This window comes from Calliopsis andreniformis, unplaced genomic scaffold (assembly GCF_051401765.1).
Source record: "Calliopsis andreniformis isolate RMS-2024a unplaced genomic scaffold, iyCalAndr_principal scaffold0015, whole genome shotgun sequence".
Lineage (NCBI taxonomy): Eukaryota > Metazoa > Arthropoda > Insecta > Hymenoptera > Andrenidae > Calliopsis > Calliopsis andreniformis.
In genome coordinates this window covers 6921082-6993170 of record NW_027480428.1, presented here as the reverse complement: position 1 = coordinate 6993170, position 72089 = coordinate 6921082, and positions in this window count along the sequence as shown.

Here is a 72089-nt window from a genome sequence, read left to right as displayed (position 1 = left end):
GGCGTTGACTTCTTAGGCCCCAATTATTCGATCCTGTGGAACAACGCCCTAGAGTGAAGCCTAGGTTGCCTGGAACGTAGAAATGACCATCACTTTCACAGGGGTTGCAATTATTCCTGTTATGGGATGGAAAGACTGTTGTATTTTTATTGTATTTTATTCTTCTGGTGTTGACTTCTTAGGCCCTAACTATTCGATCTGGTGGATCAACGCCGTAGAGTGAAGCCTAGGTTGCCCGGAACGTAGAAATGGCCATTACTTTCACACTGGTAGCAATTATTCATTTTATACGATGGAAAAACTGTTTTATCTATTTTGTATTTTATGCTTCGGGCGTTGACTTCTAAGGCCCTAACTATTCGATATGGTGGAGCAACGCCCTAGAGTGAAGCCTAGGTTGCCTGGAACGTAGAAATGACCATCACTTTCACACAGGTTGCAATTATTCCTGTTATAGGATGGAAAGACTGTTGTATCTTTATTGTATTTTATACTTCAGGCGTTGACTTCTGAGGCCGTAGATATTCGATGTGGTGGAAGAACGCCATACAGTGAAGCCTAGGTTGCCCGGAACGTAGAAATGACCACTACTTTCACACTGTTTGCAATTATTCATTTAATACGATGGAAATGCTGTTGTATTTATGTCGTATTTTATGCTTCGGGCGTTGATTTCTTAGGCCCTAACATTTCGATCTGGTGGAGCAACGCCCGACAGTGAAGCCAAGGTTGCCCGGAACGTAGAAATGACCATAACTTTTACACTGGTAGCAATTATTCGTTTTATACAATGGAAAAACTGTTCTATTTATTTTGTGTTTAATGCTTCGGGCGTTGACTTCTAAGGCCCTAACTATTCGATGAGGTCGAGCAACGCCCTAGAGTGAAGCCTAGGTTGCTCGAAATGTAGAAATGACCATAACTTTCACACTGGTTGCTATCATTCGTTTTATATGGTGGAAAATCTGTTGTATTTATATTGTTTTTTATTCTTATGGCGTTGAATTCTAAGTCCCTAGCTATTCGATCTGGTGGAGCAACGCCCTAGAGTGAAACATAGGTTACCCGGAACGTAGTAATGTCCAGTACTTTCATACTGTTTGCAGTTACTCCTGTTATACGATGGAAAAACTTTTGCATCTTTATTGTATTTTATGCTTCTGGCGTTGACTTCTTAGGCCCTAACTATTCCATCTGGTGGAACAACGCCCTAGGGTAAAGCCCAGATTGCGCGGAATGTAGAAATGACCATAACTTTCACACTGGTAGCAATTTTTCGTTTTATACGATGGAAAAACTGTTCTATTTATTTTGTATTTTATGCTTCGGGCGTTGACTTCTGAGGCCCTAACTATTCAATCTGTTGGTGCAACGCCCTAGGGTGCAGCCTAGGTTGCCCGGAACGTCGAAATGACCAGAACTCTCACACTGGTTGCAATTATTCGTTTTATATGATGTAAAAGCTGTTGTATTTATATTGTATTTTATGCTTCTGGCGTTCACTTCTTAGGCCCTAACTATACGATCTGGTGGAACAACGGCCTAGATTGAAGCCTAGGTTGCCCGGAAAGTAGAAATGACCATCACTTTCACACTGGTTGCAATTACTCGTTTCATACGATGGGAAAACTGTTGCATCTTTATCGGTTTTTATGCTCCTGGCGTTGACTTCTTAGGCCCTAACTATTCGATCTTGTGGAACAACACCCGAGAGTGAAGCCTAGGTTGCCTCGAACGTAGAAATGACCATCACTTTCACACCGGTTGCAATTATTCCTGTTATAGAATGGAAAGACTGTTGTATTTTTATTGCATTTTATGCTTCTGGCGTTCACTTCTTAGGCCCTAACTATTCGATCTGCTGGAACAACGCCCTAGGGTGAAGCCTAGGTTGCCCGGAACGTAGAAATGACCATAGCTTTTACACTCGTAGCAATTATTCGTTTTATACAATGGAAAAACCGTTCCATTTATTTTGTATTTTATGCTTCGGGCGTTGACTTCTCAAGCCCTAATTATTCGATCTGGTGGAGCAATGCCTCAGAGTTAAGTCTAGGATGCCGGAAACGCCGAAATGATCATTACTTTCACGCTTGTTGCAATTATTCCTGTTATGCGATGAAAAGACTGTTGTATTTTTACTGTATTTTATGCTTCAGACGTGGACTTCTGAGGCCGTAGCTATTCGATGTGGTGGAAGAACGCCATACAGTGAAGCCTAGGTTGCCCAGAACGTATAAATGACCATTACTTTCACACTGTTTGCAATTATTCCTTTTATACGATGAAAATGCTGTTGTATTTATATCGTATTTTATGCTTCTGGCGTTGACTTCTTAGGCCCTAACTATTCGATCTGGTGGAACAACGGCGTAGAGTGAAACCTAGGTTGCCCGGAACGTAGAATTGACCATTACTTTCACACTGTTTGCAATTATTCCTTTTATACGATGGAACAGCTGTTGTATTTATATCGTATTTTGTGCTTCTTTCGTTGACTTCTAAGGACCTAACTATTCGATCTGGTGGAGCAACGCCCTAGAGTGAAGCCTAGGTTGCTCGGAAGGTAGAAATGACCATAAGTTGCATACTGGTTGCAATTATTCGTTTTATACGATGGAAAAACTGTTGTATTTATATTGTATTTTATCCTTCTGGCGTTGAATTCTAAGTCCCTAACTATTCGATCTGGTGGAGCAATGCCCTAGAATGAAGCCTAGGTTGCCCGGAACGTCGAAATGACCAGAACTCTCACACTGGTTGCAATTATTCGTTTTATACGATGTAAAAGCTGTTGTATTTATATTGTATTTTATGCTTCTGGCGTTCACTTCTTAGGCCCTAACTATTCGATCTGGTGGAACAACGGCCTAGGGTGAAGCCTAGGTTGCCCGGAACGTAGAAATGACCATCACTTTCACACTGGTTGCAATTATTCGTTTCATACGATGGGAAAACTGTTGCATCTTTACCGTATTTTATGCTCCTGGCGTTGACTTCTTAGGCCCTAACTATTCGATCTTGTGGAACAACGCCCTAGTGTGACGCCTAGGATCCCCGGAACGTAGAAATGACCATAACTTTCACAATGTTTGCAATTATTCATTTTATACGATGAAAAAACTGTTGTACATATATTGTATTTTATCCTTCTGGCGTTGAATTCTAAGTCCCTAGCTATTCGACCTATTGGAACGACGCCCTAGAGCGAAACCTAGGTTGCCGGGAACGTAGAAATGACCATCACTTTCAAACGCATAGGTTGCCCGGAACGTAGAACATACGATTACCTTCACCCTGGTTGCAATTATTCCTGTTATACGATGGAAAAACTGTTGCATCTTTATTGTATTTTATGCTTCTGGCGTTGACTTCTAAGGCCCCAACTAGTCGATCTGGTGGAGCAACGCCCTAGAGTGAAGCCTAGGTTGCCGGAACGTGGAAATGACCAGAACCTTCACAATGTTAGCAATTATTCATTTTATACGATGGAAAAACTGTTTTATCTATTTTGTATTTTATGCTTCGGGCGTTGACTTCTAAGGCCCTAACTATTCGATATGGTGGAGCAACGCCCTAGAGTGAATCCTAGGTCGCCCGGAACTTAGAAATGACCATAACTTTTACACTGGCAGCAATTATTCGTTTTATACCATGGAAAAACTGTTCTATTTATTTTGTATTTAATGCTTCGGGCGTTGACTTCTAAGGCCCCAACTGTTTGATCTGGTGGAGCAACGCCCTAGAGTGAAGCCTAGGTTGCCTGGAACGTAGAAATGACCATCACTTTCACACAGGTTGCAATTATTCCTGTTATAGGATGGAAAGACTGTTGTATCTTTATTGTATTTTATACTTCAGGCGTTGACTTCTGAGGCCGTAGATATTCGATGTGGTGGAAGAACGCCATACAGTGAAGCCTAGGTTGCCCGGAACGTAGAAATGACCACTACTTTCACACTGTTTGCAATTATTCATTTAATACGATGGAAATGCTGTTGTATTTATGTCGTATTTTATGCTTCGGGCGTTGATTTCTTAGGCCCTAACATTTCGATCTGGTGGAGCAACGCCCGACAGTGAAGCCAAGGTTGCCCGGAACGTAGAAATGACCATAACTTTTACACTGGTAGCAATTATTCGTTTTATACAATGGAAAAACTGTTCTATTTATTTTGTGTTTAATGCTTCGGGCGTTGACTTCTAAGGCCCTAACTATTCGATGAGGTCGAGCAACGCCCTAGAGTGAAGCCTAGGTTGCTCGAAATGTAGAAATGACCATAACTTTCACACTGGTTGCTATCATTCGTTTTATATGGTGGAAAATCTGTTGTATTTATATTGTTTTTTATTCTTATGGCGTTGAATTCTAAGTCCCTAGCTATTCGATCTGGTGGAGCAACGCCCTAGAGTGAAACATAGGTTACCCGGAACGTAGTAATGTCCAGTACTTTCATACTGTTTGCAGTTACTCCTGTTATACGACGGAAAAACTTTTGCATCTTTATTGTATTTTATGCTTCTGGCGTTGACTTCTTAGGCCCTAACTATTCCATCTGGTGGAACAACGCCCTAGGGTAAAGCCCAGATTGCGCGGAATGTAGAAATGACCATAACTTTCACACTGGTAGCAATTTTTCGTTTTATACGATGGAAAAACTGTTCTATTTATTTTGTATTTTATGCTTCGGGCGTTGACTTCTGAGGCCCTAACTATTCAATCTGTTGGTGCAACGCCCTAGGGTGCAGCCTAGGTTGCCCGGAACGTCGAAATGACCAGAACTCTCACACTGGTTGCAATTATTCGTTTTATATGATGTAAAAGCTGTTGTATTTATATTGTATTTTATGCTTCTGGCGTTCACTTCTTAGGCCCTAACTATACGATCTGGTGGAACAACGGCCTAGATTGAAGCCTAGGTTGCCCGGAAAGTAGAAATGACCATCACTTTCACACTGGTTGCAATTACTCGTTTCATACGATGGGAAAACTGTTGCATCTTTATCGTATTTTATGCTCCTGGCGTTGACTTCTTAGGCCCTAACTATTCGATCTTGTGGAACAACGCCCGAGAGTGAAGCCTAGGTTGCCTCGAACGTAGAAATGACCATCACTTTCACACCGGTTGCAATTATTCCTGTTATAGAATGGAAAGACTGTTGTATTTTTATTGCATTTTATGCTTCTGGCGTTCACTTCTTAGGCCCTAACTATTCGATCTGCTGGAACAACGCCCTAGGGTGAAGCCTAGGTTGCCCGGACGTAGAAATGACCATAGCTTTTACACTCGTAGCAATTATTCGTTTTATACAATGGAAAAACCGTTCCATTTATTTAGTATTTTATGCTTCGGGCGTTGACTTCTCAAGCCCTAATTATTCGATCTGGTGGAGCAATGCCTCAGAGTTAAGTCTAGGATGCCGGAAACGCCGAAATGATCATTACTTTCACGCTTGTTGCAATTATTCCTGTTATGCGATGAAAAGACTGTTGTATTTTTACTGTATTTTATGCTTCAGACGTGGACTTCTGAGGCCGTAGCTATTCGATGTGGTGGAAGAACGCCATACAGTGAAGCCTAGGTTGCCCAGAACGTATAAATGACCATTACTTTCACACTGTTTGCAATTATTCCTTTTATACGATGAAAATGCTGTTGTATTTATATCGTATTTTATGCGTCTGGCGTTGACTTCTTAGGCCCTAACTATTCGATCTGGTGGAACAACGCCGTAGAGTGAAACCTAGGTTGCCCGGAACGTAGAATTGACCATTACTTTCACACTGTTTGCAATTATTCCTTTTATACGATGGAACAGCTGTTGTATTTATATCGTATTTTGTGCTTCTTTCGTTGACTTCTAAGGACCTAACTATTCGATCTGGTGGAGCAACGCCCTAGAGTGAAGCCTAGGTTGCTCGGAAGGTAGAAATGACCATAAGTTGCATACTGGTTGCAATTATTCGTTTTATACGATGGAAAAACTGTTGTATTTATATTGTATTTTATCCTTCTGGCGTTGAATTCTAAGTCCCTAACTATTCGATCTGGTGGAGCAATGCCCTAGAATGAAGCCTAGGTTGCCCGGAACGTCGAAATGACCAGAACTCTCACACTGGTTGCAATTATTCGTTTTATACGATGTAAAAGCTGTTGTATTTATATTGTATTTTATGCTTCTGGCGTTCACTTCTTAGGCCCTAACTATTCGATCTGGTGGAACAACGGCCTAGGGTGAAGCCTAGGTTGCCCGGAACGTAGAAATGACCATCACTTTCACACTGGTTGCAATTATTCGTTTCATACGATGGGAAAACTGTTGCATCTTTACCGTATTTTATGCTCCTGGCGTTGACTTCTTAGGCCCTAACTATTCGATCTTGTGGAACAACGCCCGAGAGTGAAGCCTAGGTTGCCTCGAACGTAGAAATAACCATCACTGTCACACCGGTTGCAATTATTCCTGTTATAGAATGGAAAGACTGTTGTATTTTTTTGTATTTTATGCTTCGGGCGTTGACTTCTATGGCCCTACCTATTCGGTCTGGTGGAACAACACCCTACAGTGAAGCCTAGCTTGCCCGGAACGTAGATATGACCATAAACTTCACACAGGTTTCAATTATACGTTTTATACGATGGAAAGGCTGTTGCATTTATTTTGTAGTTTATGGTTATGGCGTTAACTTCTAAGGCCCTAACTCTTCGATCTGGTCGAGCAACGCCTCAGAGTTAAGCCTAGGATGCCCGAAAAGTCGAAATGATCATTACTTTCGCACTGGTTGCAATTAGTCATGCTATACGATGGAAAAACTGTGGCATTTTTATTGTATTTTATGCTTCTGGCGTTGACTTCTAAGGCCTTAGCTATTAGATATGGTGGAGCAACGCCCTAGTGTGACGCCTAGGATCCCCGGAACGTAGAAATGACCATAACTTTCACAATGTTTGCAATTATTCATTTTATACGATGAAAAAACTGTTGTACATATATTGTATTTTATCCTTCTGGCGTTGAATTCTAAGTCCCTAGCTATTCGACCTATTGGAACGACGCCCTAGAGCGAAACCTAGGTTGCCGGGAACGTAGAAATGACCATCACTTTCAAACGCATAGGTTGCCCGGAACGTAGAACATACGATTACCTTCACCCTGGTTGCAATTATTCCTGTTATACGATGGAAAAACTGTTGCATCTTTATTGTATTTTATGCTTCTGGCGTTGACTTCTAAGGCCCCAACTAGTCGATCTGGTGGAGCAACGCCCTAGAGTGAAGCCTAGGTTGCCGGAACGTGGAAATGACCAGAACCTTCACAATGTTAGCAATTATTCATTTTATACGATGGAAAAACTGTTGTACATATATTGTGTTTTATTCTTCTGGCGTTGACTTCTCAGGCCCTAACTATTCGATCTGGTGTAACAACGCCCTAGGGTAAAGCCTAGGTTGCCCGGAAAGTAGAAATGACCATAACTTTCACTATGTTTGCAATTATTCATTTTATACGATGAAAAAACTGTTGTACATATATTGTATTTTATCCTTCTGTCGTTGAATTCTAAGTCCCTAGCTATTCGACCTATTGGAGCGACGCCCTAGAGTGAAGTCTAGGTTGCCCGGAACGTAGAAATGACCATTACATTCAGACTGGTTGCAGTTATTCCTGTTATACGATGGAAAAACTGTTGCATCTTTATTGTATTTTATGCTTCTGGCGTTTAATTCTAAGTCCCTAGCTGTTCGATCTGGTGGGGCAACGACCCAGAGTGAAGCCTAGGTTGCCCGGAACGTAGTAATGACCATTACATTCACACTGGTTGCAATTATTCCGGTTATACGATGGAAAAGCTGTTGTATTTTTATTGCATTCTATGCTTCTGGCGTTTAATTCTAAGTCGCCAGCTATTCGATCTGGTGGAGCAACGACCCAGAGTGAAGCCTAGGTTGCCCGGAACGTAGAAATGGCCATTACTTTCACACTGTTTGCAATTGTTCATTTTGTACGATGGTAAAGCTGTTGTATTCATATTTTATTTTATGCTTCTGGCGTTGACTTCTTAGGCCCTAACTGTTTGATCTGGTCGAGCACCGCCCTAGAGTGAAGCCTAGGTTGCCCGGAACGTAGAACATACCATTACCTTCACCCTGGTTGCAATTATTCCTGTTATACAATGGAAAAACTGTTGCATCTTTATTGTACTTTATGCTTCTGGCGTTGACTTCTTAGGCCCTAACTATTCGATCTTGTGGAACAACGCCCGAGAGTGAAGCCTAGGTTGCCTCGAACGTAGAAATGACCATCACTTTCACACCGGTTGCAATTATTCCTGTTATAGAATGGAAAGACTGTTGTATTTTTATTGCATTTTATGCTTCTGGCGTCCACTTCTTAGGCCCTAACTATTCGATCTGCTGGAACAACGCCCTAGGGTGAAGCCTAGGTTGCCCGGAACGTAGAAATGACCATAGCTTTTACACTCGTAGCAATTATTCGTTTTATACAATGGAAAAACCGTTCCATTTATTTTGTATTTTATGCTTCGGGCGTTGACTTCTCAAGCCCTAATTATTCGATCTGGTGGAGCAATGCCGCAGAGTTAAGTCTAGGATGCCGGAAACGCCGAAATGATCATTACTTTCACGCTTGTTGCAATTATTCCTGTTATGCGATGAAAAGACTGTTGTATTTTTACTGTATTTTATGCTTCAGACGTGGACTTCTGAGGCCGTAGCTATTCGATGTGGTGGAAGAACGCCATACAGTGAAGCCTAGGTTGCCCAGAACGTATAAATGACCATTACTTTCACACTGTTTGCAATTATTCCTTTTATACGATGAAAATGCTGTTGTATTTATATCGTATTTTATGCTTCTGGCGTTGACTTCTTAGGCCCTAACTATTCGATCTGGTGGAACAACGCCGTAGAGTGAAACCTAGGTTGCCCGGAACGTAGAATTGACCATTACTTTCACACTGTTTGCAATTATTCCTTTTATACGATGGAACAGCTGTTGTATTTATATCGTATTTTGTGCTTCTTTCGTTGACTTCTAAGGACCTAACTATTCGATCTGGTGGAGCAACGCCCTAGAGTGAAGCCTAGGTTGCTCGGAAGGTAGAAATGACCATAAGTTGCATACTGGTTGCAATTATTCGTTTTATACGATGGAAAAACTGTTGTATTTATATTGTATTTTATCCTTCTGGCGTTGAATTCTAAGTCCCTAACTATTCGATCTGGTGGAGCAATGCCCTAGAATGAAGCCTAGGTTGCCCGGAACGTCGAAATGACCAGAACTCTCACACTGGTTGCAATTATTCGTTTTATACGATGTAAAAGCTGTTGTATTTATATTGTATTTTATGCTTCTGGCGTTCACTTCTTAGGCCCTAACTATTCGATCTGGTGGAACAACGACCTAGGGTGAAGCCTATGTTGACCGGAACGTAGAAATGACCATAGCTTTTACACTGGTAGCAATTATTCGTTTTATACAATGGAAAAACCGTTGTATTTATTTTGTATTTTATGCTTCGGGCGTTGACTTCTAAGGCCCTAGCTATTCAATCTGTTGGAGCAACGCCCTAGGGTGAAGCCTAGGTTGCTCGGAAAGTAGAAATGACCACAAGTTTCATACTGGTTGCAATTATTCGTTTTATACGATGGAAAAACTGTTATATTTATATTGTATTTAAGCTTCTGGCGTTGACTTCTGAGGCCGCTGCTATTCGATGTGGTGGAAGAACGCCATAGAGTGAAGCCTATGTTGCCCGGAACGTAGAAATGACCATAACTGTCACACTGGTTGCAATTATTTGTTTTATACGATGGAAAATCTGTTGTATTTATATTGTATTTTATGCTTCTGGCGTTCACTTCTTAGGCCCTAACTATTCGATCTGGAGGAACAACGGCCTAGGGTGAAGCCTAGTTTGCCCAGAACGTAGAAATGACCATAACTTTTACACTGGCAGCAATTATTCGTTTTATACAATGGAAAAACTGTTCTATTTATTTTGTATTTAATGCTTCGGGCGTTGACTTCTAAGGCCCCAACTGTTTGATCTGGTGGAGCAACGCCCTAGAGTGAAGCCTAGGTTGCCTGGAACGTAGAAATGACCATCACTTTCACACAGGTTGCAATTATTCCTGTTATAGGATGGAAAGACTGTTGTATTTTTATTGTATTTTATACTTCAGGCGTTGACTTCTGAGGCCGTAGCTATTCGATGTGGTGGAAGAACGCCATACAGTGAAGCCTCGGTTGCCCGGAACGTAGAAATGACCACTACTTTCACACTGTTTGCAATTATTCACTTAATACGATGGAAATGCTGTTGTATTTATATCGTGTTTTATGCTTCGGGCGTTGATTTCTTAGGCCCTAACATTTCGATCTGGTGGAGCAACGCCCGACAGTGAAGCCAAGGTTGCCCGGAACGTAGAAATGACAATAACTTTTACACTGGTAGCAATTATTCGTTTTATACAATGGAAAAACTGTTCTATTTATTTTGTATTTAATGCTTCGGGCGTTGACTTCTTAGGCCCTAACTATTCGATCTGGTGGAACAACGCCGTAGAGTGAAGCCTAGGTTGCCCGGAACGTAGAAATGACCATTACTTTCACACTGTTTGCAATTATTCGTTTTATACGATGGAAAAACTGTTGCATCTTTATCGTATTTAATGCTTCTGGCGTTGACTTCTTAGGCCGTAACTATCCGATCTCGTGGAGCAACGCCCTGGAATGAAACCTGGGTTGCCCGGAACGTAGAAATGACCACTACTATCACACTGGTTGCAAATTATTCCTGCTATACGATGGAAAAACTGTTGTATTTTTATTGCATTTTATGCTTCTGGCGTTCACTTCTTAGGCCCTAACAATTCGATCTGGTGGAACAACGCCCTAGGGTGAAGCCTAGGTTGCCCAGAACGTAGAAATGACCACAGCTTTTACACTCGTAGCAATTATTCGTTTTATACAATGGAAAAACCGTTCTATTTATTTTGTATTTTATACTTCGGGCGTTGACTCCTAAGGCCCTAACTATTCAATCTGTTGGAGCAAAGCCCTAGGGTGAAGCCTAGGTTGCTCGGAAAGTAGAAATGACCATAAGTTTCATACTGGTTGCAATTATTCGTTTTATACGATGGAAAATCTGTTGTACTTATATTGTATTTTATGCTTCTGGCGTTCACTTCTTAGGCCCTAACTATTCGATCTGGAGGAACAACGGCCTAGGGTGAAGCCTAGTTTGCCCAGAACGTAGAAATGACCATAACTTTTACACTGGCAGCAATTATTCGTTTTATACAATGGAAAAACTGTTCTATTTATTTTGTATTTAATGCTTCGGGCGTTGACTTCTAAGGCCCCAACTGTTTGATCTGGTGGAGCACCGCCCTAGAGTGAAGCCTAGGTTGCCTGGAACGTAGAAATGACCATCACTTTCACACAGGTTGCAATTATTCCTGTTATAGGATGGAAAGACTGTTGTATTTTTATTGTATTTTATACTTCAGGCGTTGACTTCTGAGGCCGTAGCTATTCGATGTGGTGGAAGAACGCCATACAGTGAAGCCTTGGTTGCCCGGAACGTAGAAATGACCACTACTTTCACACTGTTTGCAATTATTCATTTAATACGATGGAAATGCTGTTGTATTTATATCGTATTTTATGCTTCGGGCGTTGATTTCTTAGGCCCTAACATTTCGATCTGGTGGAGCAACGCCCGACAGTGAAGCCAAGGTTGCCCGGAACGTAGAAATGACAATAACTTTTACACTGGTAGCAATTATTCGTTATATACAATGGAAAAACTGTTCTATTTATTTTGTATTTAATGCTTCGGGCGTTGACTTCTTAGGCCCTAACTATTCGATCTGGTGGAACAACGCCGTAGAGTGAAGCCTAGGTTGCCCGGAACGTAGAAATGACCATTACTTTCACACTGTTTGCAATTATTCGTTTTATACGATGGAAAAACTGTTGCATCTTTATCGTATTTTATGCTTCTGGCGTTGACTTCTTAGGCCGTAACTATCCGATCTGTTGGAGCAACGCCCTGGAATGAAACCTGGGTTGCCCGGAACGTAGAAATGACCACTACTATCACACTGGTTGCAAATTATTCCTGCTATACGATGGAAAAACTGTTGTATTTTTGTTGCATTTTATGCTTCTGGCGTTCACTTCTTAGGCCCTAACTATTCGATCTGGTGGAACAACGCCCTAGGGTGAAGCCTAGGTTGCCCGGAACGTAGAAATGACCATAGCTTTTACACTCGTAGCAATTATTCGTTTTATACAATGGAAAAACCGTTCTATTTATTTTGTATTTTATACTTCGGGCGTTGACTCCTAAGGCCCTAACTATTCAATCTGTTGGAGCAAAGCCCTAAGGTGAAGCCTAGGTTGCTCGGAAAGTAGAAATGACCATAAGTTTCATACTGGTTGCAATTATTCGTTTTATACGATGGGAAAACTGTTGTATTTATATTGTATTTTATGCTTCTGGCGTTGACTTCTTAGGCCCTAATTATTCGATCCTGTGGAACAACGCCCTAGAGTGAAGCTTAGGTTGCCTGGAACGTAGAAATGACCATCACTTTCACACGGGTTGCAATTATTCCTGTTATAGGATGGAAAGACTGTTGTATTTTTATTGTATTTTATTCTTCAGGTGTTGACTTCTTAGGCCCTAACTATTCGATCTGGTGGATCAACGCCGTAGAGTGAAGCCTAGGTTGCCCGGAACGTAGAAATGGCCATTACTTTCACACTGGTAGCAATTATTCATTTTATACGATGGAAAAACTGTTTTATCTATTTTGTATTTTATGCTTCGGGCGTTGACTTCTAAGGCCCTAACTATTCGATATGGTGGAGCAACGCCCTAGAGTGAATCCTAGGCCGCCCGGAACGTAGAAATGACCATAACTTTTACACTGGCAGCAATTATTCGTTTTATACAATGGAAAAACTGTTCTATTTATTTTGTATTTTATGCTTCGGGCGTTGACTTCTAAGGCCCTAACTGTTTGATCTGGTGGAGCATCGCCGTAGAGTGAAGCCTAGGTTGCCCGGAACGTAGAAATGACCATAACTTTCACACTGGTTGCTATTATTCGTTTTATAGGATGGAAAAACTGTTATATTTATATTGTATTTAAGCTTCTGGCGTTGACTTCTGAGGCCGTTGCTATTCGATGTGGTGGAAGAACGCCATAGAGTGAAGCCTAGGTAGCCCGGATCGTAGAAATGTCCATATCTTTCACACTGTTTGCAATTTTTCGTTCTATACGATGGAAAAACTGTTTTATTTATATTGTATTTTATTCTTCTGGCGTTCACTTCTTAGGCCCCAACTATTCGATCTGGTGGAACAACGGTCTAGGGTGAAGCCTAGGTTGCCCGGAATGTAGAAATGACCATAACTTTTACACTGGTAGCAATTATTCGTTTTATACAATGGAAAAACTGTTCTATCTATTTTGTATTTAATGCTTCGGGTGTCGACTTCTAAGGCCCTAACTGTTAGATCTGGTGGAGCAACGCCCTAGAGTGAAGCCTAGGTTGCCCTGAACGTAGAAATGACCATCACTTTCACACGGGTTGCAATTATTCCTGTTATAGGATGGAAAGACTGTTGTATTTTTATCGTATTTTATACTTCAGGCGTTGACTTCTGAGGCCGTAGCTATCCGATGTGGTGGAAGGACGCCATAAAGTGAAGCCTAGGTTGCCCGGAACGTAGAAATGACCATAACTTTCACACTGGCGGCAATTATTTGTTTTATACAATGGAAAAGCTGTTGTATTTATATCGTATTTTATGCTTCTGGCGTTGACTTCTTAGGCCCTAACTATTCCATCTGGTGGAACAACGCCCTAGGGTGAAGCCTAGGTTGCCCGGAACGTAGAAATGACCATAGCTTTTACACTGGCAGCAATTATTCGTTTTATACAATGGAAAAACCGTTGTATTTATTTTGTATTTTATGCTTCGGGCGTTGACTTCTAAGGCCCTAACTGTTTGATCTGGTGGAGCATCGTCGTAGAGTGAAGCCTAGGTTGCCCGGAACGTAGAAATGATCATAACTTTCACACTGGTTGCTATTATTCGTTTTATACGATGGAAAAACTGTTACATTTATAATGTATTTATGCTTCTGGCGTTGACTTCTGAGGCCGTTGCTATTCGATGTGGTGGAAGAACGCCATAGAGTGAAGCCTAGGTTGCCCGGAACGTAGAAATGACCATAACTTTTACACCGCTAGCAATTATTCGTTTTATACAATGGAAAAACTGTTCTATTTATTTTGTATTTAATGCTTCAGGCGTTGACTTCTTGGGACCTAACTATTCGATCCGGTGGAGCGATGGCTCAGAGTTAAGTCTAGGATGCCCGAAACGCCGAAATGATCATTACTTTCACATTTATTGCAATTATTCCTGTTATAGGATGGAAAGACATTTGTATTTTTATTGTATTTTATACTTCAGGCGTTGACTTCTGAGGCCGTAGCTATCCGATGTGGTGGAAGAACGCCACACAGTGAAGCCTAGGTTGCCCGGAACGTAGAAATGACCATAACTTTCACACTGGTTGCAATTATTTGTTTTATACGATGGAAAAGCTGTTGTATTTATATCGTATTTTATGCTTCGGGCGTTGACTTCTAAGGCCCTAACTGTTTGATCTGGTGGAGCAACGCCCTAGAGTGAAGCCTAGGTTGCACGGAACGTAGAAATGACCATAACTTTCACACTGGTTGCTATTACTCGTTTTATACGATTGAAAAGCCGTTATATTTATATGGTATGTTATGCTTCTGGCGTTGACTTGTGAGGTCGTTGCTATTCGATGTGGTGGAAGAACGCCATAGAGTGAAGCCTAGGTAGCCCGGGACGTAGAAATGTCCATATCTTTCACACTGTTTGCAATTATTCACTTTATACGATGGCAAAGCTGTTGTATTCATATTGTATTTTATGCTTCTGGCGTTGACTTCTTAGGCCCTAACTATTCGATCGGGGGGAGCGATGCCTCAGAGTTAAGTCTAGGATGCCCGAAACGCCGAAATGATCATTACATTCACGCTTGTTGCAATTATTCCTGTTATAGGATGGAAAGACTGTTGTATATTTATTGTATTTTATACTTCAGGCGTTGACTTCTGAGGCCGTAGCTATTCGATGTGTTGGAAGAACGGCATACAGTGAAGCCTAGGTTGCCCGGAACGTAGAAATGACCATTACTTTCACACTGTTTGCAATTATTCCTTTTATACGATGGAAAAGCTGTTGTATTTATATCGTATTTTATGCTTCTTGCGTTGACTTGTTAGGCCGTAACTATTCGATCTGGTGGAGCACCGCCCTGGAGTGAAACCTAGGTTGCCCGGAACGTAGAAATGACCACTACTATCACACTGGTTGCAAATTATTCCTGCTATACGAAGGAAAAGCTGTTGTATTTTTATTGCATTTTATGCTTCGGGCATTGACTTCTAAGGCCCTGACTATTCAATCTGTTGGAGCAACGCCCTAGGGTGAAGCCTAGGTTGCCCGGAACGTAGAAATGACCATAACTTTCACACTGGTTGCAAGTATTCGTTTTATACGATGGAAAAGCTGTTGTATTTATATCGTATTTTATGCTTCTGGCGTTGAGTTCGTAGGCCCTAACTATTCGATCTGGTGGAACAACGGCCTAGGGTGAGGCGTAGGTTGCCCGGAACGTAGAAATGACCATAACTTTCACACTGGTTACAATTATTTGTTTTATACGATGGAAAAGCTGTTGTATTTATATCGTATTTTATGCTTCTGGCGTTGACTTCTTAGGCCCTAACTATTCCATCTGGTGGAACAACGCCCTAGGGTAAAGCCCAGGTTGCGCGGACGTAGAAATGACCATAACTTTCACACTGGTAGCAATTATTCATTTTATACGATGGAAAAACTGTTTTATTTATTTTGTATTTTATGCTTCGGGCGTTGACTTCTAAGGCCCTAACTATTCGATCTGGTGGAACAGCGGCCTAGGGTGAAGCCTAGGTTGCCCGGAACGTAGAAATGACCATAGCTTTTACACTGGTAGCAATTATTCGTTTTATACAATGGAAAAACTGTTCTATTTATTTTGTACTTAATGCTTCGGGCGTTGACTTCTAAGACCCTAACTGTTTGATCTGGTGGAGCAACGCCCTAGAGTGAACCCTAGGTTGCCCGGAACGTATAAATGACCATAACTTTCACAGTGGTTACAATTATTTGTTTTATACGATGGAAAAGCTGTTGTATTTATATCGTATTTTATGCTTCTGGCGTTGACTTCTTAGGCCCTAACTATTCCATCTGGTGGAACAACGCCCTAGGGTAAAGCCCAGGTTGCGCGGAACGTAGAAATGACCATAACATTCACACTGGTAGCAATTATTCATTTTATACGATGGAAAAACTGTTTTATTTATTTTGTATTTTATGCTTCGGGCGTTGACTTCTAAGGCCGTAACTATTCGATATGGTGGAGCAACGCCCTAGAGTGAAGCCTAGGTCGCCCGGAACGTAGAAATGACCATAACTCTCACACTGGTTGCTATCATTCGTTTTATACGATGGAAGAACTGTTATATTTATATTGTATTTTATGCTTCTGGCGTTGACTTCTTAGGCCCTAGCTGTTCGATCTGGTAGAGCAACGCCCTAGAGTGAAGCCTAGGTTGCCCGGTACGTAGAAATGACCATAACTTTAACACTGGTAGCAATTATTCGTTTTATACGATGGAAAAACTGTTTTATTTATTTTGTATTTTATGCTTCGGGCGTTGACTTCTAAGGCCCTAACTATTCCATCTGGTGGAGCAACGCCCTAGAGTGCAGCGTAGGTTGACCGGAACGTAGAAATGACCATAACTTTTACACTGGTAGCAATTATTCGTTTTATACAATGGAAAAACTGTTCTATTTATTTTGTATTTAATGCTTCGGGCGTTGACTTCTAAGGCCCTAACTAATCAATCTGTTGGAGCAAAGCTCTAGGGTGAAGTCTAGGTTGCTCGGAAAGTAGAAATGACCATAAGTTTCATACTGGTTGCAATTACTTGTTTTATACGATGGAAAAACTGTTGTATTTATATTGTATTTTATGCTTCTGGCGTTGACTTCTCAGGCCCTAATTATTCGATCTGGTGGAGCAATGCGTCAGAGTTAAGTCTAGGATGTCCGAAACGCCGAAATGATCATTACTTTCACGCTTGTTGTAATTATTCCTGTTATGCGATGAAAAGACTGTTGTATTTTTATTGTATTTTATGCTTCACGCGTGGACTTCTGAGGCCGTAGCTATTCGATGTGGTGGAAGAACGCCATACAGTGAAGCCTATGTTGCCCGAACGTAGAAATGACCATTACTTTCACACTGTTTGCAATTATTCCTTTTATACGATGGAAAAGCTGTTGTATTTATATCGTATTTTATGCTTCTGGCGTTGACTTCAAAGGACCTAACAATTCGATCTGGTGGAGCAACGCCCTAGAGTGAAGCCTAGGTTGCCCGGAACGTAGAATAGACCATATCTTTCACACTGGTTGCTATTATTCGTTTTATACGACGGCAAAACTGTTGTATTTATATTGTATTTTATGCTTCTGGCGTTCACTTCTTAGGCCCTAACTATTCGATCTGGTGGAACAACGACCTAGGGTGAAGCCTAGGTTGACCGGAACGTAGAAATGACCATAGCTTTTACACTGGTAGCAATTATTCGTTTTATACAATGGAAAAACCGTTGTATTTATTTTGTATTTTATGCTTCGGGCGTTGACTTCTAAGGCCCTAGCTATTCAATCTGTTGGAGCAACGCCCTAGGGTGAAGCCTAGGTTGCTCGGAAAGTAGAAGTGACCATATCTTTCACACTGGTTGCTATTATTCGTTTTATACGACGGCAAAACTGTTGTATTTATATTGTGTTTTATGCTTCTGGCGTTCACTTCTTAGGCCCTAACTATTCGATCTGGTGGAACAACGACCTAGGGTGAAGCCTAGGTTGACCGGAACGTAGAAATGACCATAGCTTTTACACTGGTAGCAATTATTCGTTTTATACAATGGAAAAACCGTAGTACTTATTTTGTATTTTATGCTTCGGGCGTTGACTTCTAAGGCCCTAGCTATTCAATCTGTTGGAGCAACGCCCTAGGGTGAAGCCTAGGTTGCTCGGAAAGTAGAAATGACCATAAGTTTCATACTGGTTGCAATTATTCGTTTTATACGATGAAAAAACTGTTATATTTATATTGTATTTAAGCTTCTGGCGTTGACTTCTGAGGCCGCTGCTATTCGATGTGGTGGAAGAACGCCATAGAGTGAAGCCTAGGTTGCCCGGAACGTAGAAATGACCATAACTGTCACACTGGTTGCAATTACTTGTTTTATACGATGGAAAAGCTGTTGTATTTATATCGTATTTTATGCGTCTGGCGTTGACTCCTTAGGCCCTAACTATTCCATCTGGTGGGACAACGCCCTAGAGTAAAGCCCAGGTTGCGCGGAACGTAGAAATGACCATAACTTTCACACTGGTAGCTATTATTCGTTTGATACAATGGAAAAACTGTTGTATTTATTTTGTATTTATGCTTCGGGCGTTGACTTCTAAGGCCCTAACTATTCGATCAGGTGCAGCAACGCCCTAGAGTGAAGCCTAGGTTGCTCGAAATGTAGAAATGACCATAACTTTCACACTGGTTGCTATCATTCGTTTTATACGATGGAAGAACTGTTATATTTATTTTGTATTTAATGCTTCGGGCGTTGACTTCTAAGGCCCCAACTGTTTGATCTGGTGGAGCAACGCCCTAGAGTGAAGCCTAGGTTGCCTGGAACGTAGAAATGACCATCACCTTCACACAGGTTGCAATTATTCCTGTTATAGGATGGAAAGCCTGTTGTATTTTTATTGTATTTTATACTTCAGGCGTTGACTTCTGAGGCCGTAGCTATTCGATGTGGTGGAAGAACGCCATACAGTGAAGCCTAGGTTGCCCGGAACGTAGAAATGACCACTACTTTCACACTGTTTGCAATTATTCATTTAATACGATGGAAATGCTGTTGTATTTATATCGTATTTTATGCTTCGGGCGTTGATTTCTTAGTCCCTAACATTTCGATCTGGTGGAGCAACGCCCGATAGTGAAGCCAAGGTTGCCCGGAACGTAGAAATGACAATAACTTTTACACTGGTAGCAATTATTCGTTTTATACAATGGAAAAACTGTTCTATTTATTTTGTATCTAATGCTTCGGGCGTTGACTTCTAAGGCCCTAACTGTTTGATCTGGTGGAGCAACGCCCTAGAGTGAAGCCTAGGTTGCCTGGAACGTAGAAATGACCATCCCTTTCACACGGGTTGCAATTATTCCTGTTATAGGATGGAAAGACTGTTGTATTTTTATTGTATTTTATACATCAGGCGTTGACTTCTGAGGCCGTAGCTATCCGATGTGGTGGAAGAACGCCATAGAGTGAAGCCTAGGTTGCCCGGAACGTAGAAATGACCATAACTTTCACACTGGTTGCAATTATTTGTTTTATACGATGGAAAAGCTGTTGTATTTATATCGTATTTTATGCTTCTGGCGTTGACTTTTTAGGCCCTAACTATTCCATCTGGTGGAACAACGCCCTAGAGTAAAGCCCAGGTTGCGCAGAACGTAGAAATGACCATAACTTTCACACAGGTTGCAATTATTGGTTTTATACGGTGTAAAGGCTGTTGTATTTATTTTGTATTTTATTCTGCGGGTGTTGACTTCTTAGGCCCTAACTATTCGAAATGGTGGAACAACGCCGTAGAGTGAAGCCTGGGTTGCCCGGAACGTAGAAATGACCATTACTTTCACACTGTTTGCAATTATTCCTTTTATAAGATGCACAAGCTGTTGTATTTATATCGTATTTTATGCTTCTGGCGTTGACTTCTTAGGCCCTAACTATTCGATCTGGTGGAACAACGCCGTAGAGTGAAGCCTAGGTTGCCCGGAACGTAGAAATGACCATTACTTTCACACTGTTTGCAATTATTCGTTTTATACGATGGAAAAACTGTTGCATCTTTATCGTATTTTATGCTTCTGGCGTTGACTTCTTAGGCCGTAACTATCCGATCTGGTGGAGCAACGCCCTGGAATGAAACCTGGGTTGCCCGGAACGTAGAAATGACCACTACTATCACACTGGTTGCAAATTATTCCTGCTATACGATGGAAAAACTGTTGTATTTTTATTGCATTTTATGCTTCTGGCGTTCACTTCTTAGGCCCTAACTATTCGATCTGGTGGAACAACGCCCTAGGGTGAAGCCTAGGTTGCCCGGAACGTAGAAATGACCATAGCTTTTACACTCGTAGCAATTATTCGTTTTATACAATGGAAAAACCGTTCTATTTATTTTGTATTTTATACTTCGGGCGTTGACTCCTAAGGCCCTAACTATTCAATCTGTTGGTGCAACGCCCTAGGGTGCAGCCTAGGTTGCCCGGAAAGTAGAAATGACCATAACTTTCACACTGGTTGCAATTATTTGTTTTATACGATGGAAAAGCTGTTGTATTTATATCGTATTTTATGCTTCTGGCGTTGACTTTTTAGGCCCTAACTATTCCATCTGGTGGAACAGCGCCCTAGAGTAAAGCCCAGGTTGCGCGGAACGTAGAAATGACCATAACTTTCACACTGGTTGCAATTATTCGTTTTATACGATGGAAAAGCTGTGGCATCTTTATTGCATTTTATTCATCTGGGGCTGACTTCTAAGGCCGTAGCTATTAGATGTGGTGGAGCAACGCCCTAGAGTGACGCCTAGGTTGCCCGGAACGTAGACATGACCATTACTTTCACAATGTTTGCAATTATTCATTTTATACGATGGAAAAACTTTTGTACTTATATTGTATTTTATTCTTCTGGCGGTGACTTCTTAGGCCCTAACTATTCGATCTGGTGGAACAACGCCCTAGAGCGAAGACTAGGTTACCCGGAACATGGAAATGACCATTACTTTCATCCTGTTTGCTAATATACATTATATACGATGGAAAGGCTGTTGTATTTATATTGTATTTTATGCTTCTGGCATTGACTTCTTAGGCCCTAACTACGTAATCTGGTAGAGAACCGCCCTAGAGTGAAGCATAGGTTGCCCGGAACGTAGAAATGACCATAACTTTCACAACGGTAGCAACTATTCGTTTTATACGATGGAAAAACTGTTCTATTTATTTTGTATTTTATGCTTCGGGCGTTGAGTTCTGAGGCCCTAACTATTCAATCTGTTGGTGCAACGCCCTAGGGTGCAGCCTAGGTTGCCCGGAACGTCGAAATGACCAGAACTCTCACACTGGTTGCAATTATTCGTTTTATATGATGTAAAAGCTGTTGTATTTATATTGTATTTTATGCTTCTGGCGTTCACTTCTTAGGCCCTAACTATACGATCTGGTGGAACAACGGCCTAGGGTGAAGCCTAGGTTGCCCGGAAAGTAGAAATGACCATCACTTTCACACTGGTTGCAATTATTCGTTTCATACGATGGGAAAACTGTTGCATCTTTATCGTATTTTATGCTCCTGGCGTTGACTTCTTAGGCCCTAACTATTCGATCTTGTGGAAGAACGCCCGAGAGTGAAGCCTAGGTTGCCTCGAACGTAGAAATGACCATCACTTTCACACCGGTTGCAATTATTCCTGTTATAGAATGGAAAGACTGTTGTATTTTTATTGCATTTTATGCTTCTGGCGTTCACTTCTTAGGCCCTAACTATTCGATCTGGTGGAACAACGCCCTAGGGTGAAGCCTAGGTTGCCCGGAACGTAGAAATGACCATAGCTTTTACACTCGTAGCAATTATTCGTTTTATACAATGGAAAAACCGTTCTATTTATTTTGTATTTTATGCTTCGGGCGTTGACTTCTCAAGCCCTAATTATTCGATCTGGTGGAGCAATGCCTCAGAGTTAAGTCTAGGATGCCGGAAACGCCGAAATGATCATTACTTTCACGCTTGTTGCAATTATTCCTGTTATGCGATGAAAAGACTGTTGTATTTTTATTGTATTTTATGCTTCAGACGTGGACTTCTGAGGCCGTAGCTATTCGATGTGGTGGAAGAACGCCATACAGTGAAGCCTAGGTTGCCCAGAACGTATAAATGACCATTACTTTCACACTGTTTGCAATTATTCCTTTTATACGATGAAAATGCTGTTGTATTTATATCGTATTTTATGCTTCTGGCGTTGACTTCTTAGGCCCTAACTATTCGATCTGGTGGAACAACGCCGTAGAGTGAAACCTAGGTTGCCCGGAACGTAGAATTGACCATTACTTTCACACTGTTTGCAATTATTCCTTTTATACGATGGAACAGCTGTTGTATTTATATCGTATTTTGTGCTTCTTTCGTTGACTTCTAAGGACCTAACTATTCGATCTGGTGGAGCACCGCCCTAGAGTGAAGCCTAGGTTGCCCGGGAAGTAGAAATGACCATAACAATCACACTGGTTGCAATTATTCCTGTTACACGATGGAAAAACTGTTGCACCTTTATTGTATTTTATGCTTCTGGCGTTGACTTCATAGGCCCTAACTATTCGATCTGGTGGAGCAACGTCCTAGAGTGAAGCCTAGGTTGACCGGAACGTAGATATGTCCATAACCATCACACAGGTTGCAATTATTCCTGTTACACGATGGAAAAACTGTTGCACCTTTATTGTATTTCATGCTTCTGGCGTTGACTTCATAGGCCCTAACTATTCGATCTGGTGGAGCAACGTCCTAGAGTGAAGTCTAGGTTGACCGGAACGTAGATATGTCCATAACCATCACACAGGTTGCAATTATTCGTTTTATACGATGGAAAGGCTGTTGTATTTATTTTGTAGTTTATGCTTCTGGCGTTGACTTCTAAGGCCCTAACTCTTGGATCTGGTGGAGCAACGCCCTAGAGTGAAGCCTAGGTTGCCCGGAACGTAGAAATGACCAGAAATTTCACACTGTTTGCAGTTATTCCTGTTGTACGATGGAAAACTGTTGCATCTTTATTGTATTTTATGCTTCTGGCGTTGATTTCTAACTCCCTAACTATTCGATCTGTTGGAGTAACGCCCTAGAGTGACGCCTAGGTAACCCGGAACGTAGAAATGACCATTACTTTCACACTGTTTGCAATTATTCGTTTAAACGATGGAAAAGCTGTTGTATTTATATCGTATTTTATGCTTCTGGCGTTGACTCCTTAGGCCCTAACTATTCCATCTGGTGGAACAACGCCCTAGGGTGAAGCCTAGGTTGCCGGAACGTAGAAATTACCAGTACTTTCACACTGGTTGCAGTTATTCGTTTTATACAATGGAATTACTGTTCTATTTATTTTGCATTTTATGCTTCGGGCGTTGACTTCTTGGGACCTAACTATTTGATCTGGTGGAGCACCGCCCTAGAGTGAAGCCTAGGCTGCCCGGAACGTAGAACATACCATTACCTTCACACTGGTTGCAATTATTCCTGTTATACGATGGAAAAACTGTTGCACCTTTATTGTATTTTATGCTTCTGGCGTTGACTTCATAGGCCCTAACTATTCGATCTGGTGTAGCAACGTCCTAGAGTGAAGCCTAGGTTGACTGGAACGTAGAAATGACCATAACTTTCACTCTGGTTACCATTATTCGTTTTATACGATGGAAAAGCTGTTGCATTTATATCGTATTTTATGCTTCTGGCGTTGACTTTTAAGGCCGTAGCTATTTAGATGTGGTGGAGCAACGCCCTAGAGTGTCGCATAGGTTGCCCGGAACGTAGCAATGACCATAACTTTCACACTGGTAGCAATTATTCGTTTTACACATGGAAAAACTGTTCTATTTTTTTGTATTTTATGCATCGGGCGTTGACTTCTAAGGCCCTAGCTATTCGATCTGGTGGTGCAACGCCCTAGAGTGAAGCCTAGGTTGCTCGGAACGTAGAAACGACCATTACCTTCACACTGTTTGCAATTATTCATTTTATACGATGGCAAAGCTGTTGTATTTATATTGTATTTTATGCTTCCGGCGTTAACTTCTAAGGCCGTAGCTATCAGATGTGGAGCAGCAACGCCCTAGTATGACGCGTAGGTTGACCGGAACGTAGAAATGACCATTACTTTCACAATGTCTGCAATTATTCATTTTATACGATGGAAAAACTGTTGTACTTATATTGTATTTTATCCTTCTGGCGTTGAATTCTAAGTCCCTAGCTATTCGATCTGGTGGAGCAACGCACTAGAGTGAAGCCTAGGTTGCCCGGGAAGTAGAAATGACCATAACAATCACACTGGTTGCAATTATTCCTGTTACACGATGGAAAAACTGTTGCACCATTATTGTATTTTATGCTTCTGGCGTTGACTTCATAGGCCCTAACTATTCGATCTGGTGGAGCAACGTCCTAGAGTGAAGCCTAGGTTGACCGGAACGTAGAAATGACCATAACTTTCACACTGGATACCATTATTCGTTTTATACGATGGAAAAGCTGTTGTATTTATATCGTATTTTATGCTTCTGGCGTTGACTTCTTAGGCCCTAACTATTCCAACTGGTGGAACAACGCCCTAGAGTGAAGCCTAGGTTGCCCGGAACGTAGAAATGACCAGTACTTTCACACTGGTTGCAGTTATTCGTTTTATACAATGGAACAACTGTTCTATTTATTTTGCATTTTATGCTTCGGGCGTTGACTTCTAAGGCCCTAGCTATTCGATCTGGTGGAGCAACGCCCTAGAGTGAAACCTTGGTTACCCGGAACGCAGAAATGACCAGTACTTTCACGCTGTTTGCAGTTATTCCTGTTGTATGATGGCAAAACTGTTGCATCTTTATTGTATGTTATGCTTCTGGCGTTGACTTCTAAGGCCCTAACTATTCGATCTGGTGGAGCAACGCCCTAGAGTGAAGCCTAGGTTGCTCGGAACGTAGAAACGACCATTACCTTCACACTGTTTGCAATTATTCATTTTATACCATGGCAAAGCTGTTGTATTTATATTGTATTTTATGCTTCCGGCGTTAACTTCTAAGGGCGTAGCTATCAGATGTGTAGCAGCAACGCCCTAGAGTGACGCGTAGGTTGCCCGGAACGTAGAAATGACCATTACTTTCACAATGTTCGCAATCATTCATTTTATACGATGGAAAAACTGTTGTACTTATATTGTATTTTATGATTCGGGCGTTGACTTCTAAGGCCCTAACCATTCGATTTGGTGGAGCAACGCCCTACAGTGAAGCCTAGGTTGCCCGGAACGTAGATATGTCCATAACCATCACACAGGTTGCAATTATTGGTTTTATACGATGGAAAGACTGTTGTATTTATTTTGTAGTTTATGCTTCTGGCGTTGACTTCTAAGGCCCTAACTCTTGGATCTGGTGGAGCAGCGCCTCAGAGTTAAGTCTAGGGTGCCCGAAATGTCGATATGATCATTACTTTCGCACTGGTTGCAATTAGTCATGCTATACGATGGAAAAACTGCTGCATTTTTATTGTATTTTGTGCTTCTGGCGTTGACTTCTAAGGCCGTAGCAATTAGATATGATGGGGCTACGCCCTACAGTGACGCCTAGGTTACCCGGAACGTAGAAATGACCATTACTTTCACACGGTTTGCAATTATTCATTTTATACGATGGAAAAGCTGTTGTATTGATATTGTATTTTATGCTCCTGGCGTTGACTTCTAAGGCCGTAGCTATTAGATGTGGTGGAGCAACGCCCTTGTGTGTCGCATAGGTTGCCCTGAACGTAGAAATGACCATTACTTTCACAATTTTTGCAAATATACATTTTATACGATGGAAAAACTGTTGTACTTGTACTGTATTTTATTCTTCTGGCGTTGAATTATATGTCCATAGCTATTCTATCTGGTGGAGCAACGCCCTAGAGTGAAACCTAGGTTACCCGGAACGTAGAAATGACCAGTACTTTCACACTGGTTGCAGTTGTTCCTGTTATACGATGAAAAACTGTTGCGCCTTTATTGTATTTTATGCATGTAGCGTTGACATCTAAGGCCCTAACTATTCGATCTGGTGGAGCAAGGCCCTAGAGTGAAGCCTAGGTTGCTCGGAACGTAGAAATGACCATAACTTTCACACTGGTTGCCATTATTCGTTTTCTACGATGGAAAAGCTGTTGTATTTGTATCGTATTTTATGCTTCTGGCGTTGACTTCTTAGGCCCTAACTATTCCATCTGTTGGAACAACGCCCTAGGGTCAAGCCTAGGTTGCCCGGAACGTAGAAATGACCATAACGTTCACACTGGTAGCAATTATTCGTTTTACACATGGAAAAACTGTTCTATTTTTTTGTATTTTATGCTTCGGGCGTTGACTTCTAAGGCCCTAGCTATTCGATATGGTGGAGCAACGCCCTAGAGTGAAACCTAGGTTACTCGGAACGTAGAAATGACCAGTACTTTCACACTGTTTGCAGTTATTCCTGTTGTACGATGGAATAACTGTTGCATCTTTATTGTATTTTAGGCTTCTGGCGTTGACTTCTAAGGCCCTAACTATTCGATCTGGTGGAGCAACGCCCTAGAGTGAAGACTAGGTTGCCCGGAACGTAGAAATGACCAGTACTTTCACACTGGTTGCAGTTATTCGTTTTATACAATGAAAAACTGTTCTATTTATTTTGCATTTTATGCTTCGGGCGTTGACTTCTAAGGCCCTAACTATTCGATCTGGTGGAGCAACGCCCTAGAGTGAAGCCAAGGTTTCCCGGGAAGTAGAAATGACCAGTACTTTCACACTGTTTGCAGTTATTCCTGTTGTATGATGGAAAAACTGTTGCATCTTTTTTGTATGTTATGCTTCTGGCGTTGACTTTTAAGGCCCTAACTATTCGATCTGGTGGAGCAACGCCCTAGAGTGAAGCCTAGGTTGCTCGGAACGTAGAAACGACCATTACCTTCACAATGTCTGCAATTATTCGTTTTCTACGGTGGAAAAGCTGTTGTATTTGTATCGTATTTTATGCTTCTGGCGTTGACTTCTTAGGCCCTAACTATTCCATCTGTTGGAACAACGCCCTAGGGTCAAGCCTAGGTTGCCCGGAACGTAGAAATGACCATTACTTTCACAATGTTCGCAATCATTCATTTTATACGATGGAAAAACTGTTGTACTTATATTGTATTTTATGCTTCTGGCGTCGACTTCTTAGGCCCTAACTATTCGACCTGGTGGAGCAACGCCCTAGAGTGAAACCTAGGTTGCCCGGAACGTAGAAATGACCATTACATTCACACTGGTTGCAATTACTCATGTTATACGATGGAAAAACTGTTGTATTTTTATTGTATTCTATGCTTCTGGCGTTTAATTCTATGTCGCTAGCTATTTGATCTGGTGGAGCAACGACCTAGAGTGATGCCTAGGTTGCCCGGAACGTAGAAATGACAATTACTTTCACACTGTTTGGTATTATTCATTTTGTACGATGGAAAAGCTGTTGTATTTATATTGTATTTTATGCCTCTGGCGTTGACTTCTAAGGCCCTAACTGTCCGATCTGGTGGAACAACGCCCTAGAGTGAAGCCTAGGTTATCCGGAACGTAGAAATGTCCAGTACATTCACACTGGTTGCAGTTATTCCTGTAAAATAATGGAGACACTTTTGCATCTTTATTGTATTTTATGCTTCTGGCGTTGACTTCTAAGGCCCTAACTATTCGATCTGGTGGCGTAACGCCCTAGGGTGAAGCCTAGGTTGGCCGGAATGTAGAAATGTCCATAACTTTCACACTGGTTGCAATTATTCGTTTTATACGATGGAAAGACTGTTGTATTTATTTTGTAGTTTATGCTTCTGGCGTTGACTTCTAAGGCCCTAACTCTTCGATCTGGTGAAGCAACGCCTCAGAGTTAAGTCTAGGATGCCCGAAATGTCGATATGATCATTACTTTCGCACTGGTTGCAATTAGTCATGCTATACGATGGAAAAACTGCTGCACTTTTATTGTATTTTGTGCTTCTGGCGTTGACTAATAAGGCCGTAGCTACTAGATACGGTGGAGCAACGCCCTAGAGTGACGCCTAGGTTACCCGGTACGTAGAAATGACCATTACTTTCACACTGTTTGCAATTATTCATTTTATACGATGGAAAAGCTGTTGTATTTATATTGTATTTTATGCTCCTGGCGTTGACTTCTAAGGCCGTAGCTATTAGATGTGGTGGAGCAACGCCCTAGAGTGACGACTAGGCTGACCGGAACGTAGAAATGACCAATACATTCACAATGTCTGCAATTATTCATTTTATACGATGGAAAAACTGTTGTTCTTATATTGTATTTTACCCCTCTGGCGTTGAATTCTAAGTCCCTAGCTATTCGATCTGGCGGAGCAACGCACTAGAGCGAAGCCTAGGTTTCCCGGAACGTAGAAATGACCATCACTTTCACACTGGTTGCAATTATTCGTTTCATACGATGGGAAAACTGTTGCATCTTTATCGTATTTTATGCCCCTGGCGTTGACTTGTTAGGCCCTAACTATTCGATGTTGTGGAACAACGCCCTAGAGTGAAGCCTAGGTTGCCTCGAACGTAGAAATGACCATCACTTTCACACCGGTTGCATCTATTCCTGTTATAGAATGGAAAGACTGTTGTATTTTTATTGTATTTTATACTTCAGGCGTTGACTTCTGAGGCCGTAGCTATTCGATGTGGTGGAAGAACGCCATACAGTGAAGCCTAGGTTGCCCGGAACGTAGAAATGACCATAACTTTCACACTGGTTGCAATTATTCGTTTTTTACGATGGAAAAGCTGTTGTATTTATATTGTATTTTATGCCTCTGGCGTTGACTTCTAAGGCCCTAGCTATTCGATCTAGTGGAGCAACGCCCTAGGGTGAAGCCTTGGTTGCCCGGAACGTAGAAATGACCATTACTTTCACACTGTTTGCAACTATTCCTTTTATACGATGGAAAAGCGGTTGTATTTATATTGTATTTTATGCTTCTGGCGTTGACTTCTTAGGCCCTAACTATTCGATCTGGTGGAGCAAAGCCTCAGAGTTAAGTCTAGGATGCCCGAAACGCCGAAATGATCATTATTTTCACGCTTATTGCAATTATTCCTGTAATACGATGAAACGACTGTTGTATTTTTATTGTATCTTATGTTCCTGGCGTTGACTTCTAAGGCCCTAACTATTTGATCTGGTGGAGCAACACCCTGGAGTGAAGCCGAGGTTACCCGGAACGTGGAAATGACCAGAACTCTCACACTGGTTGCAATTATTCGTTTTATACGATGTAAAAGCTGTTGTATTTATATCGTATATTATGCTTCTGGCGTTGACTTCTTAGGCCCTAACTATTCGACCTGGTGGTGCAGCGCCCTAGAGTGAAACCTAGGTTGCCCGGAACGTAGAAATGACCATTACATTCACACTCGTTGCAATTATTCCTGTTATACGATGGAAAAACTGTTGTATTTTTATTGTATTCTATGCTTCTGGCGTTTAATTCTAAGTCGCTAGCTATTTGATCTGGTGGAGCAACCACCTAGAGTGATGCCTAGGTTGCCCGGAACGTAGAGATGACAATTACTTTCACACTGTTTGGTATTATTCTTTTTGTACGATGGAAAAGCTGTTGTATTTATATTGTATTTTATGCCTCTGGCGTTGACTTCTAAGGCCGTAGCTATTAGATGCGGTGGAGCAACGCCCTAGAGTGAGGCCTAGGTTGCCCGGAACGTAGAAATGACCATAACTTTCACACTGGTTGCTATCATTCGTTTTATACGATGGAAAAACTGTTGTATTTATATCGTATTTTATGCTTCTGGCGTTGACTTCTTAGGCCCTAACTGTCCGATCTGGTGGAACAACGCCCTAGAGTGAAGCCTAGGTTATCCGGAACGTAGAAATGACCAGTACATTCACACTGGTTGCAGTTATTCCTGTAAAACAATGGAAAAACTGATGCATCTTTATTGTATTTTATTCTTCTGGCGTTGATTTCTTAGGTCCTAACTATTCGATCTGGTGAAGCAACGCCCTAGAGTGAAGCCTAGGTTGCTCGGAATGTAGAAATAACCATAACTTTCACACTGGTTGCTATTATTCGTTTTATACGATGAAAAACTGTTATATTTATATTGTATTTATGCTTCTGGCGTTGACTTCTGAGGCCGTTGCTATTCGATGTGGTGGAAGAACGCCATAGAGTGAAGCCTAGGTTGCTCGGAAAGTAGAAATGACCATAAGTTTCATACTGGTTTCAATTACTTGTTTTATACGATGGAAAAACTGTTGTATTTATATTGTATTTTATGCTTCTGGCGTTGACTTCTCAGGCCCTACTTATACGATCTGGTGGAGCAATGCCTCAGAGTTAAGTCTAGGATGTCCGAAACGCCGAAATGCTCATTACTTTCACGCTTGTTGCAATTATTCCTGTTATGCGATGAAAAGACTGTTGTATTGTTATTGTATTTTATGCTTCAGGCGTGGACTTCTGAGGCCGTAGCTATTCGATGTGGTGGAAGAACGCCATACAGTGAAGCCTAGGTTGGCCGAACGTAGAAATGACCATTACTTTCACACTGTTTGCAATTATCCCTTTTATACGATGGAAAAGCTGTTGTATTTATATCGTATTTTATGCTTCTGGTATTGACTTCTAAGGACCTAACTATTCGATCTGGTGGAGCAACGCCCTAGAGTGAAGCCTAGGTTGCCCGGAACGTAGAACAGACCATATCTTTCACACTGGTTGCTATTATTCGTTTTATACGACGAAAAACTGTTATATTTATATTGTATTTTATGCTTCTGGCGTTGACTTCTTAGTCCCTAACTATTCGATCTTGTGGAACAACGCCCTAGAGTGAAGCCTAGGTTGCCTCGAACGTAGAAATGACCATCACTTTCACACGGGTTGCAATTATTCCTGTTATAGAATGGAAAGACTGTTGTATTTTTATTGTATTTTATACTTCAGGCGTTGACTTCTGAGGCCGTAGCTATTCGATGTGGTGGAAGAACGCCATACGGTGAAGCCTAGGTTGCTCGAAATGTAGAAATGACGATAACTTTCACACTGGTTGCTATCATTCGTTTTTTATGGTGGAAAATCTGTTGTATTTATATTGTATTTTATTCTTATGGCGTTGAATTCCAAGTCCCTAGCTATTCGATCTGGTGGAGCAACGCCGTAGAGTGAAACCTAGGTTACCCGGAACGTAGTAATGTCTAGTACTTTCATACTGTTTGCAGTTATTCCTGTTATACGATGGAAAAACTTTTGCATCTTTATTGTATTTTATGCTTCTAGCGTTGACTTCTAAGGCCCTAGCTATTCGATTTGGTGGAGCACCGCCCTAGAGCGAAGCCTAGGTTGCAGGGAACGTAGAAATGACCATAACTTCCACACTGGTTGCAATTGTTCGTTTTATACGATGGAAAAGCTGTTGTATTTATATCGTTTTTTATGCTTCTGGCGTTGACTTCTTAGGCCCTAACTATTCCATCTGGTGGAACAACGCCCTAGGGTAAAGCCCAGATTGCGCGGAACGTAGAAATGACCAGAACTTTCACACTGCTAGCAATTTTTCGTTTTATACGATGGAAAAACAGTTTTATTTATTTTGTATTTTAAGCTTCGGGCGTTGACTTCTAAGGCCCTAACTATTCGATCTGGTGGAGCAACGCCCTAGAGTGAAGCCTAGGTTGCCCGGAACGTAGAAATGACCATCACTTTCACACTGGTTGCAATTATTCGTTTCATACGATGGGAAAACTGTTGCATCTTTATCGTATTTTATGCCCCTGGCGTTGACTTCTTAGGCCCTAACTATTCGATCTTGTGGAACAACGCCCTAGAGTGAAGCCTAGGTTGCCTCGAACGTAGAAATGACCATCACTTTCACACCGGTTGCAACTATTCCTGTTATAGAATGGAAAGACTGTTGTATTTTTATTGTATTTTATACTTCAGGCGTTGACTTCTGAGGCCGTAGCTATTCGATGTGGTGGAAGAACGCCATACAGTGAAGCCTAGGTTGCCCGGAACGTAGAAATGACCATAAGTGTCATACTGGTTGCAATTATTCGGTTTATACGATGGAAAAACTGTTGTATTTATATTGTATTTTATGCTTCTGGCGTTCACTTCTTAGGCCGTAACTATCCGATCTGGTGGAGCAACGCCCTGGAGTGAAACCTGGGTTGCCCGGAAAGTAGAAATGACCACTACTATCACACTGGTTGCAAATTATTCCTGCTATACGATGGAAAAACTGTTGTATTTTTATTGTATTTTATGCTTCTGGCGTTGACTTCTTAGGCCCTAACTATTCCATCTGGTGGAACAACGCCCTAGGGTAAAACCCAGATTGCGCGGAACGTAGAAATGACCATAACTTTCACACTGCTAGCAATTTTTCGTTTTATACGATGGAAAAACTGTTTTATTTATTTTGTATTTTAAGCTTCGGGCGATGACTTCTAAGGCCCTAACTATTCGATCTGGTGGAGCAACGCCCTAGAGTGAAGCCTAGGTTGCCCGGAACGTAGAAATGACCATCACTTTCACACTGGTTGCAATTATTCGTTTCATACGATGGGAAAACTGTTGCATCTTTATCGTATTTTATGCTCCTGGCGTTGACTTCGTAGGCCCTAACTATTCGATCTTGTGGAACAACGCCCTAGAGTGAAGCCTAGGTTGCCTCGAACGTAGAAATGACCATCACTTTCACACCGGTTGCAATTATTCCTGTTATAGAATGGAAAGACTGTTGTATTTTTATTGTATTTTATACTTCAGGCGTTGACTTCTGAGGCCGTAGCTATTCGATGTGGTGGAAGAACGCCATACAGTGAAGCCTAGGTTGCGCGGAACGTAGAAATGACCATAAGTGTCATACTGGTTGCAATTATTCGGTTTATACGATGGAAAAACTGTTGTATTTATATTGTATTTTATGCTTCTGGCGTTCACTTCTTAGGCCCTAACTATTCGATCTGGTGGAACAACACCCGAGGGTGAAGCCTAGGTTGCCCGGAACATAGAAATGACCATAGCTTTTACACTGGTAGCAATTATTCATTTTATACAATGGAAAAACCGTTCTATTTATTTTGTATTTTATGCTTCGGGCGTTGACTTCTAAGGCCCTAACTATTAAATCTGTTGGAGCAAAGCCCTAGAGTGGAGCATAGGTTGCCCGGAACGTAGAACATGCCATTACCTTCACACTGGTTGCAATTATTCCTGTTATACGATGGAAAATCTGTTGCATCTTTATTGTATTTTCTGCTTCTGTCGTTGACTTCTAAGGCCATAACAATTCGATCAGTTGGAGCAGCGCCCTAGAGTGAAGCCTAGGTTGCCCGGAACGTAGAAATGAGCAGAACTTTCACACTGTCTGCAGTTATTCCTGTTGTACGATGGAAAACTGATGCATCTTTATTGTATTTTATGCTTCTGGCGTTGACTTCTATGGCCCTAACTATTCGATCTGTTGGAGTAACGCCCTAGAGTGACGCCTAGGTTACCCGGAACGTAGAAATGACCATTACTTTCACACTGTTTGCAATTATTCGTTTTATACGATGGAAAAGCTGTTGTATTTATATCGTATTTTATGCTTCTGGCGGCCACTTTTAAGGCCGTAGCTATTAGATGTGGAGGAGCAACGCCCTAGAGTGACGACTAGGCTGACCGGAACGTAGAAATGACCATTACATTCACAATGTCTGCAATTATTCATTTTATACGATGGAAAAACTGTTGTTCTTATATTGTATTTTACCCCTCTGGCGTTGAATTCTAAGTCCCTAGCTATTCGATCTGGTGGAGCAACGCACTAGAGCGAAGCCTAGGTTTCCCGGAACGTAGAAATGACCATAATAATCACACTGGTTGCAATTATTCCTGTTACACGATGGAAAAACTGTTGCACCTTTATTGTATTTTATGCTTCTGGCGTTGACTTCATAGGCCCTAACTATTCGATCTGGTGGAGCAACGTCCTAGAGTGAAGCCTAGGTTGCCGGAACGTAGAAATGACCAGTACCTTCACAATGTTAGCAATTATTCATTTTATACGATGGACGAACTGTTGTACATATATTGTGTTTTATTCTTCTGGCGTTGACTTCTCAGGCCCTAACTATGCGATCTGGTGGAGCAACGCCCTAGAGTGCAGCCTAGGTAGACCGGAACGTAGAAATGACCATCACTTTCACACCGGTTGCAACTATTCCTGTTATAGAATGGAAAGACTGTTGTATTTTTATTGTATTTTATACTTCAGGCGTTGACTTCTGAGGCCGTAGCTATTCGATGTGGTGGAAGAACGCCATACAGTGAAGCCTAGGTTGCCCGGAACGTAGAAATGACCATAAGTGTCATACTGGTTGCAATTATTCGGTTTATACGATGGAAAAACTGTTGTATTTATATTGTATTTTATGCTTCTGGCGCTCACTTCTTAGGCCGTAACTATCCGATCTGGTGGAGCAACGCCCTGGAGTGAAACCTGGGTTGCCCGGAAAGTAGAAATGACCACTACTATCACACTGGTTGCAAATTATTCCTGCTATACGATGGAAAAACTGTTGTATTTTTATTGTATTTTATGCTTCTGGCGTTGACTTCTTAGGCCCTAACTATTCCATCTGGTGGAACAACGCCCTAGGGTAAAGCCCAGATTGCGCGGAACGTAGAAATGACCATAACTTTCACACTGCTAGCAATTTTTCGTTTTATACGATGGAAAAACTGTTTTATTTATTTTGTATTTTAAGCTTCGGGCGATGACTTCTAAGGCCCTAACTATTCGATCTGGTGGAGCAACGCCCTAGAGTGAAGCCTAGGTTGCCCGGAACGTAGAAATGACCATCACTTTCACACTGGTTGCAATTATTCGTTTCATACGATGGGAAAACTGTTGCATCTTTATCGTATTTTATGCTCCTGGCGTTGACTTCGTAGGCCCTAACTATTCGATCTTGTGGAACAACGCCCTAGAGTGAAGCCTAGGTTGCCTCGAACGTAGAAATGACCATCACTTTCACACCGGTTGCAATTATTCCTGTTATAGAATGGAAAGACTGTTGTATTTTTATTGTATTTTATACTTCAGGCGTTGACTTCTGAGGCCGTAGCTATTCGATGTGGTGGAAGAACGCCATACAGTGAAGCCTAGGTTGCGCGGAACGTAGAAATGACCATAAGTGTCATACTGGTTGCAATTATTCGGTTTATACGGTGGAAAAACTGTTGTATTTATATTGTATTTTATGCTTCTGGCGTTCACTTCTTAGGCCCTAACTATTCGATCTGGTGGAACAACACCCGAGGGTGAAGCCTAGGTTGCCCGGAACATAGAAATGACCATAGCTTTTACACTGGTAGCAATTATTCATTTTATACAATGGAAAAACCGTTCTATTTATTTTGTATTTTATGCTTCGGGCGTTGACTTCTAAGGCCCTAACTATTCGATCTGGTGGAGCAACGCCCTAGAGTGAAGCCTAGGTTGCCCGGAACGTAGAAATGACCATCACTTTCACACTGGTTGCAATTATTCGTTTCATACGATGGGAAAACTGTTGCATCTTTATCGTATTTTATGCCCCTGGCGTTGACTTCTTAGGCCCTAACTATTCGATCTTGTGGAACAACGCCCTAGAGTGAAGCCTAGGTTGCCTCGAACGTAGAAATGACCATCACTTTCACACCGGTTGCAACTATTCCTGTTATAGAATGGAAAGACTGTTGTATTTTTATTGTATTTTATACTTCAGGCGTTGACTTCTGAGGCCGTAGCTATTCGATGTGGTGGAAGAACGCCATACAGTGAAGCCTAGGTTGCCCGGAACGTAGAAATGACCATAAGTGTCATACTGGTTGCAATTATTCGGTTTATGCGATGGAAAAACTGTTGTATTTATATTGTATTTTATGCTTCTGGCGTTCACTTCTTAGGCCGTAACTATCCGATCTGGTGGAGCAACGCCCTGGAGTGAAACCTGGGTTGCCCGGAAAGTAGAAATGACCACTACTATCACACTGGTTGCAAATTATTCCTGCTATACGATGGAAAAACTGTTGTATTTTTATTGTATTTTATGCTTCTGGCGTTGACTTCTTAGGCCCTAACTATTCCATCTGGTGGAACAACGCCCTAGGGTAAAGCCCAGATTGCGCGGAACGTAGAAATGACCATAACTTTCACACTGCTAGCAATTTTTCGTTTTATACGATGGAAAAACTGTTTTATTTATTTTGTATTTTAAGCTTCGGGCGATGACTTCTAAGGCCCTAACTATTCGATCTGGTGGAGCAACGCCCTAGAGTGAAGCCTAGGTTGCCCGGAACGTAGAAATGACCATCACTTTCACACTGGTTGCAATTATTCGTTTCATACGATGGGAAAACTGTTGCATCTTTATCGTATTTTATGTTCCTGGCGTTGACTTCGTAGGCCCTAACTATTCGATCTTGTGGAACAACGCCCTAGCGTGAAGCCTAGGTTGCCTCGAACGTAGAAATGACCATCACTTTCACACCGGTTGCAATTATTCCTGTTATAGAATGGAAAGACTGTTGTATTTTTATTGTATTTTATACTTCAGGCGTTGACTTCTGAGGCCGTAGCTATTCGATGTGGTGGAAGAACGCCATACAGTGAAGCCTAGATTGCGCGGAACGTAGAAATGACCATAAGTGTCATACTGGTTGCAATTATTCGGTTTATACGATGGAAAAACTGTTGTATTTATATTGTATTTTATGCTTCTGGCGTCGACTTCTAAGGCTCTAGCTATCCGATCTGATGGAGCGACGCCCTAGAGTGAAGCCTAGGTAGCCCGGAACGTAGAAATGACCATAACTTTCACACTGGATGCAATTATTCGTTTTATACGATGGAAAAGCTGTTATATTTATATTGTATTTTATGCTTCTGGCGTTGATTTCTTAGGCCCTAACTGTTCGATCTGGTAGAGCAACGCCCTAGAGTGAAGCCTAGGTTGCCCGGTAAGTAGAAATGACCATAACTTTCACACTGGATGCAATTATTCGTTTTATACGATGGAAAAGCTGTTATATTTATATTGTATTTTATGCTTCTGGCGTTGACTTCTTAGGCCCTAACTATTCGATCTGGTGGAACAACGCCCTAGCGTGAAGCCTAGGTTGCCCGGAACGTAGAAATGACCATAGCTTTTACACTCGTAGCAATTATTCGTTTTCTACAATGGAAAAACTGTTCTATTTATTTTGTATTTAATGCTTCGGGCGTTGGCTTCGAAGGCCCTAACTGTTTGATCTGGAGGACCAACGCCCTAGAGTGAAGCCTAGGTTGCCCGGAACGTAGAAATGACCATAACTTTCACACTGGTTGCTATTATTCGTTTTATAAGATGGAAAAACTGTTATATTTATATTGTATTTTATGCTTCAGGCGTTGACTTCTGAGGCCGTAGCTATTCGATGTGGTGGAAGAACGCCATAGAGTGAAGCCTAGGTTGCCCGGAACGTAGAAATTTCCATATCTTTCACACTGTTTGCAATTATTCATTTTATACGGTGGCATAACTGTTGCATTTATATTGTATTTTATGCTTCTGGCGTTGACTTCTAAGGACCTAACTATTCGATCTGGTGGAGGAAAGCCCTAGAGTGAAGCCTAGGTTGCTCGGAATGTAGAACTAACCATAACTTTCACACTGGTTGCAATTATTCGTTTTTTACGATGGAAAAGCTGTTGTATTTATATTGTATTTTATGCCTCTGGCGTTGACTTCTAAGGCCCTAGCTATTCGATCTAGTGGAGCAACGCCCTAGGGTGAAGCCTTGGTTGCCCGGAACGTAGAAATGACCATTACTTTCACACTGTTTGCAACTATTCCTTTTATACGATGGAAAAGCGGTTGTATTTATATTGTATTTTATGCTTCTGGCGTTGACTTCTTAGGCCCTAACTATTCGATCTGGTGGAGCAAAGCCTCAGAGTTAAGTCTAGGATGCCCGAAACGCCGAAATGATCATTATTTTCACGCTTATTGCAATTATTCCTGTAATACGATGAAACGACTGTTGTATTTTTATTGTATCTTATGTTCCTGGCGTTGACTTCTAAGGCCCTAACTATTTGATCTGGTGGAGCAACACCCTGGAGTGAAGCCGAGGTTACCCGGAACGTGGAAATGACCAGAACTCTCACACTGGTTGCAATTATTCGTTTTATACGATGTAAAAGCTGTTGTATTTATATCGTATATTATGCTTCTGGCGTTGACTTCTTAGGCCCTAACTATTCGACCTGGTGGTGCAGCGCCCTAGAGTGAAACCTAGGTTGCCCGGAACGTAGAAATGACCATTACATTCACACTCGTTGCAATTATTCCTGTTATACGATGGAAAAACTGTTGTATTTTTATTGTATTCTATGCTTCTGGCGTTTAATTCTAAGTCGCTAGCTATTTGATCTGGTGGAGCAACCACCTAGAGTGATGCCTAGGTTGCCCGGAACGTAGAGATGACAATTACTTTCACACTGTTTGGTATTATTCTTTTTGTACGATGGAAAAGCTGTTGTATTTATATTGTATTTTATGCCTCTGGCGTTGACTTCTAAGGCCGTAGCTATTAGATGCGGTGGAGCAACGCCCTAGAGTGAGGCCTAGGTTGCCCGGAACGTAGAAATGACCATAACTTTCACACTGGTTGCTATCATTCGTTTTATACGATGGAAAAACTGTTGTATTTATATCGTATTTTATGCTTCTGGCGTTGACTTCTTAGGCCCTAACTGTCCGATCTGGTGGAACAACGCCCTAGAGTGAAGCCTAGGTTATCCGGAACGTAGAAATGACCAGTACATTCACACTGGTTGCAGTTATTCCTGTAAAACAATGGAAAAACTGATGCATCTTTATTGTATTTTATTCTTCTGGCGTTGATTTCTTAGGTCCTAACTATTCGATCTGGTGAAGCAACGCCCTAGAGTGAAGCCTAGGTTGCTCGGAATGTAGAAATAACCATAACTTTCACACTGGTTGCTATTATTCGTTTTATACGATGAAAAACTGTTATATTTATATTGTATTTATGCTTCTGGCGTTGACTTCTGAGGCCGTTGCTATTCGATGTGGTGGAAGAACGCCATAGAGTGAAGCCTAGGTTGCTCGGAAAGTAGAAATGACCATAAGTTTCATACTGGTTTCAATTACTTGTTTTATACGATGGAAAAACTGTTGTATTTATATTGTATTTTATGCTTCTGGCGTTGACTTCTCAGGCCCTACTTATACGATCTGGTGGAGCAATGCCTCAGAGTTAAGTCTAGGATGTCCGAAACGCCGAAATGCTCATTACTTTCACGCTTGTTGCAATTATTCCTGTTATGCGATGAAAAGACTGTTGTATTGTTATTGTATTTTATGCTTCAGGCGTGGACTTCTGAGGCCGTAGCTATTCGATGTGGTGGAAGAACGCCATACAGTGAAGCCTAGGTTGGCCGAACGTAGAAATGACCATTACTTTCACACTGTTTGCAATTATCCCTTTTATACGATGGAAAAGCTGTTGTATTTATATCGTATTTTATGCTTCTGGTATTGACTTCTAAGGACCTAACTATTCGATCTGGTGGAGCAACGCCCTAGAGTGAAGCCTAGGTTGCCCGGAACGTAGAACAGACCATATCTTTCACACTGGTTGCTATTATTCGTTTTATACGACGAAAAACTGTTATATTATATTGTATTTTATGCTTCTGGCGTTGACTTCTTAGTCCCTAACTATTCCATCTTGTGGAACAACGCCCTAGAGTGAAGCCTAGGTTGCCTCGAACGTAGAAATGACCATCACTTTCACACGGGTTGCAATTATTCCTGTTATAGAATGGAAAGACTGTTGTATTTTTATTGTATTTTATACTTCAGTCGTTGACTTCTGAGGCCGTAGCTATTCGATGTGGTGGAAGAACGCCATACGGTGAAGCCTAGGTTGCTCGAAATGTAGAAATGACCATAACTTTCACACTGGTTGCTATCGTTCGTTTTATATGGTGGAAAATCTGTTGTATTTATATTGTATTTTATTCTTATGGCGTTGAATTCTAAGTCCCTAGCTATTCGATCTGGTGGAGCAACGCCCTAGAGTGAAACCTAGGTTACCCGGAACGTTGTAATGTTCAGTACTTTCATACTGTTTGCAGTTATTCCTGTTATACGATGGAAAAACTTTTGCATCTTTATTGTATTTTATGCTTCTAGCGTTGACTTCTAAGGCCCTAGCTGTTCGATTTGGTGGAGCACCGCCCTAGAGCGAAGCCTAGGTTGCAGGGAACGTAGAAATGACCATAACTTCCACACTGGTTGCAATTATTCGTTTTATACGATGGAAAAGCTGTTGAATTTATATCGTTTTTTATGCTTCTGGCGTTGACTTCTTAGGCCCTAACTATTCCATCTGGTGGAACAACGCCCTAGGGTAAAGCCCAGATTGCGCGGAACGTAGAAATGACCATAACTTTCACACTGCTAGCAGTTTTTCGTTTTATACGATGGAAAAACTGTTTTATTTATTTTGTATTTTAAGCTTCGGGCGTTGACTTCTAAGGCCCTAACTATTCGATCTGGTGGAGCAACGCCCTAGAGTGAAGCCTAGGTAGCGCGGAACGTAGAAATGACCATAAGTTTCACACTGGATGCAATTATACGTTTTATACGATGGAAAAGCTGTTGTATTTATTTTGTAGTTTATGCTTCTGGCGTTGACTTCTAAGGCCCTAACTCTTGGATCTGGTGGAGCAGCGCCTCAGAGTTAAGTCTAGGGTGCCCGAAATGTCAATATGATCATTACTTTCGCACTGGTTGCAATTAGTCATGCTATACGATGGAAAAACTGCTGCATTTTTATTGTATTTTGTGCTTCTGGCGTTGACTTCTAAGGCCCTAACTATTCGATCTGGTGGAGCAACGCCCTAGAGTGAAGCCTAGGTTGCCCGGAACGAAGAAATGAGCAGAACTTTCACACTGTTTGCAGTTATTCCTGTTGTACGATGGAAAACTGTTGCATCTTTATTGTATTTTATGCTTCTGGCGTTGACTTCTAAGGCCCTAACTATTCGATCTGTTGGAGTAACGCCCTAGAGTGACGCCTAGGTTACCCGGAACGTAGAAATGACCATTACTTTCACACTGTTTGCAATTATTCGTTTTATACGATGGAAAAGCTGTTGTATTTATATCGTATTTTATGCTTCTGGCGGCCACTTTTAAGTCCGTAACTATTAGATGTGGTGGAGCAACGCCCTAGAGTGTCGCATAGGTTGCCCGGAACGTAGAAATGACCATAACTTTCACACTGGTAGCAATTATTCGTTTTACACATGGAAAAACTGTTCTATTTTTTTGTATTTTATGCATCGGGCGTTGACTTCTAAGGCCCTAGCTATTCGATCTGGTGGAGCAAAGCCCTAGAGTGAAACCTATGTTACCCGGAACGTAGAAATGACCAGTACTTTCACACTGTTTGCAGTTATTCCTGTTGTATGATGGAAAAACTGTTGCATCTTTATTGTATTTTATGCTTCTGGCGTTGACTTCTAAGGCCCTAACTATTCGATCTGGTGGAGCAACGCCCTAGAGTGAAGCCTAGGTTGCTCGGAACGTAGAAACGACCATTACCTTCACACTGTTTGCAATTATTCATTTTATGCCATGGCAAAGCTGTTGTATTTATATTGTATTTTATGCTTCCGGCGTTAACTTCTAAGGGCGTAGCTATCAGATGTGGAGCAGCAACGCCCTAGAGTGACGCGTAGGTTGCCCGGAACGTAGAAATGACCATTACTTTCACAATGTTCGCTATCATTCATTTTATACGATGGAAAAACTGATGTACTTATATTGTATCTTATGATTCGGGCGTTGACTTCTAAGGCCCTAACTATTCGATTTGGTGGAGCATCGCCCTAGAGTGAAACCTAGGTTACCCGGAACGTAGAAATGACCAGTACTTTCACACTGTTTGTAGTTATTCCTGTTGTATGATGGAAAAACTGTTGCGTCTTTACTGTATTTTATGCTTCTGGCGTTGACTTCTAAGGCCCTAACTATTCGATCTGGTGGAGCAACGCACTAGAGTGAAGCCTAGGTTACCCGGAACGTAGAAATGACCAGTACTTTCACACTGGTTTCAGTTATTCGTTTTATACAGTGGTAAAACTGTTCTATTTATTTTGCGTTTTATGCTTCGGGCGTTGATTTCTAAGGCCCTAACTATTCGATCTGGTGGAGCAACGCCCTAGAGTGAAGCCTAGGTTGCCCGGAACGTAGAAATGACCAGTACTTTCACACTGGATGCAGTTATTCGTTTTATACAATGAAAAAACTGTTCTATTTATTTTGCATTTTATGCTTCGTGCGCTGACATCTAAGGCCCTAACTATTCGATCTGGTGGAGCAACGCCCTAGAGTGAAGCCTAGGTTGCCCGGGAAGTAGAAATGACCATAACTTTCACACTTGTTGCTATTATTCGTTTTATACGATGGAAAAGCTGTTATATGTATATAGCATTTTATGCTTCTGGCATTGAATTCTAAGTCCCTAGCAATTCCATCTGGTGGAGCAACACCTTAGAGTGAAGCCTAGGTTGCTCGGAACGTAGAAATGACCATAACCTTCACACTGGTTGCAACTATTCGTTTTATACGATGGAAAAGCTGTTGTATTTATATCGTATTTTATGCTTCCGGCGTTGACTTCTTAGGCCCTAACTATTCCATCTGGTGGAACAACGCCCTAGGGTGAAGCCTAGGTTTCCGGAACGTAGAAATGACCAGTACTTTCACACTGGCTGGAGTTATTCGTTTTATACAATGGAACTACTGTTATATTTATTTTGCATTTTATGCTTCGGGCGTTGACTTCAAAGGCCCTAACTATTCGATCTGGTGGAGCAACGCCCTAGAGTGAAGCCTAGGTTGCCCTGGAAGTAGAAATGACCATAACTTTCACACTGTTTGCAATTATTCGTTTTATACGATGGAAAGGCTGTTGTATTTATATCGTATTTTATGCTTCTGGCGTTGACTTCTTAGGCCCTAACTATTCCATCTGGTGGAACAACGCCCTACGGTGAAGCCTAGGTTACCCCGAACGTAGAAATGACCAGTACTTTCACACTGGTTGCAGTTATTCGTTTTATACAGTGGAAAAACTGTTCTATTTATTTTGCATTTTATGCTTCGGGCGTTGACTTCTAAGGCCCTAACTATTCGATCTGGTGGAGCAACGCCCTAGAGTGAAGCCTAGGTTGCCCGGGATGTAGAAATGACCATAATGATCACACTGGTTGCAATTATTCCTGTTACACGATGGAAAATCTGTTGCACCTTTATTGTATTTTATGCTTCTGGCGTTGACTTCATAGGCCCTAACTATTCGATCTGGTGGAGCAACGTCCTAGAGTGTAGCCTAGGTTGACTGGAACGTAGAAGTGACCATAACTTTCACACTGGTTACCATTATTCGTTTTATACGATGGAAAAGCTGTTGTATTTTGCAACGTGACCGCCCAGCCGAGCCGTATTCGTCTTAGGACGGGCGTGCAGATCTGGCCACGACGCGTCCCACGCCTTGAATTTTCCGGGGGCGCCAGGTATCTTGCGATACCGGCGTGGAACGCGTCTCCTGTTTTCCGAAATCCGCGGCCCGGGCCAGCTCTTCGCGCGGAGAGGGGCGAGGTCCTTTCGAGCGCAGGGTGAGGAACGCTTCGGGATTTCGGGTTCTTACGGCGAGAACGCCAGTCAAAACTCGGTTTTCTCTGGTAATAAATGATGTATTTAAGCGAGAAACTTACAGGGCTTGGTCGAGTTCTTACACGCGCGGTCCCGCGACACGTGGCCGCGGGAAGTTACCCGTTCCCCGCTAATCTGATCGCGTTACAAGGTTTCGAGCGACGACGAGGTTGAAACGCACGTTCGGCACGCGAGAGAACCGCCCGCGTGGCTGCTGTTGCACCGAAGTTACACCAGCAAGCCGAAGATGTATCCGCACGTTGCAACCGTGAGCGAACGCGCCGTTAAGCCGCAGACTCGCCGTTTGGCCGAGTCCGCAGGCTTCGAGAAACCCGCGTGCGAAGGCTTTCTTCCTGTTACAAGGCCCGCGCGCCCACCAGGAGTCGGCCCTCTCGAGATTTCGATTGCGCACGATCTAGTCCGAGTCAACCGGGGAGAACAATGGAGGAAGACTTACCACCTGTGGACCGGTCGGCGTCCCGTACAAGAAGAAGGCCGAGATCGCTGCGTGCGGCAGGATCTCGGCACGCGACGCTTCCCCCACTGTGCCCCGATTGGCTCGCTCAGTTCGCGCGGTCTCGCGACCAATTATTCGTCGCGCCGTTCGAAGATTGATTGATGATTGGCAGGTCCTCCTTGAGTCCCCCTGGGGCTCTTCCTGCGGCGTGGATCCGAGGCGCAGTAGTAGACTTCGCTCTTCCGGAGTCCGCTGCCATCGTCTGCCCGCGAGATGGCCCCCGTGGCTTCGTCCCTGCGCCTCTCCGTGGAGGATCTCTCCCCGGAACGCGGGGTGAGGTGGCCAACCTCGCCCGCGTCGGCTGGTCCCCATGTACCGGTGCGTCCTCTCACATCCGTGGGGCAGCCCTCCCATCGTGTGTCCTCCCTGAGTGGCACGATGGGTTCCGACAGCCTCCCAATTTCGGCGTCGTGTCACTCGCCGGGTGAAGTGACTCTGGAGCGGCGGGTACCCTGGCCGCTCCCCGATCCCGAAGATCCGCCGCAGGAGACCGTATCGGTGGTGTCGAGACGGTCTCGCACCTGACGCCTGCCGATGCCACCATCTAGGCCGCTGAGATATCCCGAGAGCTAGGGCGCAAAATAGATGTTAGAAATACGTTGGACTCTCTCTGGTGCGCACTAAAGGCTCCTCTTGCTCCGGGGAGGGTTCGGCTTTGTGACTGGCACTGGTGCCACGTCACAATTTATATCGTATTTTATGATTCTGGCGTTGACTTCTTAGGCCCTAACTATTCCATCTGGTGGAACAACGCCCTAGAGTGAAGCCTAGGTTGCCCTGAACGTAGAAATGACCAGTACTTTCACACTGGTTGCAGTTATTCGTTTTATACAATGGAACAACTGTTCTATTTATTTTGCATTTTATGCTTCGGGCGTTGACTTCTAAGGCCCTAGCTATTCGATTAGGTGGAGCATCGCCCTAGAGTGAAACCTAGGTTACCCGGAACGTAGAAATGACCAGTACTTTCACACTGTTTGTAGTTATTCCTGTTGTATGATGGAAAAACTGTTGCGTCTTTACTGTATTTTATGCTTCTGGCGTTGACTTCTAAGGCCCTAACTATTCGATCTGGTGGAGCAACGCCCTAGAGTGAAGCCTAGGTTGCTCGGAACGTAGAAACGACCATTACCTTCACACTGTTTTCAATTATTCATTTTATACCATGGCAATGCTGTTGTATTTATATTGTATTTTATGCTTCCGGCATTAACTTCTAAGGGCGTAGCTATCAGATGTGGAGCAGCAACGCCCTAGAGTGACGCGTAGGTTGCCCGGAACGTAGAAATGACCATTACTTTCACAATGTCTGCAATTATTCATTTTATACGATGGAAAAACTGTTGTACTTATATTGTATTTTATCCTTCTGGCGTTGAATTCTAAGTCCCTAGGTATTCGATTTGGTGGAGCAACGCACTAGAGTGAAGCCTAGGTTACCCGGAACGTAGAAATGACCAGTACTTTCACACTGGTTTCAGTTATTCGTTTTATACAGTGGTAAAACTGTTCTATTTATTTTGCGTTTTATGCTTCGGGCGTTGACTTCTTAGGCCCTAACTATTCCATCTGGTGGAACAACGCCCTAGGGTGAAGCCTAGGTTCCCCGGTACGTAGATATGTCCATAACCATAACACTGGTTGCAATTATTCGTTTTATACGATGGAAAAGCTGTTATATTTATATTGCATTTTATGCTTCTGGCATTGAATTCTAAGTCCCTAGCAATTCCATCTGGTGGAGCAACACCTTAGAGTGAAGCCTAGGCTGCTCGGAACGTAGAAATGACCATAACCTTCACACTGGTTGCAACTATTCGTTTTATACGATGGAAAAGCTGTTGTATTTATATCGTATTTTATGCTTCCGGCGTTGACTTCTTAGGCCGTAGCTTTTAGATGTGGTGTAGCAACGCCCTAGAGTGACGCCTAGGTTGACCGGAACGTAGAAATGACCATTACTTTCACAATGTCTGCAATTATTCATTTTATACGATGGAAAAACTGTTGTACTTATATTGTATTTTATCCTTCTGGCGTTGAATTCTAAGTCCCTAGCTATTCGATCTGGTGGAGCAACGCACTAGAGTGAAGCCTAGGTTACCCGGAACGTAGAAATGACCAGTACTTTCACACTGGCTGCAGTTATTCGTTTTATACAGTGGAAAAACTGTTCTATTTATTTTGCGTTTTATGCTTCGGGCGTTGATTTCTAAGGCCCTAACTATTCGATCTGGTGGAGCAACGACCTAGAGTGAAGCCTAGGTTGCCCGGAACGTAGAAATGACCAGTACTTTCACACTGGATGCAGTTATTCGTTTTATACAATGAAAAAACTGTTCTACTTATTTTGCATTTTATGCTTCGGGCGTTGATTTCTAAGGCCCTAACTATTCGATCTGGTGGAGCAACGCCCTAGAGTGAAGCCTAGGTTGCCCGGAACGTAGAAATGACCAGTACTTTCACACTGGATGCAGTTATTCGTTTTATACAATGAAAAAACTGTTCTATTTATTTTGCATTTTATGCTTCGGGCGCTGACTTCTAAGGCCCTAACTATTCGATCTGGTGGAGCAACGCCCTAGAGTGAAGCCTAGGTTGCCCGGAACGTAGACATGACCATAACTTTCACACTGGTTGCTATTATTCGTTTTATACGATGGAAAAACTGTTATATTTATATTGTATTTTATGCTTCTGGCGTTGCCTTCTTAGGCCCTAACTGTTCGATCTGGTGTAACAACGCCGTAGAGTGAAGCCTAGGTTACCCGGAACGTAGAAATGACCAGTACTTTCACACTGTTTGCAGTTATTCCTGCTATACGATGGAAAAACAGTTGCATCTTTATTGAATTTTATGCTTCTGGCGCTGACTTCTAAGTCCCTAACTATTCTATGTGGTGGATCAACGCCCTAGAGTGAAGCCTAGGTTGCTCGGAATGTAGAAATGACCATAACATTCACACTGGTTGCAATTGTTCGTTTTATACGGTGGAAAAGCTGTTGTATTTATATCGTATTTTATGCTTCTGGCGTTGACTTCTTAGGCCCTAACTATTCAATCTGGTCGAACAACGGCCTAGGGTGAAGTCTAGGTTGCCCGGAACGTAGAAATGACCATCACTTTCAAACTGGTTGCAATCATTCCTGTTATAGGATGGAAAGACTGTTGTATTTTTATTGTATTTTATGCTTCAGGCGTTGACTTCTGAGGCCGTAGCTATTCGATGTGGTGAAAGAACGCCATAGAGTGAAGCCTGGGTTGCCCGGAACGTAGAAATGACCATAGCTTTCATACTGGTCGCAATTATTGGTTTTATATGATGGAAGAACTGTTGTATTTATATTGTATTTTATGCTGCTGGCGTTCACTTCTTAGGCCCTAACTATTCGATCTGGTGGAACAACGACCTGGGGTGAAGCCTAGGTTGCCCGGAACGTAGAAATGACCATAACTTTCACACTGGTTGCAATTGTTCGTCTTATACGATGGAAAAGCTGTTGTATTTATATCGTATTTTATGCTTCTGGCGTTGACTTCTTAGGCCCTAACTATTCAATCTGTAAGAGCAACGCCCTAGGGTGTAGCCTAGGTTGCCCGGAACATAGAAATGTCCATCACTTTCAAACTGGTTGCTATTATTCGTTTAATACGATGGAAAAGCTGTTGCATCTTTATTGTATTACATGCTTCTGTCGTTGACGTCTAAGGCCGTAGCTATTAGATGTGGTGGAGCAACGCACTAGAGTGACGCCTAGGTTGCCCGGAACGTGGAATGACCATTACTTTCGCAATGTTTGCAATTATTCATTTTATACGATGGAAAAACTGTTGTACTTATATTGTATTTTATGCTTCTGGCGTTGATTTCTAAGGCCCTAACTATTCGATCTGGTGGAGCAACGCCCTAGAGTGAAGCCTAGGTTGCCCAGGACGTAGAAATGACCATCACTTTCAAACTGGTTGCAATTAATCCTTTTATACGATGGAAAAACTGTTGTATTTTTATTGCATTTTATGCTTCGGGCATTAACTTCTAAGGCCCTAACTATTCAATCTGTAAGACCAACGCCCTAGTGTGTAGCCTAGGTTGCCCGTAAAGTAGAAATGAACATAACTTTCACACTGGTTGCTACTATTCGTTTTATACGATGGAAAAACTGTTATATTTATATTGTATTTTATGCTTCTGGCGTTGCCTTCTTAGGCCCTAACTGTTCGACCAGGTAGAACAACGCCGTAGAGTGAAGCCTAGGTTACCCGGAACGTAGAAATGACCAGTACTTTCACACTGTTTGCAGTTATTCCTGCTATACGATGGAAAAACAGTTGCATCTTTATTGAATTTTATGCTTCTGGCGCTGAATTCTAAGTCCCTAACTATTCTATCTGGTGGATCAACGCCCTAGAGTGAAGCCTAGGTTGCTCGGAATGTAGAAATGACCATAACATTCTCACTGGTTGAAATTATTCGTTTTAAACGATGGAAAAACTGTTATATTTATATTGAATTTTATGCTTCTGGCGTTGGTTTCTTAGGCCCTAACTATTCAATCTGGTGGAACAACGCCCTAGAGTGAGGCCTAGGTTGCCCGGAACGTAGAAGTGACCATCACTTCCATACTGCTAGCAATTATTCGTTTTATACGATGGAAAATCTGTTGTGTTTATATTGTATTTTATGCATCTGGCGTTGACTTCTAAGGCACTAACTATTCGATCTGGTGGAGCAACGCCCTAGAGTGAAGCCTAGGTTGCCCGGAAAGTAGAAATGACAATAACTTTCACACTGGTTGCAATTATTCGTTTTATACGTAGGAAAAGCTGTTGCATCTTTATTGAATTTTATGCTTCTGTCGTTGACGTCTAAGACCGTAGCTATTAGATGTGGTGGAGCAACGCCCTAGAGTGAGGCCTAGGTTGCCCGGAACGTAGAAATGACCATCACTTCCATACTGGTAGCAATTATTCGTTTTATACGATGGAAAAACTGTTGTGTTTATATTGTATTTTATGCATCTGGCGTTGACTTCTAAGGCACTCACTATTCGATCTGGTGGAGCAACGCCCTAAAGTGAAGCCTAGGTTGCCCGGAACGTAGAAATGACCATCACTTTCAAACTGGTTGCAATCATTCCTGTTATAGGATGGAAAGACTGTTGTATTTTTATTGTATTTTATGCTTCAGGCGTTGACTTCTGAGGCCGTAGCTATTCGATGTTGTGGAAGAACGCCATAGGGTGAAGCCTGGGTTGCCCGGAACGTAGAAATGACCATAACTTTCACACCGGTAGCAACTATTCGTTTTATACGATGGAAAAACTGTTCTATTTATTTTGTATTTTATGCTTCGGGCGTTGACTTCTGTGGCCCTAACTATTCAATCTGTTGGTGCAACGCCCTAGGGTGAAGCCTAGGTTGCCCGGGACGTAGAAATGACCATAACCTTCACACTGGTTTGTATTATTCGTTTTATACGATACAAAAACTGTTATATTTATATTGTATTTTATGCTTCTGGCGTTGACTTCTTAGGACCTAACTATTCCATCTGGTGGAACAACGCTCTATAGTGAAGCCTAGGTTGCCTGGAACGTAGAAATGACCATAACTTTCACAGGGGTTGCAATTATTCCTGTTATAGGATGGAAAGACTGTTGTATTTTTATTGTATTTTATGCTTCTGGCGTTCAATTCTGTGGCCCTAACTATTCGATCTGGTGGAACAACGCCCTAGGGTGAAGCCTAGGTTGCCCGGAACGTTGAACTGACCATAACTTTCACACTGGTTGCTATTACTCGTTTTATACGATGGAAAAACTGTTATGTTTATATTGTCTTTTATTCTTATGGCGTTGAATTCTAAGTCCCTAGCTATTCGATCTGGTGGAGCAACGCCCTAGAGTGAAACCTAGGTTACCCGGAAAGTAGATATGACCAGTACTTTCACACTGTTTGCAGTTATTCCTGTTATACGATGGAAAAACTGTTGCATCATTATTGTATTTTATGCTTCTGGCGTTGACTTCTAAGGCGCTAACTATTCGATCAGGTGGAGCAACGCCCTAGAGTGAAGCCTAGGTTGCCCGGAACGTAGAGATGACCATCACTTTCAAACTGGTTGCAATCATTCCTGTTACAGGATGGAAAGACTGTTGTATTTTTATTGTATTTTATGCTTCAGGCGATGACTTCTGAGGCCGTAGCTATTCGATGTGGTTGAAGTACGCCGTAGAGTGAAGCCTGGGTTGCCCGGAACGTAGAAATGACCATAACTTTCATACTGGTTGCAATTATTCGTTTTATATGATTGAAGAACTGTTGTATTTATATTGTATTTTATGCTGCTCGCGTTCACTTCTTAGGCCCTAACTATCCGACCTGGTGGAGCAACGCCCTAGAGTGAAACCTAGGTTGCCCGGAACGTAGAAATGACCATTACATTCACACTGGTTGCAATTATTCCTGTTATACGATGGAAAAACTGTTGTATTTTTATTGTATTCTATGCTTCTGGCGTTTAACTCTAAGTCGCTAGCTATTTGATCTGGTGGAGCAACGACCTAGAGTGACGCCTAGGTTGCCCGGAACGTAGAAATGACCATAACTTTCACACTGGTTGCTATCATTCGTTTTATACGATGGAAGAACTGTTATATTTATTTTATGCTTCTGGCGTTGACTTCTTAGGCCCTAACTGCTCGATCTGGTGGAACAACGCCCTAGGGTGAAGCCTAGGTTATCCGGAACGTAGAAATGACAGTACATTCACACTGGTTGCAGTTATTCCTGTAAAACAATGGAAAGACTGTTGTATTTTAATTGTATTTTATGCTTTTAGCGATGAATTCTAAGTCGCTAGCTATTCGATCTGGTGGAGCAACGCCCTAGAGTGACGCCTAGCTTGCTCGGAACGTAGAAATGACCATTACTTTCACACTGGTTGCAATTATTCGTTTTATACGATGGAAAAGCTGTTGTATTTATATCGTATTTTATGCATCTGGCGTTGACTTCTTAGGCCGTAACTATTCGGTCTGGTGGAGCAACGCCCTAGTGTGAAGCCTAGGTTGCCCGGAACGTTGAAATGACCATAACTTTCACTCCGGTAGCAACTATTCGTTTTATACGATGGAAAAACTGTTCTATTTATTTTGTATTTTATGCTTCGGGCGTTCACTTCTGAGGCCCTAACTATTCAATCTGTTGGAGCAACGCCCTAGGGTGAAGCCTAGGTTGCCCGGAACGTAGAAATGAGCATAACTTTCACACTGGTTGCTATCATTCGTTTTATACGATGGAAGAACTGTTATATTTATATTGTATTTTATGCTTCTGGCGTTGACTTCTTAGGCCCTAACTGCTCGATCTGGTGGAACAACGCCCTAGAGTGAAGCCTAGGTTATCCGGAACGTAGAAATGACAGTACATTCACACTGGTTGCAGTTATTCCTGTAAAACAATGGAAAAACTGTTGTATTTTAAATGTATTTTATGCTTTTAGCGATGAATTCTAAGTCCCTAGCTATTCGATCTGGTGGAGCAACGCCCTAGAGTGACGCCTAGCTTGCTCGGAACGTAGAAATGACCATTACTTTCACACTGGTTGCAATTATTCGTTTTATACGATGGAAAAGCTGTTGTATTTATATCGTATTTTATGCTCCTGGCGTTGACTTCTTATGACCTAACTATGCGAACTGGTGGAGCAACGCCCTGGAGTGAAACGTAGGTTGCCCGGAACGTAGAAATGACCATAACTTTCACACCGGTAGCAACTATTCGTTTTATACGATGGAAAAACTGTTCTATTTATTTTGTATTTTATGCTTCGGGCGTTGACTTCTGAGGCCCTAACTATTCAATCTGTTGGTGCAACGCCCTAGGGTGAAGCCTTGGTTGCCCGGAACGTAGAAATGACCATAACCTTCACACTGGTTTGTATTATTCGCTTTATACGATACAAAAACTGTTATATTTATATTGTATTTTATGCTTCTGGCGTTGACTTCTTATGCCCTAATTATTCCATCTGGTGGAACAACGCCCTAGGGTGAAGCCTAGGTGGCCTGGAACGTAGAAATGACCATAACTTTCACACGGGTTGCAATTATTCCTGTTATAGGATGGAGAAACTGTTGTATTTTTATTGTATTCTATGCTTCTGGCGTTTAATTCTAAGTCGCTAGCTATTTGATCTGGTGGAACAACGACCTAAAGTGAAGCCTAGGTAGCCCGGAACGTAGAAATGACAATTACTTTCACACTGTTTGGTATTATTCGTTTTGTACGATGGAAAAGCTGTTGTATTTATATTGTATTTTATGCCTCTGGCGTTGACTTCTAAGGCTGTAGCTATCAGATGCGGTGGAGCAACGCCCTAGAGTGACGCCTAGGTTGCCCGGAACGTAGAAATGACCACTACTATCACACTGGTTGCAAATTATTCCTGCTATACGATGGAAAAACTGTTGTATTTTTATTGCATTTTATGCTTCTGGCGTTCACTTCTTAGGCCCTAACTATTTGATCTTGTGGAACAACGCCCTAGAGTGAAGCCTAGGTAGCCTGGAACGTAGAAATGACCATCACTTTCACACGGGTTGCAATTATTCCTGTTATAGGATGGAAAGACTGTTGTATTTTTATTGTATTTTATTCTTCTGGTGTTGACTTCTTAGGCCCTAACTATTCGATCTGGTGGAACAGCGCCGTAGAGTGAAGCCGTGGTTTCCCGGAACGTAGAAATGACCATTCCATTCACACTGGTTGCAATTATTCCTGTTATACGATGGAAAAACTGTTGTATTTTTATTGTATTCTATGCTTCAGGCGTTTAATTCTAAGTCGCTAGCTATTTGATCTGGTGGAGCAACGACCTAGAGTGAAGCCTAGGTTGCCCGGAACGTAGAAATGACAATTACTTTCACACTGTTTGGTATTATTCATTTTGTACGATGGAAAAGCTGTTGTATTTATATTGTATTTGTTGCCTCTGGCGTTGACTTCTAAGGCCGTACCTATTAGATGCGGTGGAGCAACGCCCTAGAGTGACGCCTAGGTTGCCCGGAACGTAGAAATGACCATAACTTTCACACTGGTTGCTATCATTCGTTTTATACGATGGAAGAACTGTTATATTTATATTGTATTTTATGCTTCTGGCGTTGACTTCTTAGGCCCTAACTGCTCGATCTGGTGGAACAACGCCCTAGAGTGAAGCCTAGGTTATCCGGAACGTAGAAATGACAGTACATTCACACTGGTTGCAGTTATTCCTGTAAAACAATGGAAAAACTGTTGTATTTTAATTGTATTTTATGCTTTTAGCGATGAATTCTAAGTCCTTAGCTATTCGATCTGGTGGAGCAACGCCCTAGAGTGACGCCTAGCTTGCTCGGAACGTAGAAATGACCATTACTTTCACACTGGTTGCAATTATTCGTTTTATACGATGGAAAAGCTGTTGTATTTATATCGTATTTTATGCTTCTGGCGTTGACTTCTTAAGACCTAACTATGCGAACTGGTGGAGCAACGCCCTGGAGTGAGACGTAGGTTGCCCGGAACGTAGAAATGACCATAACTTTCACACCGGTAGCAACTATTCGTTTTATACGATGGAAAAACTGTTCTATTTATTTTGTATTTTATGCTTCGGGCGTTGACTTCTGAGGCCCTAACTATTCAATCTGTTGGTGCAACGCCCTAGGGTGAAGCCTAGGTTGCCCGGAACGTAGAAATGACCATAACCTTCACACTGGTTTGTATTATTCGCTTTATACGATACAAAAACTGTTATATTTATATTGTATTTTATGCTTCTGGCGTTGACTTCTTAGGCCCTAATTATTCCATCTGGTGGAGCAACGCCCTAGGGTGAAGCCTAGGTTGCCTGGAACGTAGAAATGACCATAACTTTCACACGGGTTGCAATTATTCCTGTTATAGGATGGAACAGCTGTTGTATTTATATCGTATTTTATGCTTCTGGCGTTGACTTCTAAGGACCTAACTATTCGATCTGGTGGAGTAACGCCCTGGAGTGAAGCCTAGGTTGCTCGGAATGTAGAAATGACCATAAGTTGCATACTGGTTGCAATTATTCGTTTTATACGGTGGAAAAACTGTTGTATTTATATTGTATTTTATGCTTCTGGCGTTGACTTCTAAGGCCCTAAATATTCGATCTGGTGGAGCAATGCCTCAGAGTTAAGTCTAGGATGCCCGAAACGCCGAAATGATCATTACTTTCACGCTTGTTGTAATTATTCCTGTTATACGATGAAAAGGCTGTTGTATTTTTATTGTATTTTATGCTTCAGGCGTGGACTTCTGAGGCCGTAGCTATTCGATGTGGTGGAAGAACGCCATACAGTGTAGCCTAGGTTGCCCGGAACGTAGAAATGACCACTACTTTCACACTGTTTGCAATTATTCAATTAATACGATGGAAATGCTGTTGTATTTATATCGTATTTTATGCTTCGGGCGTCGACTTCTTAGGCCCTAACTATGCGATCTGGTGGAACAACGCCGTAGAGTGAAGCCTAGGTTCATTGCTTTCACACTGTTTGCAATTATTCCTTTTATACGATGGAAAAGCTGTTGTACTTATATCGTATTTTATGCTTCTGGCGTTGACTTCTTAGGCCCTAACTACTCGACCTGGTGGAGCAACGCCCTAGAGTGAAGCCTAGGTTGCCCGGAACGTAGAAATGACCTTTACATTCACACTGGTTGCAATTATTCCCGTTATACGAAGGAAAAACTGTTGAATTTTTATTGTATTCTATGCTTCTGGCGTTTAATTCTAAGTGTCTAGCTATTTGATCTGGTGGAGCAACGCCCTAGAGTGAAACCTAGTTTATCCGGAACGTAGAAATGACCAGTACATTCTCACTGCTTGCAGTAACTCCTGTTAAACGATGGAAAAACTGTTGCATCTTTATTGTATTTTATGCTTCTGGCGTTGCCTTCTTAGGCCCTAACTGCTCGATCTGGTGGAACAATGCCCTAGAGTGAAGCCTAGGTTACCCGGAACGTAGAAATGACCAGTACTTTCACACTGTTTGCAATTATTCATTTTATACGATGGAAAAGCTGTTGTATTGATATTGTATTTTATGCTTCTGGCGTTGACTTCTAAGGCCGTAGCTATTAGCTGTGGTGGCGCAACGCCCTACAGTGACGCCTAGGATGCCCGGAACGTAGAAATGACCACTAATTTCACAAAGTTTACAATTATTCATTTTATACAATGGAAAAACGGTTGTACTTATATTGTGTTTTATGCTTCTGGCGTTGAATTCCAAGTCCCTAGCTATTCGATCTGGTGGAGCAACGCCCTAGAGTGAAACCTAGCTTGCTCCGAATGTAGAAATGACTTTAACTTTCACACTGGTCCCAATTATTCATCTTATACGATGGAAAAGCTGTTGTATTTTGTATCGTATTTTATGCTTCGGGCGTTGACTTCTAAGGCCCTAACTATTCAATCTGTTGGAGCAACGACCGAGGGTGTAGCCTAGGTTGCCCGGAAAGTAGAAATGACCACAACTTTCATACTGGTTGCAATTACTCGTTTTATATGATGGAAAAGCTGTTGTATTTATATTGTTTTTTATGCTTCTGGCGTTCACTTCTTAGGCACTAACTATTCCATCTGGTGGAACAACGCCCTAGAGTAGAGCCGAGGTTGCGCGGAACGTAGAAATGACCATAACTTTCACACTGGTAGCAATTATTCGTTTTATACAATGGAAAAACTGTTCTATTTATATTGTATTTTATGCTTCTGGCGTTGACTACTTAGGCCCTAACAATGCGATCTTGTGGAACAACGCCCTAGAGTGAAGCCTAGGTTATCCGGAACGTAGAAATGACCAGTACATTCACACAGGTTGCAGTTATTCCTTTTATACGATGGAACAGCTGTTGTATTTATATCGTATTTTATGCATCTGGCGTTCACTTCTTAGGCCCTAACTATTCAATCTGGTGGAGCAATGCCTCAGAGTAAAGTCTAGGACGCCCGAAACGCGGAAATGATCGTTCCTTTCACACTGGTTGCAATTATTCATGCTATACGATGAAAAAACTGTTGCATTTTTATTGCATTTTCTGCTTCTGGCTTCGACTTCTAAGGTCCTAGCTATTCGATCTGGTGGGGCAACGTCCAAGAGTGAAGCCTATGTTGCCCGGAACGTAGAAATGACCATAACTTTCACACTGTTTGCAAATATACGTTATATACGATGGAAAAGCTGTTGTATTTATATTGTATTTTATGCTTCTGGCGTTGACATCTTAGGCCTAAACTATTTGATCTGGTGGAGCACGGACCTAGAGTGAAGCCCATGTTGTCCGGAGCGTAGAACATACCATTACCTTCACACTGGTTGCATTTATTCCTGTTATACGATGGAAAATCTGTTGCATCTTTATTGTATTTTAAGGTTCTGGCGTTGACTTCTAAGGCCCTAACTATTCGATCTGGTGGGGCAACGTCCAAGAGTGAAGCCTAGGTTGCCCGGAACGTAGAAATGACCATAACTTTCACACTGGTTGCTATTATTCGTTTTATACGATGGAAAAACTGTTATATTTATATTGAATTTTATGCTTCTGGCTTTGACTTCCTAGGCCCTAACAATTCGAGCTGGTGGAGCAACGCCCTAGAGTGAAATCTAGGTTGCCCGGAACGTAGAAATGACCATTACATTCACACTGGTTGCAATTATTCCGGTTATACGATGGAAAAACTGTTGTATTTTTATTGCATTCTATGCTTCTGGCGTTTAATTCTAAGTCGCTAGCTATTCGACCTGGTGGAGCAACGACCCAGAGTGAAGCCTAGGTTGCCCGGAACGTAGAAATGACCATAACCTTCACACTGGTTGCAATTATTTGTTTTATACGATGGAAAAGCTGTTGTAGTTATATCGCATTTTATGCTTCTGGCGTTGACTTCTTAGGCCCTAACTATTCCATCTGGTGGAACAACGCCCTAGAGTAAAGCCCAGGTTGCGCGGAACGTAGAAATGACCATAACTTTCACACTGGTAGCAATTATTCGTTTTATACAATGGAAAAACTGTTCTATTTATATTGTATTTTATGCTTCTGGCGTTCACTTCTTAGGCCCTAACTATTCGATCTGGTGGAACAACGCCCTAGGGTGAAGCCTAGGTTGCCCGGAACGTAGAAATGACCATAACTTTTACACTGGTTGCAATTATTCGTTTTATACAATGGAAAAACAGTTCTATTTATTTTGTATTTTATGCTTCGGGCGTTGACTTCTAAGGCCCTAACTGTTTTATCTGGTGGAGCAACGCCCTAGAGTAAAGCCTAGGTTGCCCGGAACGTAGAAATGACCATAACTTTCATACTGGTTGCTATTATTCGTTCTATAGGATAGAAAAACTGTTATATTTATATTGTATCTTATGCTTCTGGCGTTGACTTCTTAGGCCCTAACAATTCGATCTGGTGGAACAACGCCCTAGGGTGAAGCCTAGGTTGCCTGAAACGTACAAATGACCATCACTTTCACACTGTTTGCAAATATACGTTATATACAATGGAAAAGCTGTTGTATTTATATTGTATTTTATGCTTCTGGCGTTGACATCTTAGGCCTAAACTATTCGATCTGGTGGAGAAACGCCCTAGAGTGAAGCCTAGGTTCGCCGGAACGTAGAAATGACCATTACTTTCACACTGTTTGCAATTATTCGTTTTATACGATGGAAAAGCTGCTGTATTTATATTGTATTTTATGCATCTGGCGTTCACTTCTTAGGCCCTAACTATTCAATCTGGTGGAGCAATGCCTCAGAGTAAAATCTAGGACGCCCGAAACGCGGAAATGATCGTTCCTTTCACACTGGTTGCAATTATTCATGCTATACGATGAAAAAACTGTTGCATTTTTATTGCATTTTCTGCTTCTGGCTTCGACTTCTAAGGTCCTAGCTATTCGATCTGGTGGGGCAACATCCAAGAGTGAAGCCTATGTTGCCCGGAACGTAGAAATGACCATAACTTTCACACTGTTTGCAAATATACGTTATATACGATGGAAAAGCTGTTGTATTTATATTGTATTTTATGCTTCTGGCGTTGACATCTTAGGCCTAAACTATTTGATCTGGTGGAGCACGGACCTAGAGTGAAGCCCATGTTGTCCGGAGCGTAGAACATATCATTACCTTCACACTGGTTGCATTTATTCCTGTTATACGATGGAAAATCTGTTGCATCTTTATTGTATTTTAAGGTTCTGGCGTTGACTTCTAAGGCCCTAACTATTCGATCTGGTGGGGCAACGTCCAAGAGTGAAGCCTAGGTTGCCCGGAACGTAGAAATGACCATAACTTTCACACTGGTTGCTATTATTCGTTTTATACGATGGAAAAACTGTTATATTTATATTGAATTTTATGCTTCTGGCGTTGCCTTCTTAGGCCGTAGCTATTAGCTGTGGTGGAGCAACGCCCTACAGTGACGCCTAGTTTGCCCGGAACGTAGAAATGACCATTAATTTCACAATGTTTGCAATTATTCATTTTATACAATGGAAAAACGGTTGTACTTATATTGTGTTTTATTCTTCTGGCGATGAATTCCAAGTCCCTAGCTATTCGATCTGGTGGAGCAACGCCCTAGAGTGAAACCTAGGTTGCCCGGAACGTAGAAATGACCATAACTTTCACACTGGTTGCTATTATTCGTTCTATACGATGGAAAAACTGTTATATTTATATTGTATCTTATGCTTCTGGCGTTGACTTCTTAGGCCCTAACAATTCGATCTGGTGGAACAACGCCCTAGAGTGAAGCCTAGGTTGCCTGGAACGTACAAATGACCATCACTTTCACACGGGTTGCAATTATTCCTGTTATAGGATGGAAAAACTGTTGTATTTTTATTGTATTTTATGCTTCAGGCGTTGACTTCTGAGGCCGCAGCTATTCGATGTGGTGGAAGAACGCCATATAGTGAAGCCTAGGTTGCCCGGAATGTAGAAACGACCACAAGTTTCATACTGGTTGCAATTACTCGTTTTATATGATGGAAAAACTGTTGAATTTATAATGTATTTTATGCTTCTGGCGTTCACTTCTTAGGCCCTAACTATTCAATCTGGTGGAACAACGCCCTAGGGTGTAGCCTAGGTTGTCCGGAACGTAGAAATGACCATAACTTTTACACTGGTAGCAATTATTCGTTTTATACGATGGAAAAACTGTTCTATTTATTTTGTATTTTATGCTTCGGGCGTTGACTTCTAAGGCCCTAACTGTTGGGTCTGGTGGAGCAACGCCCTAGGGTGGATCCTAGGTTGCCCGGAAAGTAGAAATGACCATAACTTTCATACTGGTTGCAATTATTCGTTTTATACGATGGAAAAACTGTTGTACTTATATTGTATTTTATTCTTATGGCGTTGAATTCTAAGTCCCTAGCTATGCGGTCTGGTGGAGCAACGCCCTAAAGTGAAACCTAGGTTGCCCGGAACGTAGAAATTACCATAACTTTCACACTGGTAGGAATTATTCGTTTTATACGATGGAACAACTGTTCTATGTATTTTGTATTTCGTGCTTCGGGCGTTGACTTCTAAGGCCCTAACCATTCAATCTGTTGGAACAACGCCCTAGGGTGAAGCCTAGGTTGCCCGGAAAGTAGAAATGACCATAACTTTCATACTGGTTGCAATTATTCGTTTTATACGATGGAAAAACTGTTGTATTTATACCGTATTTTATGCTTCTGGCGTTGACTTCTTATGCCCTAACTATTGCATCTGGTGGAACAACACCGTAGGGTGATGCATAGGTTGCCTGGAACGTAGAAATGACCATAACTTTCACACCGGTAGCAATTATTCGTTTTATACGATGGAAAACCTGTTATATTTATATTGTATCCTATGCTTCGTGCGTTAACTTGTGAATCCCTAACTATTCAATCTGTTGGAGCAACGCCCTTGGGTGAAGCCTAGGTTGCCAGGACCTTAGAAATGACCATAACTTTCACACTGGTTGCTATTATTCGTCTTATACGATGGAAAAACTGTTATATTTATATTGTATTTTATGCTTCTGGCGGTGCCTTCTTAGGCCCTAAGTGTTCGATCTGGTGGAGCAACGCCCTAGAGTGAAGCCTAGGTTGCCCGGAACGTAGAAATGACCATAACTTTCACACTGATTCCTATTATTCGTTCTATAAGATGGAAAAACTGTTAAATTTATATTGTATCTTATGCTTCTGGCGTTGACTTCTTCGGCCCTAACAATTCGATCTGGTGGAACAACGCCCTAGAATGAAGCCTAGGTTGCCTGGAACGTACAAACGACCATCACTTTCACACGGGTTGCAACTGCTCCTGTTATAGGATGGAAAGACTGTTGTATTTTTATTGTATTTTATGCTTCGGGCGTTGACTTCTAAGGCCCTAACTATTCGATCTGGTCGAGCAACGCCCTAGAGTGAAGCCTAGGTTGCCCGGAACGTAGAAATGACCATAACGTTCACACCGGTTGCAATTATTCATGCTATACGTTGGAAAAACTGTTGCATTTTTATTGTAATTTATGCTTCTAGCGTTGACTTCTAAGGACGTAGCTATTCGATGTGGTGGAGCAACGCCCTAGAGTGAAGCCTAGGTTGTCCGGAACTTAGAAATGACCATAACTTTCACACTGGTTGCTATTATTCGTCTTATACGATGGAAAAACTGTTATATTTATATTGTATTTTATGCTTCTGGCGGTGCCTTCTTAGGCCCTAAGTGTTCGATCTGGTGGAGCAACGCCCTAGAGTGAAGCCTAGGTTGCCCGGAACGTAGAAATGATAATCACTTTCAAACTGGTTGCAATTAATCCTTTTATACGATGGAAAAACTGTTGTATTTATATTGCATTTTATGCTTCGGGCGTAGACTTCTATGGCCCTACCTATTCGATCTGGTGGAGCAACACCCTACAGTGAAGCCTAGGTTGCCCGGAACGTAGATATGACCATAACCTTCACACAGGTTGCAATTATTCGTTTTCTACGATGGAAAAGCTGTTGTATTTAAATTGTATTTTATGCTTCCTGTGTTGACTTCTTACACCATAACTCTTCGATCTGGTGGAGCAACGCCTCAGTGTTAAGTCTAGGATGCCCGAAACGTCGAAATGATCGTTACTTTCGCACTGGTTGCAAATAGTCATGATATACAATGGAAAAATTGTTGTATTTATACTGTATTTTATGCTTCTGGCGTTGACTTCTAATGTCGTAGCTACTCGATCTGGTGGAGCAACTCCCTAGAGTGAAGCCTAGGTTGCCCGGAACGTAGAAATGACCATAACTTTCACACCGGTAGCAATTATTCGTTTTATACGATGGAAGAACTGTTCTATTTATTTTGTATTTTATGCTTCGGGCGTTGACTTCTAAGGCCCTAACTATTCAATCTGTTGGAGCAACGCCCTAGGGTGAAGCCTAGGTTGCCCGGAAAGTAGAAATAACCACAACTTTCATACTTGTTGCAATTATTCGTTTTATACGATGGATAACTGTTATATTTATATTGTATTTTATGCTTCTGGCGTTGACTTCTTAGGCCCTAACTATTCGATCTGGCGGAACGACGCCCTAGAGTGAAGCCTAGGTTTCCCAGAACGTAGAAATGACCATCACTTTCACACTGGTTGCAATTATTCCTGTTATACGATGGAAAAACTCTTGTATATTTACTGTATTTTATGCTTCGGGCGTTGACTTCCATGGCCCTACCTATTCGATTTGGTGGAGCAACACACTACAGTGAAGCCTAGGTTGTCAGAAACGTAGAAATGAACATAACTTTCACACTGGTAGCAATTATTCGTTCTATACAATGGAAAAACTGTACTATTTATTTTGTATTTTATGCTTCGGGCGTTGACTTCTAAGGCCCTAACTATTCGATCTAGTCGAGCAACGCCCTAGAGTGAAGCCTAGTTTACACGGAACGTAGAAATGACCAGTACTTTCACACTGGTTGCAATTATTCGCTTTATACGATGGAAAAACTGTTGTATATATATTGTATTTTATGCTTCTGGCGTTGACTTCATAGGTCCAAACTATTCGGTCTAGTGGACCAACGACCTAGAGTGAACGCCTAGGTTGCCCGGAACGTAGAAATGACCATAACGTTCACACCGGTTGCAATTATTCATGCTATACGTTGGAAAAACTGTTGCATTTTTATTGTAATTTATGCTTCTAGCGTTGACTTCTAAGGACGTAGCTATTCGATGTGGTGGAGCAACGCCCTAGAGTGAAGCCTAGGTTGTCCGGAACTTAGAAATGACCATAACTTTCACACTGGTTGCTATTATTCGTCTTATACGATGGAAAAACTGTTATATTTATATTGTATTTTATGCTTCTGGCGGTGCCTTCTTAGGCCCTAAGTGTTCGATCTGGTGGAGCAACGCCCTAGAGTGAAGCCTAGGTTGCCCGGAACGTAGAAATGATAATCACTTTCAAACTGGTTGCAATTAATCCTTTTATACGATGGAAAAACTGTTGTATTTATATTGCATTTTATGCTTCGGGCGTAGACTTCTATGGCCCTACCTATTCGATCTGGTGGAGCAACACCCTACAGTGAAGCCTAGGTTGCCCGGAACGTAGATATGACCATAACCTTCACACAGGTTGCAATTATTCGTTTTCTACGATGGAAAAGCTGTTGTATTTAAATTGTATTTTATGCTTCCTGTGTTGACTTCTTACACCATAACTCTTCGATCTGGTGGAGCAACGCCTCAGAGTTAAGTCTAGGATGCCCGAAACGTCGAAATGATCGTTACTTTCGCACTGGTTGCAAATAGTCATGATATACAATGGAAAAATTGTTGTATTTATACTGTATTTTATGCTTCTGGCGTTGACTTCTAATGTCGTAGCTACTCGATCTGGTGGAGCAACTCCCTAGAGTGAAGCCTAGGTTGCCCGGAACGTAGAAATGACCATAACTTTCACACCGGTAGCAATTATTCGTTTTATACGATGGAAGAACTGTTCTATTTATTTTGTATTTTATGCTTCGGGCGTTGACTTCTAAGGCCCTAACTATTCAATCTGTTGGAGCAACGCCCTAGGGTGAAGCCTAGGTTGCCCGGAAAGTAGAAATAACCACAACTTTCATACTTGTTGCAATTATTCGTTTTATACGATGGATAACTGTTATATTTATATTGTATTTTATGCTTCTGGCGTTGACTTCTTAGGCCCTAACTATTCGATCTGGCGGAACGACGCCCTAGAGTGAAGCCTAGGTTTCCCAGAACGTAGAAATGACCATCACTTTCACACTGGTTGCAATTATTCCTGTTATACGATGGAAAAACTCTTGTATATTTAATGTATTTTATGCTTCGGGCGTTGACTTCCATGGCCCTACCTATTCGATTTGGTGGAGCAACACACTACAGTGAAGCCTAGGTTGTCAGAAACGTAGAAATGAACATAACTTTCACACTGGTAGCAATTATTCGTTCTATACAATGGAAAAACTGTACTATTTATTTTGTATTTTATGCTTCGGGCGTTTACTTCTAAGGCCCTAACTATTCGATCTAGTCGAGCAACGCCCTAGAGTGAAGCCTAGCTTACACGGAACGTAGAAATGACCAGTACTTTCACACTGGTTGCAATTATTCGCTTTATACGATGGAAAAACTGTTGTATATATATTGTATTTTATGCTTCTGGCGTTGACTTCATAGGTCCAAACTATTCGGTCTAGTGGACCAACGACCTAGAGTGAACGCCTAGGTTGCACGGAACGCAGAAATGACCATAACTTTCACACTGGTTGCAATTATTCCAGTTATACGATGGAAAAGGTGTTGTATGTATATTGTATTTTATGCTACTGGCTCTGACTTCTCAGGCCCTAACTATTCGATCTGGCGGAGCAACGCCCTAGAGTGAAGCCTAGGTTGCCCGAAACGTTGAAATGACCATCACTTTCACACTGGTTGCAATTATTCCTGTTATACGATGGACAAACTGTTGCATTTTTATTGTACTATATGCTTCTTGCGCTGACTTCTAAGGTCCTACGTATTCGATCTGGTGGAGCAATGCCCCACAGTTAAATCTAGGATGCCCGAAACGTCGAAATGATCATTACTTTCACACTGATTGCAATTATTCCTGTTATACGATGGACAAACTTTTGGATATTTATTATACTTTATGCTTCTGGATTTGACTTCTAAGGCCCTAACTATTCGATCTAGTGGAGCAACGCCCTAGAATGAAGCCTAGGTTGCCCGGAACGTAGAAATGACCATAACTTTGACACTGGTTGCAATTATTCCTGTTATACGATGGAAAAGGTGTTGTATTTATATAGCATCTTATGCTTCTGACTTTGACGTCTTAGGCCCTAACTATTCGATCTGGTGGACACACGCCATAGAGTGAAACCTAGGTTGCCCGGAACGTAGAAATGACCATAACTTTCACACTGGTAGCAATTATTGGTTTTATACAATGGAAAAACTGTTCTATTTACTTTGTATTTTATGCTTCGGGCGTTGACTTCTAAGGCCCTAACTATTCTATCTGGTGGAGCGACGCCCTAGAGTGAAGCCTAGGTTGCCCGGAACGTAGAAATGACCATTACTTTCACACTGTTTGCAATTATACATTTTATACGATGGAAAAGCTGTTGCATCTTTATTGTATTTTATGCTTCTAGCGTTGACTTCTAAGGCCCTAACTATTCGATCTGGTGGAGAAACGCCCTAGAGTGAAGCCTAGGTTGGCCGGAACGTAGAAATGACCATTACTTTCACACTGTTTGCAATTATTCGTTTTATACGATGGAAAAGCTGCTGTATTTATATTGTATTTTATGCATCTGGCGTTCACTTCTTAGGCCCTAACTATTCAATCTGGTGGAGCAATGCCTCAGAGTAAAGTCTAGGACGCCCGGAACGCCGAAATGATCATTCCTTTCACACTGGTTGCAATTATTCATGCTATACGATGAAAAAACTGTTGCATTTTTATTGTATTTTATGCTACTGGCTCTGACTTCTCAGGCCCTAACTATTCGATCTGGCGGAGCAACGCCCTAGAGTGAAGCCTAGGTTGCCCGAAACGTTGAAATGACCATCACTTTCACACTGGTTGCAATTATTCCTGTTATACGATGGACAAACTGTTGCATTTTTATTGTACTATATGCTTCTGGCGCTGACTTCTAAGGTCCTACGTATTCGATCTGGTGGAGCAATGCCCCACAGTTAAATCTAGGATGCCCGAAACGTCGAAATGATCATTAATTTCACACTGATTGCAATTATTCCTGTTACACGATGGACAAACTGTTGGATATTTATTATACTTTATGCTTCTGGATTTGACTTCTAAGGCCCTAACTATTCGATCTAGTGGAGCAACGCCCTAGAATGAAGCCTAGGTTGCCCGGAACGTAGAAATGACCATAACTTTGACACTGGTTGCAATTATTCCTGTTATACGATGGAAAAGGTGTTGTATTTATATTGCATCTTATGCTTCTGGCTTTGACGTCTTAGGCCCTAACTATTCCATCTGGTGGAACAACGCCCTAGAGTAAAGCCCAGGTTGCGCGGAACGTAGAAATGACCATAACTTTCACACTGGTAGCAATTATTCGTTTTATACAATGGAAAAACTGTTCTATTTATATTGTATTTTATGCTTCTGGCGTTCACTTCTTAGGCCCTAACTATTCGATCTGGTGGAACAACGCCCTAGGGTGAAGCCTAGGTTGCCCGGAACGTAGAAATGACCATAACTTTCATACTGGTTGCTATTATTCGTTCTATAGGATAGAAAAACTGTTATATTTATATTGTATCTTATGCTTCTGGCATTGACTTCTTAGGCCCTAACTGTTTTATCTGGTGGAGCAACGCCCTAGAGTAAAGCCTAGGTTGCCCGGAACGTAGAAATGACCATAACTTTCATACTGGTTGCTATTATTCGTTCTATAGGATAGAAAAACTGTTATATTTATATTGTATCTTATGCTTCTGGCGTTGACTTCTTAGGCCCTAACAATTCGATCTGGTGGAACAACGCCCCAGGGTGAAGCCTAGGTTGCCTGAAACGTACAAATGACCATCACTTTCACACTGTTTGCAAATATACGTTATATACGATGGAAAAGCTGTTGTATTTATATTGTATTTTATGCTTCTGGTGTTGACATCTTAGGCCTAAACTATTCGATCTGGTGGAGAAACGCCCTAGAGTGAAGCCTAGGTTCGCCGGAACGTAGAAATGACCATTACTTTCACACTGTTTGCAATTATTCGTTTTATACGATGGAAAAGCTGCTGTATTTATATTGTATTTTATGCATCTGGCGTTCACTTCTTAGGCCCTAACTATTCAATCTGGTGGAGCAATGCCTCAGAGTAAAGTCTAGGACGCCCGAAACGCGGAAATGATCGTTCCTTTCACACTGGTTGCAATTATTCATGCTATACGATGAAAAAACTGTTGCATTTTTATTGCATTTTCTGCTTCTGGCTTCGACTTCTAAGGTCCTAGCTATTCGATCTGGTGGGGCAACGTCCAAGGGTGAAGCCTATGTTGCCCGGAACGTAGAAATGACCATAACTTTCACACCGGTTGCAATTATTCATGCTATACGTTGGAAAAACTGTTGCATTTTTATTGTAATTTATGCTTCTAGCGTTGACTTCTAAGGACGTAGCTATTCGATGTGGTGGAGCAACGCCCTAGAGTGACGCCTAGGTTGCCCCGAACGTAGAAATGACCATAACTTTCACACTGGTTGCTATCATTCGTTTTATACGATGGAAGAACTGTTATATTTATATTGTATTTTATGCTTCTGGCGTTGACTTCTTAGGCCCTAACTGCTCGATCTGGTGGAACAACGCCCTAGAGTGAAGCCTAGGTTATCCGGAACGTAGAAATGACAGTACATTCACACTGGTTGCAGTTATTCCTGTAAAACAATGGAAAAACTGTTGTATTTTAATTGCATTTTATGCTTTTAGCGATGAATTCTAAGTCCCTAGCTATTCGATCTGGTGGAGCAACGCCCTAGAGTGAAGCCTAGGTTCCTCGGAATGTAGAAATGACCATAACTTTCACACTGGTTGCAATTATTTATTTTATACGATGGAAAAACTGTTGTACTTATATTGTATTTTATACTTATGGCGTTGAATTCTAAGTCCCTAGCTATTCCATCTCGTGGAACAACGCCCTACGGAAAAGCCCAGGTTGCGCGGAACGTAGAAATGACCATAACTTTCACACTGGTAGCAATTATTCGTTTTATACGATGTAAAAACTGTTGTATTTATTTTGTATTTTATGCTTCGGGCGTTGACTTCTAAGGCCCTAACTATTCGATCTGGTGGAGCAACGCCCTAGAGTGAAGCCTAGGTTGCCCGGAACGTAGAAATGACCATAACATTCACACTGGTTGCTATCATTCGATTTATACGATGGAAAAACTGTTATATTTACATTGTATTTTATACTTCTGGCGTTGAGTTCTTAGGCCCTAACTGTTCGATCTGGTGGAACAACGCCCTAGAGTGAAGCCTAGGTTATCCGGAACGTAGAAATGACCAGTACGTTCACAGTGGTTGCAGTTATTCCTGTAAATCGATGGAAAAACTGTTGCATCTTTATTGTATTTTATGCTTCTGGCGTTGACTTCTAAGGCCCTAACTATTCCATCTGGTGGAACAACGCCCTAGGGTGAAGCCCAGGTTGCCCGGAAAGTAGAAATGCCCATAACTTCCACACTGGTTGCAATTATTCGTTTTATACGATGGAAAAACTGTTGTATTTATATCGTATTTTATGCTTCTGGCGTTGACTTCTTATGACCTAACTATGCGAACTGGTGGAGCATCGCCCTGGAGTGAAACCTAGGTTGCCCGGAGCGTAGAAATGACCATTACATTCACACTGGTTGCAATTATTCCGGTTATACGATGGAAAAACTGTTGTATTTTTATTGCATTCTATGCTTCTGGCGTTTAATTCTAAGTCGCTAGCTATTCGACCTGGTGGAGCAACGACCCAGAGTGAAGCCTAGGTTGCCCGGAACGTAGAAATGACCATAACTTTCACACTGGTTGCAATTATTTGTTTTATACGATGGAAAAGCTGTTGTAGTTATATCGCATTTTATGCTTCTGGCGTTGTCTTCTTAGGCCCTAACTATTCCATCTGGTGGAACAACGCCCTAGAGTAAAGCCCAGGTTGCGCGGAACGTAGAAATGACCATAACTTTCACACTGGTAGCAATTATTCGTTTTATACAATGGAAAAACTGTTCTATTTATATTGTATTTTATGCTTCTGGCGTTGACTACTTAGGCCCTAACTGTTCGATCTTGTGGAACAACGCCCTAGAGTGAAGCCTAGGTAGACTGGAACGTAGAAATGACCATCACTTTCACACGGGTTGCAATTATTCCTGTTATAGGATGGAAAGACTGTTGTATTTTTATTGCATTTTATGCTTCGGGCATTGACTTCTAAGGCCCTTCTATTCAAACTGTTGGAGCAACGCCCTAGGGTGTAGCCTAGGTTGCCCGGAAAGTAGAAATGACCACAACTTTCATACTGGTTGCAATTACTCGTTTTATATGATGGAAAAACTGTTGTATTTATGTTGTATTTTATGCTTCTGGCGTTCACTTCTTAGGCCCTAACTATTCGATCTGGTGGAAAAATGCCCTACGTTGAAGCCTAGGTTGCCCGGAACGTAGAAATGACCATAACTTTTACACTGGTAGCAATTATTCGTTTTATACTATGGAAAAGCAGTTCTATTTATTTTGTATTTTATGCTTCGGGCGTTGACTTCTAAGGCCCTAACTGTTTTATCTGGTGGAGCAACGCCCTAGAGTAAAGCCTAGGTTGCCCGGAACGTAGAAATGACCATAACTTTCACACTGGTTGCTATTATTCGTTCTATAGGATGGAAAAACTGTTATATTTATATTGTATCTTATGCTTCTGGCGTTGACTTCTTAGGCCCTAACAATTCGATCTGGTGGAACAACGCCCTAGAGTGAAGCCTAGGTTGCCCGGAACGTAGAAATGACCATAACATTCACACTGGTTGCTATCATTCGATTTATACGATGGAAAAACTGTTATATTTACGTTGTATTTTATGCTTCTGGCGTTGACTTCTAAGGCGCTAACTATTCGATCAGGTGGAGCAACGCCCTAGAGTGAAGCCTAGGTTCCTCGGAATGTAGAAATGACCATAACTTTCACACTGGTTGCAATTATTTATTTTATACGATGGAAAAACTGTTGTACTTATATTGTATTTTATACTTATGTCGTTGAATTCTAAGTCCCTAGCTATTCCATCTCGTGGAATAACGCCCTACGGAAAAGCCCAGGTTGCGCGGAACGTAGAAATGACCATAACTTTCACACTGGTAGCAATTATTCGTTTTATACGATGTAAAAACTGTTGTATTTATTTTGTATTTTATGCTTCGGGCGTTGACTTCTAAGGCCCTAACTATTCGATCTGGTGGAGCAACGCCCTAGAGTGAAGCCTAGGTTGCCCGGAACGTAGAAATGACCACAAGTTTCATACTGGTTGCAATTACTCGTTTCATATGATGGAAAAACTGTTGTATTTATAATGTATTTTGTGCTTCAGGCGTTCACTTCTTAGGCCCTAACTATTCAATCTGGTGGAACAACGCCCTAGGGTGTAGCCTAGGTTGCCCGGAACGTAGAAATGACCATAACTTTTACACTGGTAGCAATTATTCGTTTTATACGATGGAAAAACTGTTCTATTTATTTTGTATTTTATGCTTCTGGCGCTGACTTCTAGGGCACTAACTATTGAATCTGTTGGAGCAACGCCCTAGGGTGTAGCCTAGGTTGCCCGGAAAGTAGAAATGACCACAACTTTCATACTGGTTGCAATTACTCGTTTTATATGATGGAAAAACTGTTGTATTTATATTGTATTTTATGCTTCTAGCGTTGACTGCTAAGGCCCTAACTGTTCGATCTGGTGGAACAACGCCCTAGAGTGAAGCCTAGGTTATCCGGAACGAAGAAATGACCAGTACGTTCACAGTGGTTGCAGTTATTCCTGTAAATCGACGGAAAAACTGTTGCATCTTTATTGTATTTTATGCTTCTGGCGTTGACTTCTAAGGCCCTAACTATTCCATCTGGTGGAACAACGCCCTAGGGTGAAGCCCAGGTTGCCCGGAAAGTAGAAATGCCCATAACTTCCACACTGGTTGCAATTATTCGTTTTATACGATGGAAAAGCTGTTGTATTTATATCGTATTTTATGCTTCTGGCGTTGACTTCTTATGACCTAACTATGCGAACTGGTGGAGCAACGCCCTGGAGTGAAACCTAGGTTGCCCGGAGCGTAGAAATGACCATTACATTCACACTGGTTGCAATTATTCCGGTTATACGATGGAAAAACTGTTGTATTTTTATTGCATTCAATGCTTCTGGCGTTTAATTCTAAGTCGCTAGCTATTCGACCTGGTGGAGCAACGACCCAGAGTGAAGCCTAGGTTGCCCGGAACGTAGAAATGACCATAACTTTCACACTGGTTGCAATTATTTGTTTTATACGATGGAAAAGCTGTTGTAGTTATATCGCATTTTATGCTTCTGGCGTTGTCTTCTTAGGCCCTAACTATTCCATCTGGTGGAACAACGCCCTAGAGTAAAGCCCAGGTTGCGCGGAACGTAGAAATGACCATAACTTTCACACTGGTAGCAATTATTCGTTTTATACAATGGAAAAACTGTTCTATTTATATTGTATTTTATGCTTCTGGCGTTGACTACTTAGGCCCTAACTATTCGATCTTGTGGAACAACGCCCTAGAGTGAAGCCTAGGTAGACTGGAACGTAGAAATGACCATCACTTTCACACGGGTTGCAATTATTCCTGTTATAGGATGGAAAGACTGTTGTATTTTTATTGCATTTTATGCTTCGGGCATTGACTTCTAAGGCCCTAACTATTCAATCTGTGGGAGGTACTCCCTAGGGTGAAGCCTAGGTTGCCCGGAAAGTAGAAATGACCATACCTTTCATACTGGTTGCAATTATTCGTTTTATATGATGGAAAAACTGTTCTATTTATATTGTATTTTATGCTGCTGGCGTTCACTTCTTAGGCCCTAACTATTCAATCTGTTGGGTCAACGCCCCAGAGTGAAGCCTAGGTTGCTCGGAATGTAGAAATGACCATAACATCCACACTGGTTGCAATTATTCGTTTTATACGATGGAAAAGCTGTTGTATTTATATCGTATTTTATGCTTCTGGCGTTGACTTCTTATGACCTAACTATGCGAACTGGTGGAGCAACGCCCTGGAGTGAAACCTAGGTTGCCCGGAACGTAGAAATGACAATAACTTTCACACCGGTAGCAACTATTCGTTTTATACGATGGAAAAACTGTTCTATTTATTTTGTATTTTATGCTTCGGTCGTTGACTTCTGAGGCCCTAACTATTCAAACTGTTGGAGCAACGCCCTAGGGTGTAGCCCAGGTTGCC